The following is a 72,089-nucleotide window of genomic DNA, read 5'->3' on the forward strand; positions in this document are numbered from 1 at the left end:
TTTCTAGGTAGAAAGGATTTTACCATGTTTTTTCAGATCAGCTTGTGTCTTTCCTTCCCACCAAACTAGTGCAATTCCTCTAAGTCGAAGGCTAGCCAGCTGAATCTTTCTCCTTTCTGAATCAATGTTCTGCACCCTGCAATATACATCAATTTGTCTTATCCAATTATCTAGCTTCTCTACATTTAGTTCTCCGTCATAAATTGGTTGTTATGCTCTTAAACTGCAAAATGATACCCAAATACAGAATATGTGAAGAAAAGATACCTAGAACACAGAATAGCAATGATTTTATTATTCAGAGAGTAATGTTCACTTGCCTCTTCGAGGGGCAACCTCCAATAGAGCAGAGCTCGATTACAAAATAAGACATGATGCTCCTCGCAGGGAGTCTCTATCCTTTATATATGACTCATACATGCAATACCACGGGCCAATACCGTGGGTTTTATTAATACCATCTATCTAATACTACGGCCCATTTGCAACTAACTGTGGTTCCGTCATTAATTGCGGATTAACCACTTACAATTATTAATATGGGCTTTATTGACTCTTGACTATGACGTGATCCCATTACATAAATAAGGGGGTTAGGGTGGGACCCTAACATGCCCTCCCCCTTAAGACGAGCCTTGTCCTCAAGGCTGAAGCTGCGGAAACTGCTGAAGAATAGTGGCTGGTTCCCAAGTTGCATCTTCCGGAGAGGTGTCTTTCCATTTGACTAGGACTTCCTTAATCATGCGGCCGCGCAGTTGCTTGTCTCGTGTGTCTAGGACCTGTTCGGGTTGAAGCCAAATGGACCCTTCTTCGTCCAATTCAGGTAGATTGGTCTGAATTCTACAATTGTTCCCAATCACTTTCTTGAGGCATGAGACATGGAAAACTGGATGGATTTTTGCAGTGGGTGGCAAGGCCAACTTGTAGGCCACTTCTCCAATGCGCTGAAGTACTTGATATGGTCCGTAGAATTTGGGAGAGAGTTTCTGACACCCCTTGTACTTGAGTGATGTTTGCTTATATGGTTGTAGCCGTAAAAAGACCTGATCCCCTTCTTGAAATTGGCGCTCTGAGCGATGTTGGTCTACCTGTTGCTTCATGCGGTTCTGAGCTTGATGAAGATTCTCTCGAAGATGGGCGAGCATGGTTGCGCGGTGTTGTAGGAGTTGATCCACTGCTTGTACTTTTGAGCATCCCTTGAGATACGAAGTAGGTGAAGGTGGGAGTTGACCATATACTGCTTCATAGGGAGTCATTTTGGTGGTGGCATGATAGTTAGTGTTATACCACCATTCAGCCAGAGGTAACCATTGTACCCAAAGGTGTTGCTTTTCTGAAGTGAAACACCTAAGGTAGGTTTCTAGACATTTGTTGACGGCTTTAGTTTGACCATCTGTTTGCGGATGATAGGAAGTACTGAGTTTGAGTTGAGTGCCTTGTATTCTGAAGAGTTCTTGCCAAAAATTACTGGTGAAGATCGGGTCGCGGTCGGACACAATAGAAGTGGGCATGCCATGCAATTTGAAGATCTGATCCATGAAAGATTGAGCAACCAAAGTTGGTGTAAATGGGTGGGGTAGGGTGCAGAAATGAGCATACTTCGATAGTCGGTCCACAACCACCATGATGACTGACTTGTTCCCTAACTTTGGAAGACCTGTAATGAAATCCATAGAAACCTCCATCCAAATTGATGCCGAAATGGGCAATGGTTGTAATGTGCCTGGTGTGTTGACGGTTTCCCCTTTGTGGCGTTGATAGACATCACATTCTGCTACAAAAGTAAGGATGTCCTTTTTCATGCCTGTCCAAAAAAATGATCTTCTGGTGCGAGCATACGTCTTCTGAAAACCCGAATGTCATGCAATGGGAGATGAGTGCAATTCTGCCAAAATGCGACTTTTGAGGGTGGATGTTGGTGATATTACGACTCTGTCCTTGTAGCGAAGAATATCATCCTGCCACGAGTAGCCCTTGGTGGAATTTGGATCTACCTACAATTGAGAAATGAGTTGGGAGAGCCCGGGGTGTGAAAACCATTCCCTGCGAGCCTCTTCAATCCATTCTGGAATGGGGAGGGAAATTGCTAGCAGAGTACTTTCCTCCTCAAATTGGCGAGATAATGCATCTGCTACACTATTATCTTTCCCTTTCTTGTAAATGATCTCATAATCATATCCCAGCATTTTGGCTAGCCATTTATTTTGTTGTGGGGAGGATAGGCGTTGCTCCAAAAAATATTTAAGACTGTGATGATCTGTGCGGATTTGGAAACGTCGCCCCAAGAAGTAAGGTCGCCAGGTCTCAACTGCATGTAAGATGGCCATCATTTCCTTCTTGTAGGTAGATTGGCCCAGATTCCTCCCACTGAGTTGTTGGCTTGTGAAGGCCAACGGTCGCCCTTCCTACATTAAGACCGCCCCAATACCTGTACCCGAAGCATCACATTCAATGACAAAAGATTTGGTGAAGTCAGGGAGTGCTAAGACTGGAGTGGAACACATGGCATTTTTTAGAGCTGTAAAGGCCTGTTGTGCTTCGTCATTCCAGAAGAATGAATTTTTCTTTAGGAGTTGGGTGAGGGGCTTCGCTATGCGACCATAGTTGCGGACAAATTTACGATAATAGCCTGTGAGACCCAAAAATCCTCTCAAGCTCTTCAAGGTCTTAGGTTGAGGCCATTCCTGCATTGCCTGGATCTTTTTGGGGTCCACCTTGACACCTTCACGCCCCACAATGTGGCCCAAATACTCTACTTCTTCCATGCCAAACGAACACTTGGACATCTTGACAAATAATTTATGCTTGCGGAGCAGTTGCAAGAGTAGATCTACATGCTGAAGATGTGCGGCCGAAGTGCAACTATAGATGAGGATGTCATCGAAGAAGACAAGGACAAATTTCCTGAGATATGGTTTGAGAATGTGGTTCATAAGGCTCTAAAAAGTAGAGGGGGCATTACAAAGACCAAATGGCATGACCAGGAATTCATAATGGCCTTCATGAGTTCTGAAAGCAGTCTTGGGGATGTCGACTTCCTTCATGCGAATTTGGTGGTAGCCTGAGCGAAGATCCAGCTTAGTGAAGAATTGAGCCCCATTGAGTTCATCCAGAAAATCATCAACCACCAGGATGGGAAATTTATCTTTGACTGTCAACTTATTGAGGGCCCTGAAGTCGGGACACATCCACCACTCCCCATCTTTCTTGAGCACCATGACCACTGGGGATGAATAAGGACTAATGCTGGGACGAATGACACCTTCTTCCAAAAGTTCCTTGATGATTTTTTCTATTTCATTCTTTTGGGTGAACGGATATCTGTATGGGCGCACATTTGGGGGTTGGGCCCCTGGAACCAAGGTGATGCTATGATCATGTTCCCCTCACGAGGGTGGAAGCTCATGATGCTTGTCAAAGACCGGCAGATGGTTATTTAAAATCTGTTGCATCTTAGGATGAATTGGCAGAGGCTTTGTTTCGACTGCCTGGATGGCATTAAATTGAGCTACAACTCCATGATTGCCCTTTTTCAACAATTTTTCCATCCTATGCGAGCTGATGATAGAGGGGGCTCCCGCCTGGAGTCCACAGAGGGTATGTGTGTAGTTGTTCTACTTAAAACTCATATATAATTCCTGGAAATCCATTGTGATTGGCCCAAGAGTGCGGAGCCATTCAACGCCGAGGACAATGTCGCAACCCCCCATGTGTATGGCAAACATGTGGGTTTTCAACTGATAATCCCCCATTTGAAGTTTGACATTTTCACAGCGGCCTTCACATTTCATTGTGCCTCCATCCTCACTTTGAACTTGGAAGTTAGAAATTGCGCGTACAAAACAATGCACTGCTTCTGCGACTTTTTGATGGATGAAATTATGTGTACTTCCACTATCAATCAAAACTACTACTGGGCGATGTTTAATAAAACCTCTGATTTTGAGAGTTTGAGGGGAAGAAATCCCTGCCAATGCATGCAGCGAAATAACTGGTTTGTCAGGGACATTGTCCTGTTGGTTGTCTTCTTCTAGCGCCTCATGGTCCTCGAGTGGTGGATCTTTCTCTGTTGAGCTGTAGTCAGTGGCATCTATTTGAAAAAATTTGGGCTCCTTGCATTTATGACCTGGGGAGTATTTTTCATCACAGTAGTAACATAGTCCCTGCTTTCTTCTTTCGACCATTTCCGCAGGTGACACCTTTTGGACCTTAAGTGTTTGAGTCGTGTTGTGAGCCTGTGGGGGGCGACCTTTAGCGGAGAAATTTGGGTGACTGTATTGGGCTGCTAATGCACGTTCCACGTTACGAGCTACCTTGCAAGCCTCCATCCATGTGGGAGGGTGGTGTAGTAGGACTTGAGCTTTGATGGCTTCTTTAAGACCGCTGATAAAACATTCCGTGTAGAACGCATCTGAGAGACCCCAAGTACGGAAGGCTAAGGCTTCAAAAGCTGTAATATATTCATCCACTGTACCAGTCTGTCGGAGCTTAGTAAGACGACCCAAAAAAGATTCCTCCTGTTCAAAGCGGCCTTGAAGAGCTTTTGTAAATTGGGTCCAAGTCCTAAAAGGTCCATTGCACTGTTGATGCCATTCCCACCATTGCCACCTTTCATTGTCCAAGTACATGCTCCCCAACATAAGCTGAGTCGCATCATCTAAGATACGATTCAGTTTGAAATACTGGTCCATTTGTGCTATCCATGCCGACGGGTGAGAACCGTCAAATTTATGCATATCCAACTTTGGAGGTCGCTAACTGGGTGGTTGGTGGGTGTGCCAGACGTGAGGAGAGTGGCTAGACTCACCCTCATTGTATCCATTGCCATTATACACCTCCTCGTGGGCTTGCTCCTTGTCCTTCGGGATGAGTTGCGCGACCTGGCTACTTAATCCGTTAGAGGGTGTGCATGGATTCTTCAAGTTTGTCCAGCCTTTCATTGGCCATCGCTTGAGCTCTAGTTTCTACCATACACCAACCTGATGAAAATTTGGGACCGCCTAAAAATTTTCACTAATAATTGAATGGTACCACCGTGCTCAGCTCGTCTTCTTGATTTTGATGGGCTAGATCACCAATAAGCGCCCCGGAAGATCTCAACCTCTTTTTTTTTTCTCTGAAAACTCCTAACAAAGTTTTACTCCTTCCTTATCAATACTGCAGTGGCCAAATCCTCAAAATGTCACTGTGGCCAAAAGTCCTGCGAAAATTATACCCCGGTATAGGAACCCTTCACAACAACTCCGATCTGGTGGATATGAGAGATCTGAATGGCGGATCTGATGGCGGAACAGACTGCTTCTGTGGATCTGATGGATCTAGTAGATCGGAATGGCTGATCTGCGAACTCGAGACTGCGGGATTGATGTCTGCTGCTGCTACACCCTTTTGCACACACGGGTCTGGAAGAGATGCTATATGATCCCCTGATAGAAAAAGGGAACTATGGTCTTGAGGAGTGTCAGGTGCTACAGATCGCAATATACATAAGGGTCTCGCAGTAGTACTCGGCCCAATGTTTCAGGGCTCTAACTAAGGAGGATCGACTGTACCCTTAGCCGTACAACCCAACTACCCTATCGTACGGGCGAGTAATCTCCCCGAGTGCTGTTCTCGGTGTACTGTAGCCGCGAGACGGCCAACAGTTTATCTATGGCGAGGTTTCAAGGGAGCCTAGGGGGCTTCCAATATACCCAGAGGGTACGTGGAAGACAATCCGTGCGCGGTTCTGTCTAATGCGCTACTACTCGAAGGGGTACCCACAGGGGTTACAAGGGAGTCCAATAGATGTGACCACCTCTTGTATTTCCTGCGTGCATGCCTCCCCAAATCCGCAGGTTTATGCGCTCAACGACAGATCCCGTGGTTTAAAGACGCCGGAACACGTCTCTAGCCAAAATTTTTTTTGCTAAGAAATGGAGATCCCACTGGCCCTGGAAAGTGCTCTGATACCACTTGTTATGCTCTTAACCTGCAAAATGATACCCAAATACAGAATATGCAAAGAAAAGATACCCAGAACACAGAATAGCAATGATTTTATTATTCGGAAAGTAATGCTCACTTACCTCTTCGAGGGGGCAACCTCCAATAGAGTAAAGCTTGATTACAAAATAAGACACGATGCTCCTCGCAGGGAGTCTCTATCCTTTATATATGACTCATACATGCAATACCACGGGCTAATACCGTGGGTTTTATTAATACCATCTATCTAATACTACGACCCATTTGCAACTAACTGTGGTTCCGTCATTAATTGCGGATTAACCACTTACAATTATTAATATGGGCTTTATTCACTCTTGACTATGACGTGATCCCATTACATAAATAAGGGGGTTAGGGTGGGACCCTAACATTGGCAAATCAAACTTCACATCTAATTTAATCAAATAAGTTTTCTTCTTTTTCTTATCAGGGCTAGATTTATGCAAAGAAGATGATGAGGTGGGTGATGATGGAGGCGTTGGTGGAGAAGGCATTTCTCCTTTTCCTTTGCCTTCTAGAGAGGCAACTAGAAAAGGTTCCTCTGCTCCTTTGTCTAGTTTAGGTGTTGAGGTGCTTTCACCTCGACCCTTCTTAAACTCCAGATACATCTCTTCCACCATGGCTTGCATGGCCTTAAAACCTTCCATAAATTGAGATTCTGATCTCAATGGAGCTTCTTCTGCCATTCTTCTCTGAGAATAGACTCTTCCTATCTCTGGATTAGCCTCAATAAGTTCTCCTTCTCCTAGTTTGAGCTTTAATCTAGTTAGCATTCAAAATCCAACACAAGCTTGTCTAACCTTAACAAAACCTAAAGCTTTGATACCACTTGATCTAAAAATGAGATCTTAAATCGATATAAAGGTATTACAAACTCATGTGCAGAAATGCCTATATTACTTAGTGCAATGGATCGAAAAGATTGCAAATAATATAGATAATGAGCTGTTAGAAAACATAACACCCACACACATTAACACAACAAATAGTCAAGGAGTTCACCAGACATCCTGGCTACATCTCTTGGTCCAACTTTCAGTGTTTGACCTCTATATTATGTCTTCAAGAGCAGATTATTACAAGTGTGAGCTCAAACCAAGTCTCAACACAATAGTAACAAAACAACAGGGATTTACTTGAAATCCTCAAGTCTACAAGAGTACACAGACTCTCCCTCTTGCTATCTGTCTTCTTCTTTCTCTCTATCTCAGTAATTGCCCCCCTGTCTCTGCCATTGAATGGCTTTTAAGCCTATTGGCACTATTGGTTTGCATTCCTTTCTTGGGCTTTCTGGCTCCTAGTCCTTATCTGTTCATCTCCCTTTCGAGCGTTAAACAATCATTATAAAACCCTGAAGGTATGGTGGCCACCTATTTGTAACGGAAAGGCCCATTGGCATGGGTGAAATCCTAGAAACACTCTTCTCTATTTACACAAAGAAATACACAGAATACACTGAAAAATCTGACAAAACGCTTTCTATTGGACTTCAAATAATTTTGAATCTGCCCTATAATCCTATCAGGTTCGCCCTTGATCACTATCACAAGTCCACCATTGATCTACGTGATCTCCGATCCAACGACTAATATCCATTTCGGGCGGCTTATGTGCATAGAGATTACTCGTTCGAAAAGGTGGTTTTCTCTCTCCTGCACCAAGCCACGCGTTGGCCAGTGGATGGGCTCGGGCAAAGCCTATTCAATACCACTTACCGCCTGAGGCTCGCCTGAAATCCCGCTTACCATGGAACTCAAATAATATAAAGCTACATTTATAAACCTTTCAGGGTCTGTTTTATCACTTCAGGCGCATTTCCTCTGTATTTCGTTTTTTTAACGAAAATGCGTAAATACATAGAAAAACCCAGCAAATCCCTTTTTATTAGAACTCAAAATATATCAATTCGCATCCATAAACCCCATCGGGTCTGGATTCTCACAAGTCGCATATTGTATCAGCCTCGCTCCTTTGTATCAATGCAATGCGATATTGCGATGTGATATATCACAATCGCATATCGCATGGTCTTTGGGCCTTTGGAAAGTTCGCTGTTGAGTTTTAGTGATGCGATATTGCGATTTGATTTGGGCCACTGATCTACGCACTTGATCAACGGTCCTCGTTAAATCGCACTGATCGCTATCGCGATTTCCATAGGGCTATCTCCGATGTATTCTTCCGACTTCTCCTGATTGTGATATTCCGATTAGATCTAGACTGTTGATCGGTCTGATCCGATGGTGCAGCGTCGCTTCCACCTTTGCTTAGCTCTGTTTTCCGCCATTCTTTCACTATTTTCCCTTGCGATAGCGTTTCCCATAGTCAATATATATGAAGATTTAGAGTTTTTAGGATCCATTTTGGATCAACAAGCAAGCCAAGTAATAGAAAATTAGGCTTGTATACTCCACTTCCAATTCCTTCTCATCCTTGGGAAAGTGTTTCCATGGATTTTGTTAGGGGATTGCCAAAGTCTAGAAAGGATTGTGATTATTTGTATGTAGTTTTGGATAGGTTCAGTAAAATGTGTATTTTGACACCATGTAATAAACAGGTCACAGCTGAACAAACTGCAAAGTTGTTCTTTCAAAATGTATGGGTTCATTTTGGGTTACCCACTTATATTGTATCTGATCGAGATTCTCGATTTGTTGGGAAATTTTGGTCAAGTCTATGGGAGTTAATGGACACGAAGTTAAAGAAGAGCACACCATTTCATCCACAAACAAATGGTCAGACAGAAGTGGTCAACAGGACAGTGATACAGTTGCTTCGAGGATATTGCAGCAAGCATCCCAAACTTTGGGATGAGCATTTGTGTTATGTGCAACATGCTTACAACCGTGCAAAACATTCTTCTACTCAGAGATCTCCTTTTGAGACTTGTTTTGGTTTTATACCAAAGTCTCCCTTGGATTTTGTCTTTGGTAAAGACATAGCAGTTGATGGACACAGTGATGTGGACAAAGCAACCAAGTTCATTGAACAAATCCAAGAAATTCATCAGGAAGTACAGGAACAGCTGGAAAGAAGCCAAGCAAAGTATAATGTGTGACATGACAAGCATCGAGTTGAGCATAGTTTTCAAGTTGGTGATCAAGTCTGGTTGTACATTAGGAAATAAAGACTATATGGGGAAGGTAAAATGTGAAACCAATTAGTTATGGTCCTCTCAAAATACTTGATAAAATTGGTGAAAATGCTTTCCGCCTATATCTACCAGCTTATATGCAAATTTATTCAGTCGTTAATGTTGAAAACTTGAGGTTGTATGAACCTTCATTGATTTAAGATCCTGAAGAGCAAGGTTAGCTACCTTCCATTGAGGATCTGTTGCCAGAGTATCTCAATGAGTTATAGGAGGACACAGTTCTTGATAGGAGGATAAGAACTTCACGACAGGGGAATGTTGAGTATCTTCGAGTAGGACTCAAAGGTACAAATCCAAGTAAAGTATGATGGATAGAGATTGGAAAAGTGAAGGACCTTTATCCTCACTTACTTGATAGATAAAACCAACTTTTGGTCAACCAAAATCTTCCAGTTGGGAGGAGTGATCCAAAATGGATTCAGCAAAGCCTCTAGATCAAAAGTCTTCAAATACAGGTAAAAGTGGAATCATCTTGAAGTGCTCAAGAATACGAAGCCAACGGTGCAAATAGTGTGTAAATCTGAGTTTGGATGAGAAAATTTGAGCCAATTAAAGATTCAGGTCAAAAGTCAATGCCTACGTCAATAGGACACGTGGAAACCTGGGAAAGAGTCACAAGTTCTTGATGATGTCAGTGTAGAATGTTGCAGCCTGTGATTGGTTCATACCACTGGCAATAGGATAAGTGAACAAGGGCGGAGAACGTTTGATCAAAGAATATCGATGCATATCGCGTCGAAACATGCAAGGAGGTTATCCTGGAAAACAGACATGATGAGATTATGCAAAAGAAGTTAAACTCCTTTGAATTCCGACAGAGAAGCGGTAAGTGGTTTATGGCGTGCCTTAAAGGCAGGAAATGGTTTTCCAAAAATCTGCGTGATTCCACTCAGTGGTCGACACATAGCATCCTGAAACCACTTTCTTGCGTGCCTTCAGAGAATTCGCAGATGTGCTAGTTGGAGTGCGAGAGCGCGCGACAACTGTTGGATCCCTTAGGATAGATCAACAGTGTAGATTGTCTAGAGTAGTTGATGAGTGGGATGCGATAGCCATCAGATTGTTTGTTCTTGAGATCAGCACCAGGAAAAGTCTGGACGGTCAGGGTCCACCCCACACCCGCTGTCCTTTGGTTTATAGTCTGTTTCTATTATAAACATATTATTCCATGTTTATTGCAATTTGTAACTATACGTGGTATATAAATACCATAACACAGAAAATTTGATAGGAGAGTGTGTTGTGAACCATTCTAGGGAGTCTGGAGGTTAGAGTGACCAAGTACGATCGAGTGTATACTCGTTTCGACTCGAAGATTCGAGGTGAACACAACGGTGAGATCCATTTTCATGGTTGAGACTTTGTTCTTGAGCTCACACCTATAACAACTATTTGAAGACATAATAAAGAGGTTAGCACTGGAAGTTAAAGGACCAGGAGATGTAGCGAGGAATTCTTGTGAACTCGTTTATCAATTTTGGTTGTGTTGATGTGTTTGATTTTGTTTTATAATAGTTTAAGTGTTTATGTTATTTGAAATCTTATCAATCCATTGCACTAAGTAACATAGGAAACTTCACAAATAGTCTGTAATACCTTTTTCAATTTCGGATCACCGAGCTTTGATTGCTACCAAATCATTGAGATCAAATTATCCTTTTCTTTACTCCGAAAGCCACATTTTATGTTAAATAATAAGTTTTAATTTTAAATGAATTTAATTTTATAAAAAATATTATTATTTTTATAAGATGGTTTATTTTAAATTAAAACTTTGGAAACTTTTTAAATGTTGACCTTACTTTTCGTGATGAGCGCAAATTTAGTTTTGATCATATGGCTAGTTTCTTAAAAAGAATTTTTGTTCGATGCCAAATCAAGCATGTCTCACCGAACCTCAACTGCCAAGGAAACACACAAAATATCATGGTGAACGAAGCCAAGACAGCACACAATACAAGTGCCAGGTCATGGTACAAAGGAGCATAGATAATGCATAATGTATCGACAAAGTTTGGGATTGTCGACACATATAAAGACATCTACTTATGTAACTGAACAAATGAGGGATATTCTTGAATGCCAAGGTCAACTGCTAAGAAAAAGATGTTATAATTAAATATCCAGTTCTAAAATAGTGCATTCCCACAGAGCGAAGGTAGCGATAATGAAGGTTTGTTAGAGATAATGGAGAATATCTTAGAATAGTGAGTTGGTTCACAAGACCTTAGGATAGAAATTAGTTTCTATTTTTTAGGTTATGGTTCTAACTCCCTAAATTTGTGATTATTATATAATGTGTGATGTACATGAACAATGTAGAGCATTCTGCAGAGCCAGACTCTCCTGGTTCAGACTCTCTTTCGTAGAGATGACTAATGGGTTTCAGTGTATTTAATACAAAACATTGCATTTTTAACATGGTATTAGAGCCCTGAGGGCTAGACCCTCATGGGCTTTGGCCATCTTGGGCTGAGGGAAATAAAATATCGTGTGTATGAGTGTTTGTACACTCTCCAGGTATCTCATTTGGAGAGCCATTTAAGTAAAATATTATGTTTTTATCAAGGTAAGTGTCAAAGGAAATGGGAGGAGGGAGAACATAACAATTTAATATTTAATAAAATATAAAGGGATGCAGACAAAAGGAAGGAATCCACAAGAGTTATGAAACTAAACACATAAAGCTCACCAATTGACAGATCAAGCCAATGCATCAAGTGTATAAGTGCACTAAGAGAGAAGTTAATAGATTGTGTGTTGCGCTCCACACGTGGTACCAAAGGGCGCATGTGGTCTCTGTGTAAAAAATTAGATCATCCCATTAAAGACGAAAAGGCTGGGTATTTCAGAGACATGGACATAATTCCTTTGTATGTTTTAAAGAAAATATTTCCCGATGATGTCCATGATTGTGAATATGTGATGGAAGGCCCTTTCGTTGAGGATATATACTTTGACCCTCTTCTAAATTATGTCTTCATGGTCATGAGGGAAAATGATAACAGAAAATATGGAACATTTTCTCTATATTCATTACTTTGTCGGTATGTTAAAGTAAATATTATTCTGAATCAACACTGCAAAGATGAATACTTGTACAGTAAATCAAATAGAAGAAATATTCTTAAATACAAAAAGCATGGTAGGACGAAGGAGCATACAAAGATAGGTTCATTGATTGGTTTAAAACCCTTGCATTTTTTAATGAATGATGTTGACATTAATAAATCAATGATCTAAAATGGATTGCGGACCCCCACGTTTGATTGAGCTTTATCAAGGAGGGGAGGTTCGTAATAGGTTGTTTCTCCAAGCAAGAAAACCCCAAGCAAGAAACTACTTATAACCTGGGATCCTTCCAGCAATCCACTTTTGGTTTCAGTGACAATACATGGAATGAGATGTGTCAATTATTTAAAACTGTGAACTACCTATGATTGTGTTTGTGTATCACTTACAATCTTCATCAAGGTTTTTCAATGTCACATATTTAATGGGATAATAGTTGGAAATAAACAACTCTACAAAGTCCATAATTTATTTTTGACTGGTCATAACCAATAAATCTTCAAGCTTTCATATGGATAATCTGGAAAACAAAACTAGATATTGCCTATGATTGACATGAGTTCCACTTCATTCACTAAAACTCAAGTATTTTGAAGGTACACGTACATCTAATGTTATTGAGTAGTAAGCATTGGATTTTCTCTTTGTTAACATGGTAATAGAGTTATAAGGTCATTCATCCTTGGATGATGGGAAATTTTATGTTGGTAAATTTGAAAGGAAATTTCAAAGGAGTTAGGCATTTTCAGTATCATAGGATGCCCAATGATGCGCTTGATTTGTCAAGGCATGGACGAAACATGGTATTAGTCTCTACCAAGGGTGTTAAATATTTGTCTAAAAACTGATCATCATGCAACAAATTTGATTATCAAGGAAATGCATCATATCCATTTGATTCGTATTATCAGGTTAACAATAAGAAGAATGGAAATTGCGGGGTTTTCTAATTTGGTCATTGTAACTAAGAATGATCTAGCACAAGGGACCTACAAATATTAGTTCCAAATAATAGTTAGTGAAAAGGGTCTTATAGTTATAGGAGTTGATAGGATTACTTGAAGTACCAAGATCGAGGATGTTTATTTCCAAAGAGATTTGGGACTATATTTTTCATTATACAACTCATGTGACAATCAGGCCATGAAGAAAAAAAAAGGGTTTATGGAAGAAATTAAAGACTTGAATTTTGAATGCCTTCAGAATACGAACAAGTTAAAGCTATGAATCTGATTCGCAGTGCAGGGGAGTGAAATCATTGTTCTGACCAGCAAGTTCCTCTTAATCTTGAATCAACTTCTGCTACCTCTCTTTCAGATCTAGGAAAAAGAAGGCAATATGATACAACATGTTTTGAAGCTTTGGAATTTGACAGAATGGACATGAAGCTTGACCTATCAAAATTGGGTACTGTCAATACCGTGTTTGCAGCATTATATAGCAAGCTTGGTTCTCCCATCAAGACAACAATTTTTGTTATTGTTCTTCAGGATGCCCTGAATGGAACAATTAATATTAGGCCACTACCCCTCAGAAGGTCTACCAGTGATAACAAGGCGAATGGTGGTTACAGTCTAGTTCTACAGGAAGGTTGTACCACAAGAAGCAAACCTAGTTGGGTAATATGGTATTATTTATTGACAATTGGTAGTATGGAAAGGCCTTGGACTATAGGAATGGAGTTGCTAAAATTGTGATTACACAATTCCATGAAGATGTGTCCATGCTTATCATGCTGGAAAAGTTATGTATTCATTAAAGGCCCATAATAGAAGTTGTTCAAATCTTTATTCTACTATCAGAATTGTTCGCTGCCTATTAACAAATACAAAATAAACAATAAGAGAAAGGAGTTTATGAAAACACTCAAAAAATTGTGCCTATGGATGCAGTGATACGGATGTGAGTTTTGTTGCTCCTATCTTTACTCATTTAAAATAGTGATAAAAGAAAGGAAAGAAAGCTTTTTCTCATATTTGATTTCTCAAATAGGAAAGGGGAGTAGTGCTTTCATTTGTTCATTAAGGGAACAAGTAAGTGGTGCATGATTTCCTTGTACAACTATGAGATGAAAAAAATACTTATTACCTGAGTTGGAATTGGCTAAAAAGGTGATAATCAAAGTTTTAAGATGAGTAAGGACATACATAAAGTATAAAAGGTCAATACTATGCATATTTAGTTTTCAAGAAGAAATATCAGCCTTATCTAAATTCATTCCAGCAATCATAGAATTAGTTAGAAATAAGTGTAGAATGGATAGAGATTGTATTAAGTATTTTAAGTAGTGCTGGAGCATCAAAAGATAAATGGAAAAATACTTTTTGATTACAAAATGCCAGGAAGACCAATAAACAGAAGTGGAGTTTTTTCAGAAGCATTCGAGAGATCAGTTGAAAATATCCAATATCTTTAGGAAGTCCTTCAACAATAAAAGAGTAAGTAGCCCATTTGACAGGGTTCAAGGAAGAAGTTTTGAATTTCCAACCAATATCTCCAACTATTCAATACATTATGCAAAAATTCTACACTTGTTTTCATTTGACAATTGTATTGATATTCATTCATTATGTAGATAATTTCATTGATCCTTTGATCAGATCCAAACTTTAAGGAGGAAAATTAGTGGCAGTAAAATAATTCCTAGATTTGAAGGCACAAGACTTACAATTAACTCCATATTTAAAATAATTCCCAGATTTTAAGGCACAAGACTTTCAATCAGCTCCATATTTCCTGCAATTATTTAGAGATTATTTTTATTTTTAATGAATTATTTATATTTTTATTCCAAGGAGCTAGAAACAGTCAACTAGGTGCAATGTTTTATATATTGTTTGTTTTTAATTTTAAAGGGTTTGGATTTTGATGCCAAAACCATGCCAGTTTTGTAAAGACTTATATTACAAGATTTTTGATTGAAGGTTTCTAGATCTAGTTCATGATAAAATGTGTTTCTTCTGCATGCTTTTCCAATGATTTCATAATCTATTTCTTCATATATTCAAGGTAACATAGGAGTTAGGGTAAGGCTAAGTTAATTATTAACTTCCCTAACAACCCACCACAAAGTTATCACCTACACTAAGATTAGCTAATTGAACAATATGTTTAGATTAGCTCCTCTGCATCATTTTACTGTTGCCTTCTGTCATCTCTTGAATATTTATTTGTTTGGTTGTAGAATTATTCTACACACATCTACTATATCTGGTTGATTAAGTATTCAAATTGAATTCTTAATTATCATAGATTCTTTTCTATTCCTCTACCAAACTCTCTAAAGTTTTGTTATTCTATCAAAGCTGGATGTTGACACTTTGATCAAGTTTCATCAAGAGAGGGATTTATTTCCGAGTAGAGATTGGATTCTTATAAGTAACCACCTATAAAAAACCTAGATGTGGTCATTGTTATTCATAGTTTGTTGTCTAGTGATAGTGAACAAGATTATAAAGTGTTGTAACACTTTAGGGAGACCCCTCTAGTTCGAGGGCCAACGTGAACCTAACGTTTGGTCGAGTTGGTTTCTTAGCACAGTTTCGCAGCCAAGAAATGCCTTTGAGAAACATATACAACATTTGGCATCATTTCCAGGGAATGAAGTAATGAAGAAATCTTTCCTTGGAGAATGATCAAGACTAGATCTATTCCTTGCTCGTGAGAAAGGTATAGTAATTTGATATTGGTTGCAATTCCTTCACTTGGAAACTCCACTTTGTTTATATGGTGATTCCACTGGGTTTTCAATTCCACTAGTTCCAAATGTTAGATGCCCTTACTAATGTGCTTGTGCAGGCTCAGTGATGGTTGCAGTCAACAGTATATTTTTCATCCTATTAAGGAAAACAACTATGCAGCCTTTAGAGTTCTTCGATGTTTCCTGTATCGTCAGCTTATTGATCTTTACCGGTAAGTATCAACATATCATGGAATTTAATGTTCAAACTGTATATTATTGTCAGATTTTCAATTACATGCAAGGTGGTTTGTCAATTAATCCAATGCTCACATGGTTGCACTATTGGGAACAGGTTCCCCTAGAGTCAAATTTGTGGTCAAAAGCCCAAGTTTTGGGGCAAAAAGCCCAAATTTTGTATGAAAGAATGTAAAGCCTCTGCATTTTATGGTCGTGGAGTGCAAAGATTTAAAGAGTCATTAAGGGTTTCCATCCTTCTTTTGTGTAAGTCATGTCAGCTTTAGAGATCTACCCATGGTCCGCGGACCATGGGATTATATCAAAAGAAGTCTTAGAAGCGTCTCTTAGTAGTTCAATGCAATAGATCATGGATGAGTCATTGATGTAATGGGTCTATGAGAGATAAGAGCGAAGAGTCTTAGTGTAGGAAGGAGGCTCTACAACTGTCCGTAGAGGCCTAAGGTAGAAATTTGCAGCTGAGTGCGCGGACCCCTGCAGCTGTGTGCGCAAGGTAATCAGAGTCTGTACTAGAAATCTAGATTATCAATAAAGAGAAGTATTCTGGAATTACCTGTGTATTTTACTTCTGTTAATGACATACGATTATGTTACGTTGGACACTGCATTTATGTTTTAATGCTATTCTGGTGCGCGAATCTATATGTTTCTCTTTGTTATATGAACGCAAGAAAACATATATGTTTACATGAAGATAATCATAATTACATGTTAACACTGTACGAAACTAAGATAATATGAGTAAATACAGAAGTAAGAGTAATTACAGAGGCACGTAAGTGCCTGATCTATCTATTTAGGGTACAAGAAGGACAGTTTTAGACCTTTGTGGAGGACTCCAAGACAATTAAGAAAGGTGTATCGATAAGACCTAAAGGGCTTATCGATCTGCGCGAAGGGAGAGTGAAGGTCTAAAAGTGACATCACTACCATCTTAAGGTGCGGAAACTTGGTTCCTGCATCCCCCCATACTACTTCGGGGGAGACTTTAGTTCGCGCTTCGTGGATTGATGCCGAAAGGGCCAGCAGTGTAGGGATTTGCTTGGCTAACTAATGTTGAACCTCAGTCAGGGCCCATCAAGCCAACATGCACTAGAAGCATTATTACACCTAACAATGTACACTTTAGGCTCAATTATGTAGTGGTGTGTGGATATATAAGTTTGTTTACATAGAATTTTATGTGCAACTTTTCTTCAGCAGTTGTTTTAGTTTGGTTTAAGTTGTAGTTTGCAGTGTCAGTGGTTTTACTTGAGCATTTTTCAGTTTTCAGTTTTCAGTGTGAGTCAATCTCTAAAATAGTGCAGGCAATATGGTTTCAGTTTGCAAATGGAGTTGTAGATAACAAGTTGATGAACTAAATCCATGCCGAACATATTCAAGGCACAGGTCTACAGATTCTCTGCATCCCACAGGGGGAACTAGTCCCCAGTTGGAGCCAATGTTGTAACTATTTCTTATCTCAAAGAAGGTTATAATTTTTTTTGTTTTTTTAATTTACCAATTTCTACCTTGAAACACAAGGAAAATAACCAAGCATACTATTGTACAAGTTAGTAAGTGATTGTTTTACCTTTTGATATCTTGTTTGGCTGAGGGATGATTGCTATTAAATCATTGAGATCAAATTATCCTTTTCTTTATTTCAAAAGCCATATTTTATGTCGAATTATATGTTTTAAATTTAAATGAATTTAATTTTATAGAAATATTACTATTATTTTTATAAGATTGTTTATTTTAAATTAAAAATATGAAAAATTTTACCTTCTGATATCTTGGTTCGCTGAGGGATGATTGCTATTAAATCATTGAGATCAAATTATCCTTTTCTTTATTTCGAAAGCCATATTTTATGTCGAATAATAAGTTTTAAATTTAAATGAATTTAATTTTATAAATTTAAATGAATTTAATTTTATAGGAATATTACTATTTTTATAAGATTGTTTATTTCAAATTAAAACTTAGGAAAAATTTTAAATGTTGACCTTACTTTTCATGATGAGCACAAAGTTATTTTTGGTCCTGTGGCTAATTTCTTAAAAAGAAATTTTGTTTGGTGCCAGATCGAGCATATGTCACCGAACCTCAACTACCAAGGGAAAACACCAAATGTTATGGTGAACGAAGCCAACACAAGACATAATACAAGCATCAAGCTACGGTGCAAAGGAACATAGATAATGCACAATGCCTAATTTTTGGGACTCTCGATATATATAAACACGGAAATTTATATAACTTGACAAATGTGGGATATTATTGAATGCCAAGGTCGACAGGTAAGCAACAAAGGTTATAATGGCAAACACATAAAAGGATGCGCACATAAGGAAGGAATGCACAAGCGTTATAATGGCAACACATAAAGCTCACCAATTGACATATCAAGCCAACGCATCAAGTGTCCTGCACTCCACATGTGGTGGAAAAGGGAACATGTGGTCTCTGAATCAGAAATTTGATCATCCCATTGAAGACACAAAGGCCGAGCATTTCATAGACGTGGACATAACTCCTCTGTATATTTTAAACAACAGATTTCCTAATGATGTTCATGATCGTGGGATGTGATAGAGCAGATTTCCTAATGATGTTCATGATCGTGAAGATGTGATGGAGGGCTCTTTCGTTGATCATATATAATTTGACACTAATTCCTGTTATGAATTATGCCTTCATGGTCATGGGGAAAATGATAACAGAAAATATGGAACATTTTCTTTGTATTCATTACTATGTCGGTATGTTAAAGTGAATATTATTTCGAATCAATATTGCACAGATGAAGAATTGTACAGTAAATCAAATAGAAGAAAGATTCTGAAAAGAAAAAAGCACCGTAGGACAAAGGAGCGTACAAAGATGGGTTCATTGCTTGGTTTAAAACCGTTCCATTTTTCAACGAATGGTGTTGATGTTAGTAAATCAATGGTCTAAAATGGATTGCAGACCCCAGGTGTGATTGAGCTTTATCAAGGAGGGAGGGGATCCGCAATGGGTTGTTTCTCCAAACCACTTTTTCTAGTGTGGAAACTTGTGGAGAATTGCGGAACCCCCAAGTAAGAAACTACTTAGATGCTGGGACCCCTCCCGCAATCCACTTTTGGTTTCAGATGCAACACAGGGACTGAGATGAGTTGTTTATTTAAAATTGTAAACTACCTATGACTGTGTTTGTATATCACTCAGAATATTCATCAAGCTCTTTCAAAGTCACATACAGAATGGGAGAATAGTTGGAAATAAAAAGTTCTAGCAAAGTCAATAATTTATTTTTGACTGGTCATAGCCAAAATATCTTCAAGCTTTCACATGGATAATCTGACCAGTAAAACGAGATAATGCCTATGATTGACACGAGTTCCATTTCATTCACTAAAACTGTGTTTTTGAAGGTGCAGGTACATCTAATGTTATTGAGCAGTAAGCATCGAATTTTCTCTTTATTAACATGGTAATAGAGTATAAGTTTATTCATCTTCAGACGAATTTTGAAAGGAATTTTCAAAGGCATTAGGACTTTTCGGTATCATAGGGCGCCCAAGGATGCGCTTGATTTGTGAGGGCATGGATGAAACATGGTATTGGTCTCTGCCAAGGGTGTTAAACATTTGTCTAAAAAATTATCATAGTTCAACAAATTTGATTATCAAGGCAATGCATCATATCCATTTGATTCGTATTATCAGGTGAACAATCATCAAAATGGCGATTGTGAGGTTTTCTAATTTGGTCATTGTAACTGAGAATGATAAAACACAAGGGGCCAGTAATTTTAATTCCATCTAATAGTTAGTGCAAAAGGGTCCAACAGTTATAGGAGGTGATACGATTGCTTGAAGTACCAAGATCGAGGATGCTTATCTCCGAAGAGATTTGGGACTGTAGTTTTCATTGTACAACTCAAGTGAAATCTAAGCCATGAAGAAGGAAAAAGGGGCTTGGGAAGAAATTAAAGACCTAAATTTTGAATGCATTCAGAATATGAACAAGTTAAAGCTATGAATCTGATTTGTAGTGCAAGGCAGTGAAATATTTGTTTTGATAAGCAAGTTCCTCTTAATACTGAATAAACGTCTGCTACCTCTCTTTCGGATCTAGGAAAAAGAAGGTTATATGATACAACAGGTTTTGAAGCTTTGAAATTTGAAAGCATGGAAATGAAGGTTGGCCTATCAAAATTGGGTACTATCAATACCGTGTTTGTGGTATTATTTAGTAAGCTTGGTGTACCCATCAAGACAATTTCTGATATTGTTCTTGAGTATGCCATGATTGGAACAATGACTATCCACTATCCCTCAAAAGGTATACCGGTGATAAAGGAGGCTAATGGTGGTTACGGGCTATCTTTACAGGAACATTGTACCACAAGAAGCAAACCTAGTTGGGTAATATGGTATTGTTTATTGAATATTAGTAGTATGGCATGGTCTTGGACTAGAGGAATGGAGTCGGTAAACTTGTGATTACATAATTCCATGAAGATGTGTCCATGATTATCATTCTGGACAAATTTTGTATTCATTAAAGGCCTGGAACAAAAGTTGTTCAAATCTTTATTCTACTATCAGAATTGTTCATTGCCTATTAACAAATATAAAAGAAACAATCGGAGAGAGGAGTTTAAGAAATAACTCAAAAAATTGTACCTATGGAAGCAGTGATAAGGATGTGACGTTTGTTGCTCCAAGATTTACTCATTTAAAATAGAGATAAAAGAAAGGAAAGAAAGCTTCTTCTCAAGTTTGAATTCTCAAATAGGAAAGGAGAGCAATGTTTCCATTTTTTCATTATGGAATAAGTAAGTAGTGAATGATATCCATGTACATATATGATATGGAAAAACTACTTATTTATCTGAGTTGGAATTGGATGAGAAGGCGATAATCAGATTTTTCAAGATGAGTAAGGATAGACATAAAGTAGAAAAGGTCAATACTAGGCAGGTTTAGTTTTCAAGAAGAAATATCAGCCTTATCTAAATTAATTCTGGCAATCATAGAATTAGTTAGAAATAAGTGCAAAATGGATAGAGATTGTATTAAGTATTTTAAGGAAGTGTTGGAGCATGAAAAGACAGATGTAAAAATACTTCGTGATTACAAAATCCCAAAAGTTTAGGAAGACCAATAAATAGAAGTGGAGTGCTTTTAGAAGCATTCGAGAGATTAGTTGAACATATCCAATATCTTCAGGTAGTCCTTCAGCAGTCAAAGACTAAGTGGCCCATTTCACAAGTTTCGAATTTCCAACCAATAGGTCCAACTTTTCAAGTTTGTATGCAACAATTCTACACTTATTTTTGTTTGACAATTGTCTTGATATTCATTCATCATGTAACAAATTTTCACTGATCCTTTGATTAGATCCAAATGTTGTCTTAGGGGGTCCTGACCCAGGTTTAGAGTTAGTTGCGCCAAATAAATATCTACACTACTGGACCTTTTGGCATCAATCCACGGTGCGTGGACTGAAGTCTCACCCAAAGCAGTATGGGGGGATGCTGGAACCAAGTTTCTGCACCCAAAGATCAGTGTGATGTCCTTTTCGCAACCTAGATATGCCTTCCCACAGAGCTCTAGGCTCATGTAGCCTAGTGTTGTAACTTCCCTTAATCGGCCTCTAGACCTCCGCGAAGGTCTATGACTGACTTTTGCAGACCTTGAACATGCCAATTAGCTACTTACGTGCATCTTAGATTACCCTTAGATCAGTAATTACTCGGAATTACCTAAGTGTTCGATAATTTTAACAGAAAGCGTTATGATCTTTGCGTAATTACTTAACATTAATTACATTCAGATAACAATACAGATAAAGTAAAGTCGCACATCAATACATCATTATTTTATAAAACCATCTTTCATCACAGCATATAGCACATTCATACATAACAAAAGTAAAGGTACTGAACACTGGAATTTCTGGAACAATCTTCTTTATTGATATTCAACAACGGTTTATAGACTCAAAACTTTCCTATGCACTCAACTGGAGGGGTTCACGCACTCAGCTGCAGACACTACTCTAGGCTTTTGTGCACTCAGCTACAGAGCCTTTCCCCTCCAAGACTTTCTTCTCTACACTAGACTTCTTCCTTTGTACCCATCGGAAAACTTCTTACTTGCCTTAGACTCTCTAAGACACACCTATTTATAAAATCCCATGGTCTGTGGACGATGAGTAGATCTCAAAAGCCGACTCAAATTTACATAAAGGAGGGTAAAATCCCTTTTTGACTCTTAACTAGCTAAGTGCTTCGCTTACACAATTTGCAAAGACTTTTCATCTTTTTACATCAAAACTTGGGATTTTTCCCCAAAACTTGGGCTTTTGCCCCAAAAATGACCCCAGGGGACCCCATCCCAATAGGCCCCCAACACAAAGGTCGTGACTCGCCCTCGAGTCACTCGGCTGGAACAATGATATTTCTACGAAGATCCCCCAGCTCTACCTGCATAACTGTGACTTAAGTCACTCTCTGCGTGGCTGCCTGCTTCACTTGATCTACCAGCTACTCTGTGGCTGGTCCTTCACCGACTCGCTTGATCTTCTGCTGTGTAGTCTGCAAGTTCGCCAATTTTTCCTATATGTTGGCCTAAACTAGGTAGGATTCGTCCAACGAAGGTCACAACCTGGCCTTAAGGATTGCTTCCTTTTTCTATGCTACGTCCACCTGTGTAAGGAGCTTCTTAGCCTCCTACAGATTGGCGAGGAATTATATTTTAGAAATGGAGCACGTCGTCGTCCTTAATTCGTCATACTGTTGCTGAAGCTCGCGAATCTCTGTACTTAAGATATGCAGGGTGGGATCTTCCTGCAGGGTCATCACCACTTCCATGGCCTGTTCAAACAGAGATGTGCAGTCAACAACCGCGACATCCACAGTAGGAATTCCTTCGTTAACAGCAACTTCCGTTGTTCCTCAACTTCTAGCAGAGTTGAAGGCTGTGACTTGAACTCCAATTCTATGATTTTCATATTCAATTCAAACTCAACTCTGGCCACCTTTGCGTTAGCATTGCGGATGCCCATAGCTAGCTTTCGGATCTTAGCTTCAAGTGGTGCCTCTTGAGGTATGTGAAACTCTAACACTATCCTGCATGCCTTTGCAACTGTGACCACTAGTTGGGCGCTCTGCGCCTAGATCATTTCCTTCACCTTCAGAGCCTCCATCTTCTCGGTGAATATTTTCTCATTATTCACCCGATATTCACTTATTAAGCTAGGAGTGCGCTGCTCTCGCGCTCTTAATTCTGTCGTCACACCTTTCTGCAGCGTGTGAAGATATTCGTTGGGGAGCGCTGCGAGGTTAAGGCCAATGTTCTTCAGAGTACATACGAGGACCTTATCATTGACCGATTCCATGCTCAAGGACCCTTCTGGTTGTGTGACTACCCGCAAATCCACTAACCTAACCATCTCGGTAGCCTGACAGCTCCTTGGTGCCAAGCTCATCTATGTGGCACTCACTTGCCCTGTGCCCACCTGCATCCTGTTGGTCTAGATCTATAGTTCACGCATATCCTTATGAATAGTGCCTAACAACTGCAAGTGCTGTTGTTCGAACTGTTGCAATAGTTCTACACTGGTGTTGCACACTTTATCCCTGATCTCATCGAGATCTCCTTCTGTGAGCGTAATCAGATAAAGCGGTGGCTTCGTCGCTTTTGACTTCTTTCGGGGCCCCTCCTTCTGCTGTTCCCTGTACCTCTTCACCCGGAATGGAGTGCTCTGTCCTTCATCACCACCACCACCCTGTTTTGATTGTTCTTCTTCCTTGGTCTAGGGCGAAGGGGATTTACTGCTTCGCTTGGAGCCACGTTGTTCCTATTTAGCCTGCTGCTTTGCAGCGCTCTCCTTTTCTAGCTAGGCCTTCTCCTTGGCCTCCTTCCTTCATTATGCAGCCAATTTTTGGACCGCCTATTTTGCTTCCTCCTTCTTCTTCTTCTCCGCGGAAATCCCTATGCCTTTGCAGGTACCCATGGCTAGATCGGAGGGAGAGTGCCAATCTGTCGGCCAACGCTTAATGACTTCCTGAATGGAATCATCCATGGTAAGATAGGGCAGATCAAACCACTTCTGCTGTAGATCCTTCTACACCCCAATATACATGCGGTGGAACTCTGCCTTCAACTCTGCGTACTCTGACAACTAGTCATACAAAGTCGCAGACAAACGTGGTCATTGGTTGACGGCCATGCGAATGCTCACATCCATCAAAACCGATAAATTTTTTGTCTCTGTGACCCACACAGGGTCCTTCGTGGCCCAGAGGGAGGCAAACTGTGCAGCCTCCAGTAATCCTTTCTCCAAGGAAGGAAACTGACCATCCTCGGCAGCTCCCAAGCAACTAGCACAGTGGAGAGCAACAACCACACGTAGTGGAAGGTCTTTGTTACACAGTAATTTGTCACCCTCCTTGTTGACAAAGAGATTGATTTAGATTCTTCTCTTGTCTAGGCTCCTCTTCCCGAACCTGGCAGTGCCAAGCCTGTTCCAGACCAACCATTGGTCGGAAAGAGTGTCGACTCGAGTTCACCACCCGTCGATCACTCTGTTTCGGAAGAGCATCATGCTCATGTTCTTCTCATCTCCTCAGATTCTCCTGAATCCGGAAATGACTCTCCTATCCCAGCTGATCCCGAGAGTCCCTCTTCGGTTCCTTTAGAGCATGGGGGTAATCATACGATTCCCCCACCAAGTAGTTTGGTCGCTTCCTTCGACTGGAATTACCTGACTGACTTCCGCCTTCCATCCAATGTGCCTTTCCAGATTACAGTACATGCCTGTGCTAAGGCGGTACCTGGCACTGTTCTGGATGAAGGTGCGTCTGTCAGTCTTATGCCGTCCACTACTTGGCAAGCTTTGGGTTCCCCGCCGCTTGGGCCAGTCACGCAGAATCTGTTGGCCTTTGACGGAGGAGCCTGTCCATCTCTAGGAGTCCTCCCGAAGTTTCCTATTACTTTGGGAGGCAAAACCGTCTATATAGACGTACCAGTTACCCAAGGTGCTTTAGATTTCAGTCTTCTCCTTGGCCATGACTATGTTTATGCCATGGGGGCCCTTGTTTCTTCACTTTTCCATGTGGTTTGCTTTCCACATGACGGAAGAATCGTGACTATAGATCAATTATCGTTCTTTAGTCCCCCGGTGCCTCCTATGCAGTTGTCATCCCCTCCTGGTTTTTATCCACCAGTTGTATCTGCCCCACCACAGATCAACTACGTGGCCACTTATCCCGTGCCTGTATCCAGTGATGCCGCCGTCGTCCATAATGTCCTGGGGGCATTGGGTTCTGACTTTCAAGATGTTGTCCTTCCACCGGGAGTGGCACTCTTGGAAGCCCCGACTTCCTGTTCATTATGATGAAGTTCAGGCGAAGCATAGTTCCTTCCCTGTGTCAAGCTCCTTAACAAATGAAACTAGGTGTCCCGAGGATAGTTTTGATCTTGTGATGACCTCGTTAAAAAATGAAACAAGGTGTCCGAGGATAGTTTTGATCTTGTGATGACCTTGTTAAAAAACAAAACAAGGTGTCCGAGGATAGTTTTGATCTTGTGGCGACCTCGTTAAAAAACGAAACAATGTGTCCCGAGGATAGTTTTGATCTTGTGGCGACCTCGTTAAAAAACGGAATAAAGTGTCCCGAGGATAGTTTTTGATCTTGTGTCGACCTCGTTAAAAAATGAAACAAGGTGTTCGAGCATAGTTCCTGATCTTGTGTCAAGCTCGTTAAAAAATGAAACAAGGGTTATGAGGATAGTTCTTTTACTATGTTAACCTCATCAAAAAATGAAACAACTCCCTTTCCAAATCGAGCCTTTTGATTAAGATCTCGTAAAATACAAGTCGAGTCTTTCCAAGATATTGAAAGTGAACCTTCATTCCATCCACCTCATTGAATGGAATGAAGCTTGGGGGGCATGTACCTCGATTTGCGTTATTATGCTGGGGGCATGCGAACTCATAACAAGCATAGTTTTTCGTTTCAAGCTTGTGTAAACATGAAACCGAATCCAAGCAAAGTTCTCCATGGTTCAAGCTTGCGTAAAAATGAACCCAAACCTGATTTACATCTCGTGATTTCTGTTTATCCACTAAATTCTGCTAGATGAGCCTTGGTTGTTTCATTCCATTGCTACCATCTCTTTGGCCGATCATATGCTCTCACTTGGTTGTTTTTCCTTTCCTGAGGAACCGCAGCGATGAGTGGTTTTATTAGCCAGCCTCTTGACCATTACATGTTTTGAGCAGTTCCACCATTGCCGGAACCAGTTGCTGCCCTTTATACCACTCGTTCCTTCAGGACGAGTCACCTTTAAGCTCTTTTCTGACTCGCAAAATATGAAAAGATTGCCGAGTATTTTTCCCTTTTTGACTCGTTAAAGAGAATAAAAATGGAGGTCTGCTTTTAGCTCTTTTCTGACTGTCTAAATATGAAAAGAACGCCGAGTTATTCCTCTCGACTCGTTAAATGTAAATGAGAGGCGGTTGTCTTTAAACCCTTTTCCGACCGTGTAAAAACGAAAATATCGTTAGACCTTTGTTGTTCCAGGTTCGTTAGCGGTTACGAAGCGACGTGGTTTCGATCGCTTTTTTACTTTTTCAGGTCGAAATCACTACTCATGAAAAGTACTCCTCGATCGTAATGGTCGGGCGGTTCTTTCGAGCATTGTTTTATATTTTTTCGGGCTCGAGAGACACAACTTTATGAAAAAGGACACCCTTGGAGTTTCCTTTTCTGCTGTCTTTTCAAACTCTCTAAACATGAAAAGACGCCAATTTTTCCTTTGTCAGACTCGTTAAAATTTAATGGCATTGGATTCTGTCGAAATGACGCTCACAAGCATATGCTATCCTTGTCAATCTTGTTGATAAAAATAACTGGGGTACTCTCCAGAAATGGTGGGGAAAATGAAACCACAATTATTGTCGTGTCGGCAGTATGTCGCTCTTGAACATGGCACTTTTCTGCATTCGTGTCTAGGTGGGGACATCTCATCACGTTTTTACACTTGCCTCCATGGGTTTGGGTTATCCTTTTTAACCTCTCATCTGCTCATTACCTCGTCACCATGACCCTTGATCATTTGATGTCAAATACTACCAAGTCCACTGTCGTGCCGCCAATATGTTCAAGAGAAGTTGACCTCTGCAGAATGCTCAACCTCCCTTTGATACCTCACACAAAACATCTTATCCTTCTCTATCTCCTGTTGATGATGTGGGAAACATTATGGCCCACCTTTGATCAAGGTCACTACCTGTCGACTTCAGCTCATTATCCAGGAAGTTGACCTAGAGACTCCCTTCAGGTGCCTTGGAGCCTGCATGCCTCAATGGTAGGTTCTTCGTGTTTGACGCGAGGTTTTCATCATTGGCCTCTGATTGAATGATTCTACGGGTGTTCGACACCGGCTCACTGATTCACACACCGTAGAATGTACCTATAGTACCTTGAGGACCATTGTCATTATTGGTGGTACCTCTCGCGTCTGTTAACAATTTTCATCATTGACTGGTAATCAGACGTTGTTCTTGCATGTTCGACCTCGACTCCCATATTCATATGCTTGAACTTGTACTTTGTTCGGGTCGAGATGGAGCGCAAGACCCTGGATTTTGTCTGTTGGCATCCAGGTTGCGATTTTGTGGATTATTATGATCATTACATGACTCATTCATTGGATGGCTGCGACCATGCTCGAGTCTACTTATCGATCCTTATTGGATGGTTGCGCCCATACCTTGGATCTGGATTTTTATGTACTCTGCTATGGATGGCTGCACCCATACCACATACATCATGTACTTGAGATATCAGTTGTACTTCTTCATGCAGGTTCTCCGGCGGCAGTGTTTTCAGTTGGCCATGTTCTTGTAAATCATTTCACCCCTCTCTCTCTCTTGGACCTCATGCTTTAGGGGGCATCTGTTACACAGTAATTTGTCACTGTCCCTATTACCCCTTCTCTCGCACATTGGAGGACTTATTCCGGGACCTGTGAGAAGTGACATAACCTGAAAACACTTGCATTATATCCCCTTGAGTATGTACTTCATATGCCCTGAAGACATCTTCTGCAAAATACCCATTAAAATAGCCCTTTTTCCATTGGCTCGATTCCACTGTGTATCACTCGCGCCAATGGGGGAAATCCTCCAAAGAGGGCGCGTCAGTGGGCGCTCTGTCTTAGAGTCGTACTCGCGCTAGCCCAGTTGGCTAAAGTTTTTAACAAACAAACTTACGAAGGTTCTTCCTAACCCACTCATAAACTGAATCTATATTGAGTTTGGTCAGTTTGGCTTCGAATCTCCATAGAAGGGAAGTAGTTCTCCACCTCTCATGGAAGCTTCTTAGTGATAAAGCCAATCCCATGAATCTTGTGGATGACCCTAACTCCTTCCTCTCTATCTATAAAAGCTTGTCCTTTTGCCTTTGACAAGTTAGTCTCCAAGTTCCAAATTCTAAGTCTCAAAGTCTGAGAATTGCCAAGTTCATGCTACAAGGGGCCTTATTCATTCCCATAAGGCTAAATCTTAAGTGAGGAGATTCTTTTCCAAGGGACCAAGGAGAGAGAGGCTTGTTCCCCATTCCCAACAAGCTTTGCAAGGCATGTGTTGCTGATCACCCAGCCAAAGGAGGATTTGACGTCAGAACTATGGTTGTATTCTTCTTTGTTGTTTATCAATAATAGACAACTATCATTATGGTTCCACTCTTATTGTCTTTGTAATGATGATTGAGTTATATCATTTCTAACTGATATATAGTTGCATCTATTGGATTTTATGCTTATATTTGTGTTCTTTGCATGTGCAGGTGTCCATTCACGAGGATCGTGGGGATTGTGACCAACCGGAGAAAAGGAACGGGAGCGACAACTCTTCTACAAGTACTAGCGTTGGAATCCAGGTAGGCCCTCATCATCGGTCTTTGATTTGCAATTAGGAACCTGCGTGGTAGCATTGTTTGATTGTTGCTAGACCCCATTTGAGCTAGTAGGGATCGCCTCTATCCGCGGAGGGGATTTACCTCCACAACAGTCTTGTTCTCATCCTGAGCCTCGTGACAATTCAGAAGGAACTCGCTGTAGAGGTAGCATGACCAGTTAAGTTGCACGCCCTTTGCGCACTGTGAAGCTAATGAGATTAGGGGCACCAAAACCTTATCCGCGCGACATTTCCTCATGACTTTATCAGCTAATATCTACGTGGAAATTTGTATCGTGGGGTCGTTGATGGATGTTATGGAGTACCCACGTGGATTCTTGACTAGGTCAAATTTCTTCTTCATCTTTTCTGCCAAGTTGCGCTCACTGGTCTTTTTGCAAAACTCCTTAGCCGGATTCAAGCCTAAATGTGGTAGGAGCGTGATTCGATGGATAAGCATGTCCGTGATGGGGATAGGTGTACTTAGCCATAAACACCCATCATGCACTAGAGTTAGCAGTTGCTTTATATAGATGCTATTAATATTTGAGTGGTGGTAGTGGGGCACCCATATCGGGTTCAACAACCCCGATTGATTTACTCCGCCAATCTACTCAACTGGCTCCGACGCAGTGACACCCTATTCTTTTTAATACACCTTCTTCATGTAATTATCCATTGTGAGGTGGGGGAACTCTCATGGTTATCCAAATCCTAGTCGTCCATTTTTAAGTGGGGAATCCATGCCAGGCGCGGGCCTTCAAAGGTGATGCTTTTTGGTAGCAGGGGCGTATGAGTGAGGAATTTCTCCACGTATGGGTCCTTGGTGACCTTCACATTTCCTTTACATGGAGGGATATAATTCGGAAACTTGGAGATGGGCTCCATGCCCTCAACATCTATATCCTCCACACCCTCTTTGGCCTCTAAATCTACAACTTTCTCCTTATCCTTCGCTGGTGGCTTATCTTTCTTCTGGGCCTAGGTAGCAGAGTGCTTTCTTGGTGACTTGCACACTGGCATCGACCTCTTCTTCCTATATTTCTTCGTCTTGGGGGTTTCACACACTAGTGTAGGCTTTGACCTAGGCAACCTCAGCGCCGTAGGCACAGGAACCAGAACGTCCATGCTCACAATTTCTAGAGTCATTCCTTCGGAGGCAAAAGTTCGTCCAGTGCTTGTTGTCTCACCTAGTCCTGACATAGTGCTACAAATAAACTGCTAGGTATCCTTAGGTAAAGTATGAAACATAGATCTTGTGACCAAATTTGTGAAAAACTGAGGATTCATAAGTGACGAACATCACAACTCAAAAATTCTAAGGGTGCAAAGTGTTCTCTACTGGATCGGCACGCGTAACTTATAAGTTAATTTCAATTCAAATATGACCGTTCTCCCTAAAATTTGTCCATAAATGTTGATTTGGCGACAGATCTTCAAAGATTTTAGCCTTAAATGCTGCCCCCCTACTCCTCTTAATCGTCTCCTGGCTGTCAAATCATGAACAGTGACTATAATGGTCATTTTCTGGCTATGTTGCACGGCATCTCGTGCCATATCATATCTCCCTTCGTGCTGTTTCTGGTACGGTGACATCACCCTCTTCCGCGCAGCCCCTCTGTCGTGTAGCTCCCAAAACCGGGCAGCGTAGTTTATAGTCCCGCGCTCCCTTGAAACTACCTGGAGCACTAAGACTGTGATACTATCATGTAATCATTGAGCGGGATCTCCTGCATACGGCTTCAACCAGCTCCCATTAACTTTTCCCAGGAAAGGTTCTCCATTCAGCTTTCTGAGCTGAACTGCACCCCCATCTGTGATTTCTTTAATGACATATGGTCCCAACCAATGCATCTGAAACTTTTCTGGAAATTTAGCGAACTTACTATCATATAATAAAACCAAGTCATTTACCTTGAATGTGTGCAGCTTGATGTATCGATCGTGCCATGCCTTTTCTCGTTCCTTTTGTACTTGCTCATGAAATACAACTAAGAATCTGTCCTCTTCGAGCTCCATCAACTGCATGAGTCATTCTTCCAAGGCTCCACGATCCACCATCCCTATGAAACCTTCTATGTGTAGACTAGGCACAATATATTCCATAGCCATCATAGCTTCTACGCCATAGACCAACTGGAAAGGTGTCTGACCTGTTAGATTTTTGCAAGTAGTCCTGTATGCCCATAATAATGCTGGTATGTGCACATCCCAATCATTCCACTATGCATTGCAAATATTTGTCAACTCATTCTCCAATATCTTATTGAAGGCCTCCACCATTCCATTAGCCTAGGGTGATATGGTGTACTCTTCTGATGATAAACCTGAAATTCTTTTTTTAGCGCGTTGATCGTTTCATTGAGGAAGTGTGTACTGTGATCACTCATTAATACCTTCAGGTAACTGAACCTGGTCAACACATATTCAAACAAAAACTTTGTTGTTATTGCCCCTGTATAGTATTTCACAAGTTGTGCCTCCACCCATCTGGTCAAATATTTGGTGGTGGTGATGATAGAACGTGCACCTGTTTTCTTACCTGGGGGATGAATCGGCCCTACAAAATCAATTGCCCATTTCTCAAATGGCTGCAATGACACGTGCAGATTCAGTGGCATCTCATCCCTTCATGATGGTCTACCAGTTCTCTGACATGCATCGCATGCCTTACAATATGTTTTATAATCTTTATGCAGTGCTGGCCACCACAACCCAATGCGCAAAACCTTATGTGATGTTCCTTTTCCTACATAATTCCCACCCGTAACTCCTCTATGAGCTTCGTTGAGGATGTTATTTCGTTAAAAATCGGACACATTTCGTCGGAGTATCTTGTCCAATCCCATCTTATACAAATGTCCGGCAATTACAGAGAAATCTGTCGTGGGTACTACCAAATCTTTTTTCTGCTGACTGGTGTACCCTTGTGGAGCCTTCCCTGTAGTCAAGAAGTGGATAATATCAGCAAAGTGATTATCCACTATGCACAACATGAAGAGCTAAGCGTCGGGCAACCCTTCCTCTAAATTAGTAGGCTCCTCTCCTGTCTCAATGCACGACAGATGGTTAGGTCCTACATTCAACCTTCCTGATTTAACAATTACCTCAAAATAATTTTCTTGAAATAACAGCAACCATCGGCATATGTTCACCCCCAACATAGGCTTATTGACTAGATACTTCAAAGCGGAGTGGTCTGTGCACATCTTGAAATGTCCACCCAACAGATGGTGCCTCAACTTCTGGAGTTTGTACACCATAGCCAATCCCTCGTGCTCTGTCGTTGAGTAGTTCTTCTCAGCCTTCGATAATTTTCTGCTTGCAAATTATATAGGGTGATCCATCTCTCCTTCGCCAGCCTATGTCATCATTGCTCCCAACACAATACATGAGGCATCAATGTGCACATGGAATTTCTTCTTCCAATCTGGGAAAACCAAGATAGGCACGGTGACCATCTTTTGTTTCAATACATCCAGACTGCGCTGAAATTCTTCATCCCAACAAAATGTAACATCCTTCTTTAATAGCTTCTCCATAGGCATGGTAATTTGAGCATACACCTCGATGAACTTTCAATAATATCCTGTATGGCCTAGTGTTGCGTGCAGATATTTAACACTCCTTGGAGCCTCTAGATTGACTATTACTACGATCTTGGTAGGGTCCACCATCAGTCCTTTCTTGCATACCACATGACCTAGAAAAATCCCAAAGGGGACACAAAATAAACACTTCTTCAGGTTCAGCGCGATCTGATACCTTCGACACGGATCCAACATTAAGTGCACACTAGATACATGGCACTTTACTAGCCCAAACACTGTCTAGTCATCAAAATATACCTCCAAGGATTTGTGAATAAAATATTTGAATGTCGTGATGACTACGCGAGAGAATGTTTCTGACACATTCTTGAGACCGAATGGCATCACTGCATACTGAAAACACCCCCATTCCATCGCAAAGGCCGTTTTACTCCGGTCTTTTGGTGCAACCTTGATCTGATGATATCCAGAGAACCCATAAGTAAATAAGGAGGCCTCCTGCCCTCCAACATTATCCAATACCTCATCAGTAAACGGTGTCAAGAAAGGATCATGAACACAAACATCGTTAATCTTTCTTAGATCTATGCAAATCCTTATCTCTCCCCTCTGCTTCTTTTCCTGAACTACCATTGGGCTGACCCAATCAGATTCCTCCACTAGTTCAATAATGCCTGTCTCAAGCATCTTGTCCAATTCCAAGCAGATTTTTCCTTGTATCTGGATTTAAGGCCATATGGCCTTTGCTTAACAGGCTTCACTTTTGGTTTCAAAGTTATTTTCATCACTCCAAAATTGCCTATAATGCCTTTTAGGTCCAAAAATTTTGTCTAGGAAAAAGATCCTTGTACTCATGGAGTAACTCAACAACTTTATCCACTGTGGCATGATCCCAATAATCTCTGATCTTTGTGAATTTAGGCTCCGCTTCAATAACAATGTTTACCTGCCTAGTATTCAATGGTGTGGTGATATATGCGTTCTCTATCTGTGGGCCTTCGACTTCGCGGCAACCTTCCATCTCTAGGTTATTGATATTTCTTAGATCCTCATCCTCCTCTTCAGTAGTCACATTATAGCATTCCAGTGCATGGTGCAGCTCGGTGCTCCAATCCGGCTGAACCAATTCCAAAGGATCCTATGGAATTAAGAAGATCACTGCCTTAACCTCCTGCAGTGCCTCATCAATGCTTTCGAACCAATATTCAAAGTTGAAGGTCATCAAAAATCCTTCTCTTAAGATATCCCACTCCGCGGTGTCGTGGTGGAGCTATGTTTCCAAATACCAATTCATAGGGATTATATCCAGAGTGTGATAGAATAAATGCACCCATTCTGGCTGCAGTTCCATTCCATACACTTTAGTCCATTTTTCTAGATGATCGTATGTATCATTCCTCCCATCATATTTCTCAGTTAACCATACTTTAGGACGACCAAATCACATCCTCATCATCCTCCTATAATCGCGCCACTCATCAAAGTTTTCTTTGTGCATACCCCACCACCGAGCGGGCGTAGTGCACAGTGCCAAGTCCAGCACCTGAAAGTGGTAATCCTCTAGAACTTCTCTTTCAAAAGCATCCAAAAATTTATCTACGTCAGTTAAACCATCATAATAAGGTAAATTTCTTACCTCTGATGACACACAATGCAACGATTTGGTCATCATGTTGCAGCGCATTGTGGATATGATCCGGATCTTGGGGGGAGGCCCTCAAGATATAAAAGATTGAAATGGATATTTGGGGGGGAGCCCCCAAGATCTGAAAATTTGAACTTTCCAGAAGAAAAATAGTAGAATGCCCAATAAACCAAGCAACAAAGATTTTTTTAATTAAAATAGATAATAATTGTAAGGAGTACATTGTGGTGGATGTTAGTGTAAGTATCTGCATACTTTCATCAGGGATCAAATTTTCTCTTTTCATTTTCATTTTCATTTTAGGGGGCTCATACTAAAAATTCTTACATAATTTCATTAGGTCATGTCAAAGTGATCCACTGATGGTTGTCTTCTCTTCAGAAAATCTAATTTCAACCTCATAGAGTATACTTGCTGAGCCTTCTTCAGGTTGTCTTGAATTATGGTTTCATGGTCAATTTGCAATCATGCTTTCATTAAGTCATAGGGCATGTTTCATTAGGTCTTAGGGTTTCATTTCCAAGGTCAAGAGCATGATTTAAAAGTGTAAATAAGGGGCAGCAAGGGTATGAGGATGATAAATAAGTCAAGTATGATGGCTAGTAATTCATAGCCACTATATAATTATCTTTTAAACTAATGCAATTTTCATCTCAAAAAACATGCTTTTGAGGTGAAAATAGAGCATTTTGAGTTAATTTGTATTTTTTATGTAATTTTTAGTCACTTTATGTAATAAGTGATCCTGGCTAAACCAAAGCATCTCTCCTTGCTGCAAGACAAAGAAACACTACAAAAAGCAATTCAAGTTGAGCATTATCCACCTGAAAAGAAACAAAGAAGGAAAGGCACTAAGAACATAGTTTTGAAAAAGTTAAAGAAACATTAGAAAGTGGGTTTTTCAAGTGAAAAATCAAAATATACTCCTATATAAGGTCTCACATTTCATTTTCAAGTTCATCATTCTAATTTGGCAAAGAAGGAGTCGAAAAGTGAGGAAAAGAGGAAGGTTGAGTGAGTTTTGGGCAAAGGAGAAGTGGCGCTGCACTTCTGGAGGTTGGCGTTGTGTGTTTGGAGTAGTGGTGAAGTGGTGCTACGTGTAGGGAAAATTTTGCATAGGATGAGAGCCTATAGAAATGCAATTCTAGATATTTTGAGGATGTTTCTAGAACATACCTTGACATCAGTACCCCAGTCTCAAAACATCATTGCAGATTCACTCACCAATGTGGCCAGCAATTTGAAGATTCCAATGAATTCTAAAAAAAATTTGAAATTCATGTCAAACATAGGCCTGTTGTTCCTGATAATTTGAGGTATTGGTAAGTTTTTTGGGATGACAATGAAATTAATGCCTTTTTTTAGAATGAAGGAAAGTTTAAGAATGCTTTCATTGATGATGTTTGTGATTTCGATGAACAAGATATTGAGGTAAATCAGATGGAGGTTTTACAGCTGAAGGATAATATTATTCCTAGAGGTCTCACACCTTTAGAGGAGATTTTTGATCAGGTTGATGTGGCAAGAAAACCGACCTTGGTTCCTACGGACAAAGGAGTTGAAGATGTAAATCTTGGAACAATTGACTAGCCTAAGCTTGTAAAATTATCAAAAACATTGTCTCCCGAAGTAAAGGCTAAGTATGTTAGATTACTTTATGAAATTTTCTGATGTTTTTGCATGGGATTATTCAGATTTTAAAGTGTATGACAAGAATATCATTCAACATACTATTCCTATCAAGCCGAATCAAAAATCTTTTAGACAAAAGTTGAGAAGAATCAATCCAAAGTTGTTGCCATCCATCGAGAAAGAGGTAAATAGATTGTTTAAAGCTGGCATCATTGTTCCAATTAGATTTTTTATTTGGATTTCAAATGTGGTCTTGGTACAAAAGAAGACTGAAGAAATAAGGTTTTGCATAGATTTCTAGAACGTCAACAAAGTGTCCTTAAAGGATAATTACCCTCTTGCTAAGATGGACCATATTCTGCAAAAGTAGTTGGAGCATCACGGATGCCACTGCTAGATGGCTACTTAGGCTATAATCATATCTTGGTGCATGAAAGAGACCAAGAAAAAACTGTCTTCGCAACACCATGGGAAACGTTTCAGTATGCCAAAATGCCATTTGGGTTGAAGAACGCCGAAGCCACTTTTCAGCAGGCAATGGACATAGATTTTGCTAATGAGAAGGATATTTTCTTGGTAGTTTATTTAGATGATTTGACGGTATTTTCGGGTTCTGATGATGGGAATTTGCACCACTTAAGGATTTTCTTTCAGAAATGTAGGAAGTTTGGGATTTCTCTAAACCTAAAAAAGATTCTTTTTGCCATGGACGAGGCTAAACTCCTTGGTCATAAAATTTCTAAAGATGGTATTCACATTGATCCTTCAAGGGTGGAGGCAATCCAGCATATAGAATTTCCTCGCAACAAAAAAGAGATTCAGGCTTTCAATCGTAAGATGAATTTCTTACACAGATCTATACCAAATTTGGCTGAGCATTTACGTGAAATAACTAATATTTTGAAAAAGGACAGCACTGTGAAATGGACTGAGGATGCCATGAAATTGTTCAACTTGGTAAAGTTTTCTTTGATCACAACCCCAGTCTTGTTCAGTCCTGACTATACTCATGATTTTATTATATTTTCATTTGCATCCGAGCACACCATGGCTGCGATGTTGATGCAAAAGAGGGATCAGGTGGAGCAACCCATTGCTTTTTTTAGTAGGACTATTCGAGATGCTGCCTTGAGTTACAATATCATTGAAAAACAAGTGTTGGCTCTTATAAAAGCATTGAAGGATTTTAAAGTATACATTCTGCATTCACATACTGTAGCATATGTTCCTAATGTAGCTGTCAAAGATGTTCTCATGCAAACTGATCCGGTGGGGAGAAGAGGTAAGTGGATAGCAGCAATGTTGGAGTATGATCTTGAGATTAAGCCCACCAAATTGATCAAAGGACAAGGCTTGGAAAAACTAATGGCTGAATCAAATTTTCATGCTCTAGACATAAATCTCATTGCAGCAATGTTAGATGATGAAAATGGTGGCTCACTCATTCAAGTATCAGAAATGTTTCTCAAATCACCTTGGTATTATGATATAGTTTATGTTCTTTAGCATCTTTCACCACCTCCTGGAATGTCAAGAAGTAAAGGTAGATCACTAAAACTAAAGTCTACAAAATTCTGCATTTTAAATAGTGCTCTCTATTGGAAAGATCTGGGAGGAATTCTTCTTAATTGTTTGGTTGAATATGAAGCTCAATAGATAATGAATGATTTTCATAGAGGTGATTGTGGCGGCAATTTGTTTTGGAAAACAATAGCTAACAAAGTGTTGAGAGCAGGATATTATTGGCCAACTTTGTTTTCAAATTTATATAAGATAGTTATGGGCTGCCATGAATGCCAAGTTTTTCAAGGAAAAAGGAAGTTTCTTCCTCTTCCTTTGAAGCTGGTTGAAATAAATGCACCTTTCCAGCAGTGGGGACTTGATTTCATAGGAGAAATCCATCCCGCATCATTAGCACAACATAGATGGATTTTGACAGCTACCAATTACTTCACCAAGTGGATTGAGGTCATTCTGACAAGGCAAGCCACAAACACAGTAATTATCCAATATTTAGAATCTAATATCTTGTCTCATTTTGGTTGCCCTCACAAGATTATAATAGATAATGTAGCAGCATTTAAGTCTAAGAGGATGGTTGAGTTTTGCAACAGGTACAATATTACATTGGGTCGTTCCATGGCATACTACCCACAGGGCAATGGATTGGCTGAGTCATCAAATAAATCCTTGGTGAACATTATCAAGAAAATGTTGGAGGCAAACAAGAATAATTGGCATCGAAAGCTTGTTAATGCCTTGTGGGCCAACAGAGTGAGCAACAAGAAATCAATAGGCATGTCACCTTTTGAGTTGGTTTATGGTACTGATACAGTATTTCCTACATCACTTGCAGTCTCGGTCATGAGATTACTACGGGAAGCTGGTAGTGAAGAGGATGATATTCAGTGCAAAATTAATCAAATGATTCACCTTCAGCAAATAAGGGAAGAGGTTTCCCAAAACACTTTCTGGTTGCAAGAGAAGATAAAGAAAATTTATGACCACAAAACCAAAGCAGAAAAGTTTTAGTTGGAAGATGTAGTGTTGTGGTGGGATGCACAGAATGAGGAAAAGGGAAAGCATGGTAAGTTTGACTATGGAAAGGATCGTATAAAATATCAGCTTATCAAGGACAGAATGCATTTTTGTTAAAGGAAATGGATGTTCAGGAATGTTCAAGAGGGCCAGTGAATGGTAGGCTCCTGAAACACTACTACTTTTGAGGTTGTTCCCTGAAGTTACTTCACCTTCATTGTATATACCAGTTTGATTTTCCTTGAAAGGTTTCAAGTACACTGTCATCTGAGCTTGGGGCCCAAAGTGAAGGCTATAAATTTTAAATGATTTGTGTCGAGTTTGGTTGATTTGGTTTATAGTCAAGTTTAGAGTTGGTTGTGAGTCAGTTTTCAGTTTTTATTGAGTCATTTTTCTTTAAAATTAAAAAAAAAACAAGGGGGTTTCCCTTGTTTTAGTCTTCTATTGTTTGACCGTATTGCCCAATGGATGAGGCACTTGGTCTATGATGTTCTTGACACCTCCAAGGAGCTGCCATCCCCAATAAGGCCAATGTTAGTGTAAGTATCTACATACTTCCATCAGGGATCAAATTTTCTCTTTGCATTTTCATTTTAGGGGGCTCATACTGAAAATTCTTACATCATTTCATTAGGTCATGTCAAACTGATCCACTAATGGTTATCTTCTCTTCAGAAAAAATAATTTCTCCATCATAGAATATACTTGCTAACCCTTATTTAGGTTGTCTTCAGTTATGGTATCATGGTCAATTTGCAATCATGCTTTCATTAGGTCATAGGGCATGTTTCATTAGGTCTGAGGGTTTCATTTCCAAGGTCAAAAGCATGATTTAAAAGTGTAAATGAAGGGCAGAAAGGGTATGAGGATGATAAATAAGTCAAGTATGATGGCTAGTAAGTCATAGCCACTATATAATTATCTTTTAAACTAATGTAATTTTCATCTCAAAAAACATGTTTTTGAGGTGAAAACAGAGTATTTTGAGTTAATTCGTATTTCTTATGTAAGTTTTAGTCACTTTATGTAATAAATGATCCCGGATGCACCAAAGCATCTCTCCTTGTTGCAAGACAAAGAAACACTACAAAAACCAGTTCAAGTTGAGCATTATCCACCTCAAAAGAAACAAAGAAGGAAAGGCATTAAAAACAAAGTTTTGAAAAAAGTCAAGAAACATTAGAAAGTGGGGTTTTCAAGTGAAAAATTTAAATCTACCCTATATAAGGTCTCACATTTCATTTTCAAGTCCATCATTCTCATTTGGCAAAGAAGGAGTCGAAAAGTGAGGAAAAGAGGAAAGGTTGAGTGATTTTTGGGCAAAGGAGAAGTGACGCTGCACTTCTGGAGGTTGGCGCTGCACGTTTGGGGCAATGGTGAAGTGGCGCTGTGCGTAGGGAAAATTTTGCACAGGATGGCTATTTTTGTATGTTTTGACTGTGTTCATGGATTTTCTCTCATGGAGGATGTTTTACTATGGTAAATGATGACTTGGGTTGTAAATATGATGGATAAGTAGTAGTAGAGGGTTGATTCATTACATTAAAAGTCAATTTGAGCTCAAATGAATCAATTTTTCACTTTTAGAGATAAGTTGTTAAGATGCCTATATTCTTGTTTCTTGTTTAGTGTTGGTTAGATTAGCTCCTAATCTTAGGGATTCGACCCCTGAGCATGGGAGGAGGTTGAAACAAAGCCTATATCTTCTTCTTCTTTCTCGTTGTAAAGGGTTGGACTCAGCTGGATGCTCATACCTTGATTGTACATCATTTTGTAGCAGTTTAGCAGGAGATTAATAAGAATTGCAACTATTTTTCTGGGATCCATGTGGTATGGAGTTTTAGTATAGTTTATTCTCTTGTGATCATATGTTAGTATGTTTTTTGTATTTCATTAATCATTTCATTGCTTCTAAGTGAATGTTTTCAGGTTGATAGGCAAAATTCATTACATCGCTGCTCTGCTTTGGGAAAATATTCACCATTATATGTTTTCTACAGTTTGGGAAGGATCCATGATAATCAAATGCTCTTCCTAGCCTCTCACCGATCTTAAACACCTCACCCATCAAGCCCTAAAGTGTTAAAACTTATGCCTACCTTGCCCTATTGAACACCATGCAATTTTGACCTAATTCCCTAGCCCTAACTATCCAACTCCTCCTGATCCAGTAAAACCCCTTCAAAATCAAATCAAACGTTGTGCTACTATACCTAGCTTAATACTCTTTCTTTGATACAGTCATTTTGGCTGAGATCCTTACAGAGAGAGCCCTCTCCCGGCCTAGTAGGGCTAGCTACTTGGCTAATCATGGTTTGTGGTTACCCTGACATTGCCTTCCTTCAGCCAGAGATTCAATACAGGTGATAATAGTGGACAATATCTCCTTTTACAAAATGTGACTTGTTACTTATAGTATTTTTTAGTTACAATACCATGGGTGAATGAATACCATGGGTGGATGTCACAATACCATGGGTCAATTCCATTGGTGAATGAATACCATGGGTGGATGTCACAATACCATGGGCTAATTCCATGGGTGAATGAATACCATGATTGGATATCACTTACAATGCCATGGGTGGATGCCACTTACAATACCATGGGTAAATTCCATGAGTGGATGAATAACATGGGTGGATGAATACCATGGGTTGATGCCATTTTCCATTCGGATCAGGATACTTCATGTAACCATTCTTTCCAATGTTCCAACTCTTCGTCTGAATCTGAGGTATAGGAAATTTCACGGTCCCATGCAATTTATCCATCAGTCATTGGATTGACCCAATCCTGGTCTTACACCGTAATTTTATAGATCTAATCTAAATCATCGTCACTTTCCTCATAGTCACCGACCAGTTCAGTATAACGCAGTCCTTTTGCAGGATCCAATGGTACTACAACGCGGAGCGATTTTCTTTCAGACAACGTTCTATGCTTCTTCAAGTTGATTACCCCATTCATATCAATAGCCCAGTCTATTCCAAGGAGTGTGGGGTATGGATTGTTGTCATCAACAATTTCTATCACTTCAAAATCAACCAAAGCGCACAAACCTTCTATATCTACAATAACTCCCTCCAATCATCCCATAGGGATAATCTTCTACTGGTTCGCCATCCTCAGTTGAATCGGAGACCACTATAGCCAGCTCTCCTGATTTTCTCCCAGCTCTGTTTAGGAAATATGTTCACATCAGACCCCAAATCCAAAATAACTTGGTCCATCTCATAGTCTCTTATTTGTACAGTAAGCCTCATCTCTTGCCTTGTTCTTACCTTATTCTTACCAATCTTTCTGACTACGCGGGGTCCATCAGGAGCATTATCCTTACTAGCACACTTATTTATCAACTCCTGTAGTCCTTTCACAACCTTTATATTGCACAAGAGTTTCATACAAGTCTCCAAAAAGGTGGTAAGCACAGAGGGGTCAACCTTTGTAGGCACGATGGTGTATGGGAGTTTGTTCTGAATCCCTGAGGTAAAGGCTTCAATGAATATTTTCTTCACTTCCATGAATGTTTCCTTTGTGTGCTCTAGATCGAAACCAGTCTCCTTTTCTGGGGCCTTTTGGACCCATCCACCTTCTTCAATCTATTTTCCCTTATCGTCACTAGTCGCAATCCCACTTCGCAACATGATATTTACATTTGGGTCCTCTTCGCTGGGTTCACCCTCATCATACGTAAGTTTGGGTAGGATGTTAAGGGTGCACCTTATTTTCCTACATCTTGGCCATCAATAAATGAAATTCTTGGATTGTGTGGTTAAACTAAGTGCAGTATTGACATGACGGGAATCTCTGATTCATACACTACCGTGCGTAGTGTCGTGGAGTTCCACAATTGTAGAAAATGACCTACCCATGACCCCTATCAGGTCCCCCTCCTCCTCAGCCTTGTCCATGCCCCTAAAATCCTCCACACATTCCCCCAATGCCCTGATCCAGAGGTCGAGTTTCTACTTGGATTCGATACGTAGGCATCCTCTCCATCATTAATTCATAGCTTCGACAATGGTGCTCATTGTGGCCCACCGATTTGTAGAAATCACAAAACAATTGTTGTGGTGTCTGCAGAAACTTTTACAGTAAGTGAGAATTATTTGTTACATGTTTTCCTACCACCTGGAAGATAGCGCACCATAGCATGGGCCTTGCACTTGGTCTTCCTGGAGCTTCCTGTCTTAGGGACATTGGCCCCCCTCCTATGATGCAATTCGCGAACACAGGGTAGTGATCTTTATCATGGCCCTGGCTTTTACACTTGAGAACCAAACTTCTTTGTGCACCTCTGTCCATGCCGCTTTTTATTTTTTCAAGCTCTATAGTTCCAAGAAAAGGTTCTACAGTTCTACGTGTATTTGTTGAACCCCTAATGAAGCATCCTGAATAGGAGTTTCATGCAATCTCATCGCAATTTCTAGGGATTCCGCCTGTGTTCCTATATTATTTTTGTGATAAAGCAATCCTTACGTGGTGCAGGAGCGTGGCTATAAACCAATCGTGGTGTTGACTATCTATGAGATTCATATTAGCTTCCCAGATCCCCCACTTCAGTCTTTGATCTAGCTCCCATGGAATTTCACTTGACCTCATCATGGTTTCCTTAAATCCAATTACTAATTGCGAGGAAAATTTAGGCTTACCGAATTCCTTATTCAAAGTTGTTTGAGTATATACCATTGATGCCAATGGATTATCAGTTTAGTACTTAACATACCATGTCAGCGCATGGTCTTATAGAGCGGTGACTAACTGCACCTTCTTTATATTAGCATCCATAATTTGTTGTGCTATCCACATAGCCTTCACAATAAACCAAAACTAATCCAGATCCTCACTTCCTAAGCCCTTGAAAATTGGCAACTTCATTTTATTTGACATGTTGACTGATGGTGGTGGTGGTGGCGGTGTGGGCGAAGGTGTATTTTGTGGAGGTGATGGTGGAGGTGGTGTGTAAGGATGAAGTATTTGTGGAAAACCTTACCTTATCAACAAGACAGCACTCTGCAGTGAAACATGTGCTGCTCCCTCGTCATCACTCACAGGAGGTTCAATCAACAGGCTATATTTAGGGCTTGTTCCCCCCTATCCCTGAAGAGCTTCCCACTTCGTGTAGCTCCAAACATAAAGGTAGTGGCATAACCTGTTTTTCACACAACAACATCGTAATCTAAGTATTCAAAGATCTTAGATACTTACCTCGTGATCCTTTGAAGAAACGCCGCTCTTCTTCACTGTAACTGACTGAGATGTCGACCGAGAACTCTATAACAAATCCTCCCATAAACCGATCAAGCCGATGGTCAACAGTGCGTGCGATCTTATCTTCATAATCTTCTAGCCTTCACACTAATTCTAGAGTGCACACTATTGGACCGTCAAGCTTCCACCTCCCTTGGTTGTCTGCCAATTTAGCTATCCACTCGTATAGTTGAATCGAGAAAGTGCAGAAGAAAATTTCATGTATTTCAGTGTACAAATATATATCCAACCACTGCTCCTTTAATAGGTGCGAATTCCTGTCTTCCTACACTGGGAATTCATGGATATTTCTATCTAACCACTTCTCAATTTCCTTCTTGGTCAGATTACAGTGATGTGACATCACACATCTCTTTATGCAGATCCCAGTCCTAGCAACGAAACCATTTGTTGGCTTAGGGGGTCCTGACCCAGGGTTAGAGTTAGTTGCACCAAATGAATCCCTACACTACTGGCCCTTTCGGCATCAATCTGTGGTGTGCGGACTGAAGTCTCACCCAAAAACAGTATGGGGGGATATTGGAACCACGTTTCTGCATCTAGAGATCAGTGGGATGTCCTTCTGGTGACCTAGATTTGCCTTCATGCAGACCTCTAGTATCCTGTGGCCTACTGTAACATCGCTTATTTAGCCTCTAGACCTCCACAGAGGTCTATGAGTGACTTTTCCAGAGCTTGAACAAGCAAATTATCTACTTACACACAACTTAGATTACCCTTAGATCAGTGATTACTCGGAATTACCTAATTGTTCGATACCTTTAACATAGAGCATTGTGATCTTCATGTAATTACTTAACATTAATTGTGTTCAAATAACAATATAGATCAAGTAAATTTGCGCATCAATACATCATTATTTTATAAAATCATTATTCATCACAACATATAGCGCATTCATAAATAACATAAATAAAGGGACTAAACACAGGAATTTCAGGAACAATCTTCTTTATTCATACTCAACAAATCTTTATAGACTCAAAACTTCCCTGAGCACTCAGCTGTAGGGGTCCACACACTCAGCTGCAGACACTACTCTAGGCCTCTTCGCACTCAGCTGTAGAGCCCTTCCCCTCTAAGACTTCCTTCTCTATGCTAGAATTCTTCCTTCGTACCCATCGATAAACTTCTTAACTACCTTAGACTCTCTAAGGCACACTTATTTATACAATTCCATGCTCTGCAGACCATGGGTAGATCTCAAAATCTGACTCAACTTTACATAAAAGAGCATAAAAACCTTTTTTGACTCTTAACTAGCTACGCGCTCCGCGTCCACAATTTGTGGAGACTTTTCATCTTTTTACATCAAAACTTGGGCTTTTGCCCCGAAAATGACCCCAGGGGACCCCTTCCCAACACCAAACTTTAAGGAGGAAAATTAGTGCCAGGAAAACATTTCCCCAATTTGAAGGCACAAGATTTTCCATTAGCTCCATATTTCCTATAATTGTTTAGAGATTATTTTTATTTTTAATGAATAGTTTAGACTTTTATTCCAAGAAGCTAGACATAGTCAACTGGGTGTAATTTTCTATTGATTGTTTGATTTTCATTGTAAAAGGGTTGGATTTTGATGCCAAAACCATGCTATTTTTGTAAATACTTTTATTACATGATTTTCAGTTGAAGGTTTCTAGCTCCAGTTCATGACAAAATTTGTTTGTTCTGTATGCTTTTTAGGTCATTTCATAATCTATTTCCTCATATATTCAAGGCAACATAGGAGTTAGGTTAAGGCTAAGTTAAGTATTAACTTCCCTGATAGCCGACCGCAAAGTTATCTGTTAGGATATTCCAACACATAGGAAATTATTGGGGTCCAAAGTCAAAAACTCATTTTTGAGTTGATGGGCTCTAATTTAATTTTTAAATCCAAAAAGAGTACTGAGATTTTTCATTGCTTCATCGAGGGTATCAATTTCTTCGATATGGAATCTAAGGTCAGGAGAAATAGAAATCCCTATCAACCCACATGCTTGATATTGCTTATTTTCCCATTTCTCTTGATCATCTTCATCTTGAGGTTTAGACTCTTTCCCTGAGGCTATTCTATAAAGACCTTTACTTCTAAGTAAATCCACCATGTATGATAGCCATTGGAAGTAGTTGGTGCTGTCAAGAATAACAAGGCATGGAATTTCCATTTAAAATAAACTGAAGCTGTAGATTCCAAAATTAAGTGTTCCAATGGAAAGATCTCGAAAACGTCGGCCGATTAAAAAAAATGGCTCTCAAAATGGCTTCCGGATGAAGACGTTATGACTTTTTGAAGAAAAGTTGTTGAATATGCCAATGAACCACATGAAAGTTTGGAAGTTGATAATAATGTTATATTTAAAAAATAAAATTCCTCCCCTTTCCAAACTTAATCTAATTACCTCACTTTTAAGAATATTACTTTATGTGACCCACTTTTATAAATAAGTGAAAGTCACTTTTATAATGGTACTTATGAGCTATCCACTAAATTATAACTTAAATAAAAGATAAAGTGACTTTAGAATTACAAGTGACTCACTTTTTATAGTGGGTGAGAATACTTTTACATAAAGTAACTTTAAAACATAAGTTATATGTGTTTTTTGAAAAAGTAACTCAACAAAAAGAAAGACTTAAACCCAAGACCTCTATTCTCATAAAGTAACTTTAGACCGAGTGAGCTAGTTTAAAAGGTTAGTAATTATTAGAAAGAAGGCTTTTTTTTTTTTTTTTTTTCTCCCTAAAGCTTTGGGGTGCATGCTTACTTGAAAAATCTTATTTTCCCTAGAAAGAAAAACAATCATACAAACCAAACAAACAAGCAAAAGTATCTGAGCCTTGTGGCTTAAAGTTGGATTTGGCCGGAAACTAGATATTTTCCTCAACGTTTATGATTTTCCAAGATCACACTAAGATGCAGCGGAAAATAGCATACACATGAGAAAAATCCTTTCTTTTTGTTTCTGGTTTTCCCAGATCGAACTAAGTCACGGGAAAAGAGCACACACAGAAATGAAAGGTATAGATCTGGTAATAAAAAAAAAATATAGGACTATAAACTGAAATAAAAAGAGAGATAAACAACTATACTGTAAATACATATTGTATACCTCTAGATATAAAAAATAACGTAGTTAGGGCTACCATAAACCTTTTCATGTGAAACAAAAGGGGTTCCTCACTGGAACAGATGCTCCTAACACAATAGAGTAGTCCTCTCAGCCTGAAAGTAGTCATAAATAATAGATATAGGAATCAACAGTCAGATGCAGTTGTATCGGCTTCGGATTTGGATCACCAATAGATGTGGCCATCTAATAGCTTCGATACCATGTAGGAATTTACAAGGTAAGTTCCTTAGATATAACACCAAAGGACATTGCTTGTAAACACATCACAGATCATTACACTAGTATTCTTGACGTGGTTAAAACCCTAAAAGAGGGAAATAGTCCATGGCCTAAGCCAGCGCAGTCACTTCAAGCAATTTTTTAATGTAAAAGAAATAAAAATTGCATAAGCTTCTCTCATGAACTGTCACTAGACAAATGACCCTCCATTCTCTTTAAATAGAGATCATGGACCAATCGGGTGTTAAGCCACGAATAAAGGATGTGACTTGATAGGGATGTTTATTTCTCTATACCTTAGATTCCATATCACAAAAATTGATACCCCCTATTTGCACTCTAGGAAACTCTCTTAGGTTGCAGCTTGGAGATGCCTCGTAACATATAATCTTTAATATTGTTCTCAGAACTATTGGAATGGATGATGGTTTGGATCAAGTCAGATAATCAATTCAGCTCTATTCTCACTCAAGACATGCATGAACACTCTCAACAACATAAGGTTTTAAACCACTAATGCTCAATAATTTGTAGATTTAATGGATAGATGGAGGATACTAACTGTATCAGTAGATTGCATATATAAACATAAATGGATGACTAGCTATAGGCAACAAAAGAGAATACTGACTGTACTCGTAGATGCATATATGACCACATATGAATGTTTAACTACAGGCAGAAAATAAGCTTGCAATTCTAAGTTATCAAAGCAGAGATAATATGACAGTTATTTGGCCTTAGACACAAAGGAAACATGAACAAAACTATTCAAGTGCATGCATAGAATGGCAAAGAGAATGTATGTTGAACATATAATTGCAAAAAAAGCTTGTATTTCTAGAATGGAGATGAGAAACTTGAAGGAAGAGAGGAGGAATAATCCCAGAAGTTGAACCCTTGTTACATCTAGTTTTTAGATATTTACAGCCTTTACAATGATATTCAACCTTCTGAGGCTTGAGAGGTTGTAATCGACCACTCTGTCTTGTTTAACTATTTGATTCCCTGAAGGAAAGCATGGCTTGGAGGTTTTTCTCCTTCTGACAGGGGAATAACTGCATTCAGATATTTTTGATAGTCTGCTGCACTGTTTGGGAGTTATCCTGTGCCATAGATGTTCCATAACGTTTGTTGGGGTGGCTGTTGTTCTGTTTGTGCTGTTGATGCTCCCAGAATTTTCTTTTTCAGGCTGCAGCGTGCTGTGGTCCTTCTCTTTTCCATTTTTAGGCTCTGTTTCCCAGCAAACTACATCCTGGGCACTGTTATATGGAGAAATAGGTCTTGGGGCCTTTGTGTTTCCCTTTAAACTACAAACCATGTCTGTTTTGGTTATAAACAGGGAAATGTTGCAATACTGCTAATTCCCACCCATCGCTATGTATTTTGGACTTCAAAAAGTCCTAAAATATGGTTTACTTATCCATCAGGTCCACCCTCATTTCCATCGCAAGTCACATTTGGCCTGGCCTGTGTATTTCTTTGTATTTCTGAAATATGCAAAAAACACAAAAAATTGTGAAAAATGGCCTTTTCAGACTTCAAAAATTATTAATTTCCCTTCCCGAACCCTTTCAGGTTGGGCTTCATCACAATCACAAGGCTCCCAGGCTTCCCTTGTATTTCGTTGAAACAAAAAAAACATTGAAAAATGGCTTTCCCCAGACATGAAATATTATATAGTATCATTCCTGAACTCTTTCGGGTCTGGGCTTTATCGCTATCGGCGGTGCCAGGCTCCCTTTGCATGAATATACCAAATACATTGAAAACTGCTTGGGCGCGGACTTGAAATTTTATAAGAGATCATTTGTAGCGCTATCGGGTCCGGCCCATCGGGTCGCGTGCATATATATGCAAAGGCCCTGTCCCTTTGGTTTCTATCGATAGCGATCTGGCGATGTAACATGGGCCTTCAATTAGCGTGCGTGATCGATGGTCAACGTTTAATCACTGATCACAATCACTCCTTCCCCCATGGTCTGTGCTGATAACACCAATTCGTCTCCGCCGATTGCGACCCGCAGATCCGATCATCGGCGATCGCTGATCAGTGGTGTCATGCACTGATAACCACTGCCTGCCTATGCCAATTAGATCTGCTGATGTGATTTGCTAATCAGATCTGGACCGTTGATGGGCTAGATCAGACGGTTGTCGTGCATTTGGACTGCTAAGCCTACGATTTTGGTTTTTTCATGGTTTTTTAAGCATTTTGCTTCCTGATAGTGTATTTTTTCCCTTCTGAGGGCTCTTTAGCATGTGATAGTTTTGACTTCGAATGATCCTTAAGAGGATTTTGAAGAATTTTGGAGCATACTTGGATCTTTTGGAATGATTTTTCTAGCACACTTGGATACTTTGGGGCATATTTATATCCATTTTTGGGCCATTTGCCTCCAAGGCTAAGATTGGATCCTTCTGGGGATGAGATCCTCCCTATGAAGTTTCAAGAACCACAGATCAATGCCTTTCCTATATACAACAAGATCAAATCTTCATCCTAGTGTTTCTTTGGGCATGGAGTCAATTAAGCATGAACTAAAAACTTTGAAAACAACATATTTACAATACCAAGGCTTGAAAGCCTTAACTGAAATAAAGTTCAAAGAACAGCCCACTGAATGGGCCATCAAAAACATATCATTCCTTTGATGCATCCCTTTTGACAAAACAGTCACCAAACTGAAAATTGACCCTTTTTACCTTTCCATGAAAGGTTTCTTTCTCTTGGTCAATGTGTATATCAGCCAATTCATCGAAGACCTGTAAAAGCTTATTGATTTGATCCTCTACTTCAAAAATTTTGGAACACTTGACATTATCAGGCAGAGATGTTCTATATTTCACCTCCTCTCCGTATGATTTCAGGCTTGGATGTTTTGATTGGGAGGTTTTGTACACCTGCCGAAGGATAAGGTCTGCTTCACACTTTGCTGTGTCATTTGTGACTTGAAAAGTTAATATGAAAGATGAATCAATGCATTCTTGTGTGGGGAACACAAGGAATTCACCTGTTCTTGCAGCTCCCTCAAAGCAAGCCCCATCAAAGAATATGTCCCAAATCTATGGGCCTTCTTCCTATGTGATCTGGCAAACTAATTTTTTGAGCTGCGTAGAGGCCAACTGATAAGGCTTGGTAATGTCAAGACTGAGCTTATCCATGATAGCCTTGGGCATTGGATCATGGCTGGCTCCAGTGTCCAGAGGGAAATTGTGAAGGATTTCATCATAAATAGACAGAGAAACATAGAATGATGGGGAGCTGTCTTCACAGTTTTCGATCATTGGGCTGAGAATAACAGCTGGTTGGTCATCTTGCAGATTTACATAGTTAGTGGAAGCTTGGATGGTTTTAGGCTCAAGAGCCTCAAGGATAGATTTCTTGAAGGACTCATTCTTCACTAGTTCAATCGGGGGCATAGGTATTCTTGGCTTCTGGATTTCTGATTGAAAATTGAAAGAAGGGGACTTGTCAAGGCCTCTTACCTCTATGGCTGGAGCTTTAAGAATGATAGGATCAACTGCTGATTGCTTCTTCTTATTAGCTTGTTGTTCTGCAGGGACAATAGCTTTATGAAAAGGAGTTTCTTTGACATTATTCATCATAGACCTTAGATTATATTGGTGTTGATTTTCAGTTTGTAGAACAGCTTCACCATCCCACTCTTGGCTGATCTGGTCATTGAATAATGACTTCTCGTAGGCAGAATTGGTTAAAAAGGTGGTGTTGCCTTTGTCTTCCATACCATGGATCTCATCATCTTCCTCAAACTGCTCTTCTTCCATGGCTGCATTCTGAAAAGGGACCTTTAGCCTTTGGTCTTCATTGGCCTCTTTGCTTCTTTGCAAAATCTGCAACTGCTCATCAGGTCTTCTATATAGATTTGGATTTGGAGGAGCAAAGGTATTATTAACCCTTCCTTTCCCAGAATGTTGCTCAACCATTAATTTGGAAACTTCAGAGGCTAATGACTCAATCATTTTGGCCATTTTATCTATCTTAGGATCAGAAGACGATGAAGACTCGTCCCTCTGTCTCCTTCTGTCAACATTACCTTTGAGGTTTTCTGCAGCCATGATGTTTGATTCTACTTCCAAGGCTGCATCCTGCATATCAACCAAAGTAGCACATCACCTCTCCCTCAACAGTAAATAGAATTTAGAATCAAAGGCACTGGCATAGATGAGTCTAGCAGAGGTAGTAGTGGGTTTTACTTCAGCAAGTATCTTGCTATACATGTGGTTAAATCTCTTATTAAAATTAGACAACAGCTCACCATTTTCCCTCTGTAAGTTCCCAAACTCAGTGTGGTAGTAGAGGAGATCCTTCTTATCCCCCCAATGCTTCAGGAATGCATCATCTAAAGCCTCAATATTAGCTATAGATCTTAGGCTTAGTTCTCTGAACCATTTTATAGCCTCTCCATCTAGGCTTTGAACAAAGATTCTCATCCCGACATCATCTTCACTAATGTCTAGGTTATCAACATAGCTATAGAATGATTCAAGATGTTCTTCAACTGTAACACCTTTAGTCCCAGTGAATTTAGGCATATACTTATGATATTCTCCAGTAGGCATGCCATTCAAAGGAGTGGGCAGTATTAGAGGTCCATACCTAGCAGCTATGATTCTTTCCATTTTGGTAGGTGTGTGTGTACTTGCCATAGCTATGGTGGCTAAAAGAGTACTAGCAGTCTGAATGATAGATGGTTGAGGAGTGACTGACAGGACTAAAGGAGTATGATGGATATGAGGTGAGGTTTCCTTTGGGCTTACAGCATAAGGAGAACCTAAAGAATAAGGAGATTTATTAATCTTTGAGAGTTTCTCTTCACTGCTAGTATTAGATGCTATACTCTCAACATGTATTTGTTCTATTACAAGCCTTTCTTGAACATAAATAGGAGATTGATTAGGTTTACCTGAACCTGATGCTCCTTTCTACAATACCTTTCTCTCTTTGATGATTTTTTCCGGGTCAGGTACTGGGTCAGCTTGTAGCTTCTACGGATTTCTCTGAGTATGCCTCACAAACTGTGCCAGAACTATGAAGTGGAGTTGCCAAGAGGTTTAGCCTCCAGTAGAGTCGCCAGATAGATGATTACAACCGACAAGGTGCCTAGACTTTGTCTATCATCAAAGATGGATCTATGTCGTTTCCTAGGGAAGCTGAGCTTCAGTTTCCTCTCTCCAGCAATGATGCCAATTATGTTAGCACACCATGAAAATCTCCTAGGTTGCAGCTCGGAGATGCCTGGTAACATATAATCTTCAATATTGTTCTCAGAAATATTGGAATGGATGATGGTTTGGATCAAGTCAGATAATAATTTCAGCTCTATTCTCACTCAAGACATGCATGAACACTCTCAACAACACAAGGCTTTAAATCACTAATGCTAAATAATTTGTAGATTTAATCGATAGATGTAGAATACTGATTGTATCAGTAGATTGCATATGTAAACATAAATGGATGACTAGCTACAGGCAACAAAAGAGAATACTGACTGTGCTGGCAGATGCATATATGACCACATATGAATGTTTAACTATAGGCAATAAAGAAGCTTGCAATTCTAAGTTATCAAAGCAGAGATAAGATGACAATTATCTGGCCTTAGACACAAAGGAAACATGAACAAAAATGTTCAAGTGCAAGCATAGAATGGCAAAGAGAATGGATGTTGAACTTATAATGGCAAAAGAAGCTTGTATTTCTAGAATGGAGATGAGAAACTTGAAGGAAAAGAGGAGGAATAATCTCCCAAAGTTGAACCCTTGTTACATCTAGTTTTTAGATATTTATAGCCTTTATAATGATATTCGGCCTTCTGAGGCTTGAGAGGTCATAATCGATCACTCTATCTTGTTTAACTGTTTGACCTGAAGGCAAGCATGGCTTGGAGGTTTTTCTCCTTCTAACAGGGGAATAACAGCATTTAGATATTTTGGATAGTCTGCTACACTGTCTGGGAATCATCCTATGCCAAAGATGTTCCATAATGTTTGTTGGGGTGGCTGTTGTGCTGTCTGTGCTGTTGATGCTCCTTGAACTTTCTGTTTTGGGCTGTAGCATGCTGTGGCCCTTCTCTTTTCCCTTTTCGGGTTCTGTTTCCTGGTAAACTGCATCTTGGGCACTGTTATATGGTGAAATAGGTCTTGGGGCCTTTGTGTTTCTGTTTAGACTGCAAACCGTGTCTGTTTTGGTTATAAACAACAAAACGCTGCAACACTGCTAATTCCTACCCATCAGTGTGTATTTTGGACTTCAAAAAGTCCTAAAATATGGTTTAGTTATCCATCAGGTCCGCCCTCATTTCCATCACAAGTCGCATTTGGCCTGGCCTATGTATTTCTTTGTATTTCTGAAATATGCGAAAAGCACTAAAAACCATGAAAAAACGGCCTTTTCGGACTTCAAAAATTATTAATTTCCCTTCCCAGACCCTTTCAAGTCTGGGCTTCATCGCAATCGCAAGGCTCCCAGGCTTCCCTTGTATTTCGTTGAAACACAAAAAGAATTGAAAAATGGCTTTCCTCGGACCTGAAATATTATATAGTATCATCCTCGAACCCTTTCGGGTCTGGGCTTTATCACTATCGACGGTGCCATGCTCCCTTTGTAATTTTTGTTATATAACGAGAATATACCAAATACATTGAAGACTGCTTGGGTGTGGACTTGAAATTTTATAAGAAATCATTTGTAGCACCGTCGGGTTTAGCCCATCGGGTCGCATGCATATATATGTAAAGGCCCCACCCATTTGGTTTTCGCCAATAGTGATCCGACGAGGTAACGTGGGCCATCGATCAGTGCACACGATTGATGGTCCACGTTTAATCGCTGATCGCAATCGCTCCTTCCCCCTGGTCTGTGGCGATAATGCCGATTTGTCTCCGCTGATTGTGACCCACTAATCTGATCATCGGCGATCACTGATCGGTAGTGTCATGTGCCAATAACCACTGCCTGCCCATGTCATTCAAATCCGCCAATCTGATCTAGACCGTTGATCGGCCAGTTTAGACGACTGTTGTGCATTTGAACTGTTAAGCCTACGATTTTGGTCTTTTCATGGTTTTTTAAGCATTTTGCCTCCTGATAGTGTATTTTTTCCCTTCCAAGGGCTCTTTGGCATGCGATAATTTTGACTGCGAATGATCCTTAGGAGGATTTTGAAGACTTTTGAGGCATACTTGGATCCTTTGGCATGATATTTTAAGCACACTTAGAGACTTTGGTGCATATTTAAATCCATTTTTGGGCCATTTTCCTCCAATGCTAACACCCCTGATGAAGCAATGAAAAAGCTCAGTACTATTTTTGGAATTAAAAATGAAATTAGAGCCCATCAACTCGAAAATTAGTTACTTACTTTGGACCACAATAATTTTTCTTCCATTGAAGATATTTTGTCCAAGTTCAAAACCCTTAGACTTCTCTTAGAGGATGTTAAGGTTAATAAGGAAGATGGTAGCCTTATCTATTCCATTCTTACTACGTTAGGACCGACCTACTCTGTGTTTTTTTACACCTTCCATTCCATTAGAGAAGCCTTTATTTCTCAAGGACAAGACTACAAGTCCCCCTATTTTGATGCCTTTTGTGATTCTTTAATAATAGAACAAGAAAAACTTTTACATCTTGGTCTTCTTAATACTAGAAACTCTTCTAAGAAAGCCTTAGTAGCCTAGCAACAACCATGTTCAAATAATCCTAAGAAGAAACATCCTAAAAAGAATGGTCCTAAACAAAACAAGGGTCTTAAGCCATTTCAATATTAAAATGAAAAATAAACTCTAAAAAATGATAAGGCAACTAAAAACAGAGGGAAGAAGAATGATAGACATTGTAACTTTTTTAATCATGATGGCCACGTAGAATCCAAATGCTTTAATAAGATAGAAGCCTTGGAAATAGCAATGAAGACACATAACATCCATTTGGAGCACTCTTCAACTTCAACTTCATCTTCAGGAATAACACTTTCTGCATGTGGTTTTCAAGCATCTCACTCTAGTTATGCACTAAATGTATCTTCTTCTTCTCATTCTCATGAGTGCCTCATTTATGTTGGAGCTTCTTATCACATGGCGAAAAACAAAGCCATGTTTTCTTCTTTAAATGATTGTAACAGTAAAAATATATATGTTGGTGATGATAGATCTCTTAGTGTGGTAGGGACTGGAACTATTCATCTAGACAATGGTCAATTTAATGATGTATTATGTGTTCCTACCTTCTCCTACAACCTTCTATATGTATATCAGATAACTCATTTAGGTGAAGGTAAAACCATTGATTTTTCACCTCATGATGTTGTAATTAAGAACCTAAGAGGTCCTAGACTAATTTTAGCCACTGGAATTATTAATGATTATGCAAGGTTGTATAAGTTTAACAACTTTGGGTCATCAACTCTTCCCTCGATATTTGTTGCTCATAATAATGAAGTGAACAACTTTGGCATGAGTGATTTGGTCACTTAAACTATCACTCTCTTCAAAATCTATGTAAATAAAATATGGTGACAGGTCTTCCTATGGTGTCTTGCAGAGATGGAGTTTTTTTTTAGATGTGTACTCGAAAAACATCATCGAGACAGTTTTGAAAAGGTGTGCCTCTTGGCACGCTGCAAGCCCCTTACAAATTATGCATAGTGATTTATGTGGTCCACTTCCACTTGTTTCATTCTATGGTTACAAGTATCTGTTAAATTCCCTGATGATTTCTCCAGACACACTTGGGTATACTTCTTAAGACTTAATAGTGAAGTCTTTAACATGTCCTTGAGAAGCAATATGGACATCAAATTCTTAAGCTAATATCTGATAATGGCGGATAATATGTTAGCAAAAAATTCATCAAATTTTGCACTGAGCATGGAATTCAATTACAACATATTGTTCCATATACTCCACAGAAAAATGGTGTAGCTAAAAGGAAGAACCGCACCTTAAAGGAAATGGATAATTGTATGCTTCAATCTAAAGGAGTTAGTCTTAATTTTTGGGTAGAAGCTATTAACTATGAAAATTACATAGTAATCACACTCCTACTAAGGTTTTAAGGAATATCACTCTAGAAGAAGCATGGATCTCAATTAAACGAGATGTAAGTCACTAGGGAAAATTTTAGGGGCTAATATTCGCCCATGGGCTAATTTTCTATACTTTTTCAAAAAAAAAAGATTCGCTAATTTCCAATTTTGTAAAAATGATTTGCCTAATTTTTATAGAATGAAATTATTTTACCTGAAAAATCGCCAAAAAATTATATATAGACTATATAAAAATATTATAAATTTTAATATTTTTACAAAAATATCTCCAAACGTTTTATAGATTTCATATTATGAACTAGTGGGATTCACCAAGGTTTCTAAACTTTAAGATAAAATTCCATCCTCAAAATTTTCCCTGTAAGTCACTTCCGTGTTTTTGGAAGTGAAGCATGGGCCCATTTTCTAGATGAGAAACATAAAGCCCTAGAACCTAAGAGTGAAAAATGTATTTTTGTTAGATATTCTGAATATTTTAAGGGATATATACTTCTTCAACCTAAATCCAAAAATGTTATCATTAGAAAAGATGTAAAGTTTTCTAAAAATATATTGGCCTACGAGCCTAGTTCGGTGGATGTGCCACCTCTCTTTATCTCTTCTACTTTTGAAAATATTCCTTCTTCAGATAATGATAGTGAGGATGTTGACTTGAGGGGGCCTGATCCATGTTCAACATTAATTAGCCAAACAAATCCCTACACTACTAGCCCTTTCGGCATCAACGCGTGGATCGCAGACTGAAGTTTCACCCAAAGCAGTATGGTGGGATGCTGGAACCAAGTTTCTGCACCCTTGAGATGGTTGTGATGTCATTGATCTCTTCTATCCCTGCCTTCGCGCAGGTGATCACACTCTAGGGCTTGTCAAACAAACCCTCTATTCCAGCTTGTCATCACTCTGATAATTCTTTTGAAGTAATAAGAAAGAAAAACCAAAGGTAACCACAAACTGCTTTTGGAGATCAGGACCTAGCCTTCCTAATGCTCAGAAAGGGATCTCTCTTTGAAATTTAACCTTGTTTTAGTTAAGATGTTTTAGGCTAGTTATGATTGTTCAAATGGTTTTTGATTTGTATTTGAGATTTGGTGGTAGGATCTGCTTAGATAGATGGATAGAATGATGTCTTTTAGACCATTGGGCTATGGAGTCAAACATTAAGGAAGAAAAACTAGATTAACTCACTAAAGGGAACATTCAAAGGGCAAGATAGCAAATTGTTTTTCAGATCTTTGAGACATAGGGGTGAAAGGGTTTCACTCGGGGTGAGAGAGCAGTTAAGGGTTCTCAGACTTGGATAATGAATGAGGAATGAAGGCGTTATCATGATCAAAGGGCAATTAAGAATCCTTTAACTTGGATATTCATGAAACCAATCTAAATCAAAGAACAATTAAGAATTCTTTAATTTAAATATTAGAAGAAAACATTCAAATGCATAACTATTAATACATAGTGTAATTAAACAAATTCTCAGATATTATTCCAATCATAACATTTAGATTGAGAAAAATATTAAAGATTATGAATAACTTGAGAAAAATGACAACAACACATGAGAGTACTTGTCTGAAATTCACTTCACACATGAATCCTTTGAAATTTCTAATCTTTATTCATCAATCCAGCTTGTTGGCTCAACACATGATACAATAACCCTCTGGATTTTCTGATCAAAAAGTGTATAGAAATGTCTAGTAGATTCCACACCAAATACTTCAAATGAAGAAGTATTTATACAAATTCTAAACTAAAATATCTTGAAAAAATATCAAGATTGGTTTTACAAATATCTCAAATTGTTTTACATTAATAGAACTTAAATAAAGGACACTCAAAACTAATGAATCTATTTGGCACTATATTTATAGATTGATGGTGACAAATAAGAGAAATTAGAATTTTATAGCAACTCTTAATTGATGATGAGGCTTCTATGTCACTAACTACCTCCTTCCTTTGTGCATTCTACCCCACAAATTCTGCAAAATTAGGGTCCAGGGATACCTTTGTATATCTTAATCCGAGATAGATGTGTAGAACATGAAAGAGGTTATTGTAGATACGTATGTTATTGAGATAAACCTCTTTTAGTTTCCAAAAATTCATCTCCAGTTTTTCACAATATTCTCTACAAAAAGATGTCAAAAATAGGACTTTGCACAGTCTGAAACATAGGCTATGAAGATATGCATTTATCTCCCTTTTTGAATACCTATGTAAAAAGTGAGATAGTTTTTGTAGATTTTCCTTTTAGGAACACAAATCTCCTCTAGTTTCGCAAAATGCATCTTGGATTGGCAATAATAGTTTTTGTAAAATTATGACTTAAACAAGAAATTTCTAGAAAATGTACCGTTCCTGCTCGGATTTCATCTTTTAACCTTAATTTTCTTTTAACTTTTTTTACATTTACTTTGGTTAAAATTCATTGTTGCTAGTGAAAGTGTCTTCATCTTTGTTTAGCTTGTACTACCTTCATGTTTACTTTTACTGTTCATCTTGATTGCTCTATTCTTTCATCTATCTTCACTTTGACATGAATTTATTTTATTTGTATGCTTTGTAATTGTCTTCCATGATGTTTGTCTTCCCTTTGGTTACATTTATTCTCTTTGATTTTTCAGTGTGATACACTTTTGTTGATATTCTTTCATCTGGTTGATTTATCTTTTTCATTTTACTGTGCTTTTTTTAATTTCAATATAACCTTTTGACTTTTACTGCACATCTTCAAATGAGAGCGCCGTTCTGGTTTTTTTCTCAAAATACCTGGAATTTGGGTGAACTAACTTCAAATTGGTGTTCTTGGCAACTACATAAGGTTGAAAGGGCTCTAGTACATACTGAGAGCTTAATTGGGGTCTCTGCAACTTCTTCATGAGTGAAATTGAGGTCAACTGGTAATTTCAAGGTTTGAAGGTGTCACAATGGCTTGTAGAGGTTTTACAAAGAAATTGATCGAAAAAGGCTGAATAGGGCTTCTTGTCCTTTTTATTGAACATCGGTTATTTTTTGGCAAGAAAACTATGAATGAATAGTGGGTGGTTTTTTGGGCTGGCCGGGGAGGTGGTTTCCCAAGCTATCACACTACTTTATCAAGGAGGCCATATTTTTGCGAGGTCACCCGATCTACCTTAACTCTTGACACGTAGCAGATGGGGATTCGGGAAATACCACTTTATCGGGTGAGTAAAGGTCGGATATTAGGTGAACCCAATATGGCTGTGAATCGTTAGATTTGGGTGCTGACGATCAGATGATAGTCGAGTGACAGATTAGCATGAATGAAATGGGAAAAGGTTTTTGGGGGGGTCGGGGCTTTAATTAATGGTGGTTTGTGATTATTCTGGAATTTTCATGAGATTGAATGATCGAACGGGTTTAATGGAGGGATTATCTTAACTTTAAGGTGAATTGGTGAGTTAAGAGGGTTTTGTCAGAGGGATAGGATAAAAATATAGTTTATAGTTAAACTAAGTGTAGGGGTAATATATACGGGGATTTATTTATATACGAGGAAAAAGGGTATGTCGGGAGCTATATTATTAAGTTATAAAATAATATGAACTGAAATGAGTGGAATGAAAATAATACTGAGTATAATGTAATATTAGTGCTTTTCCTTTACATACACTTATACTTAGGATAAAATCTTTTTGTGGGTATTTTAACTGAAATGGAATTTAACATAGGGTTTTTTACTTTTCATAGGAAAATGAAGTTTAACCTTAGCAAAAGGGGTTTTATTAGGGTAATGAAGGAAAATGACTTTTATGAAGGGAATTCTAACACTTGATGTCCATAAGTGTTGGGTCCCCATAATACTAGTGATTACCCCATTACTATTGTAGTTATACCCCTTATTAATATTGTTGTGCCCCTATTGCCCCCATATTGTTATTACTGTGCTCCATAGAATCCCTCTATTGTTATTTTTGTGGCTTTATATTATTATTGTTAGGTCGGCTGGATTATATTGTGACTCCTTAGACTCCTATATATAGAAAGGAGGTTTTGTCATTTGAATCATCAAAGAATTTTTCATTTATGTAATGTAAAGGAGGTTTCCCCCTCGAAGAAGCTGAATTCTAAGGTGTTGATCTATCTTTTCTATCTTTTCTTGAGCTGGTTTCATAACATTTGGTATCAGAGCTTTGGATTCTAGGGTTTCGCTACTCCAAACAGGTCATCGTGGCATTTTCACTATAACTTTTTTTCTGCGACGTTTCAGAAGTTACAAAAAAACCCATTTGAGAAGAAATCGCGTTGAACCTCGAGTCTGAATTTCAGAGCTTTTCGCGCTATATTTGTGGAGATATGATCTGAGGAAGTTGGTCTTTTTGCAGACTCCTGAATTACATTCCAAACAGGTGACTTGGGGAAAATCGTCATAACTTTCCTTCTGACATCGGATTGAAATTTCGCAAGAAGATATAGAAAGAGGACGGATGGTAGTTTTCTTGTATATATTTTTTGGAGTCAAAGGTTGAAACAGGGACACGTGGCACTTCATACAAGTTCGCTCTACTGAACTAGTCTACAATCAGGTCACTGCGGGAGATTGTGCATAAATCTTTCTTGGAGAATCCAATTTGGATCAGACTAGTGGCATTGGAAAGAGGACATAGAAGGATACTATAGGTCACAATTTCAGAACTAGATGATTTGGAATTACAGAGATACATCAGATTCAATATCAGGCTTCTACAAAGTGAAAAAAGGTGTGTAGTTTTTCTTTAAATTTTTGTGTAAGCTTGGTTTGAAGGAATTCAAAGGGCATAGTAAAGCATTATTATCGGTAATTGATGCTCCGAGGAAAGGAAAGAAAATGCAAACACCTAGTAAGAAACTTGAAAGCTCTAGCATGACTTATGAAGAATAGGAAGAAATGCAACATGATATAGCAAAATTACGAGACCAAGTGCAACAAGTGTCACTTGCACAAAAAGGAACATAATCTAAGATGGATGGTTTAAAGAAATATGTAGAAGCTAAGATGGATGGTTTAAAGAAAGGCGTAGAAGCCAAGATGGATGATTTGAAGATAGATTTGAAGAAAGACATGGAAGAATTAAAGAAGTTGCTACAAGAAAGGGTCACTAATGGTGAAAGGGCAGTAAAGGAAACTCATGATGAGAACAAAAGAAATGTTAATCATGATTCCATAGAATCTAATGTTGGATCGAAGACCCACCATATAGCAAAAATCGATATGAGGAAGTTTGATGGCAAGGATCCCGCAACATGGATATTACATATGGAGCAATTCTTCGATCTCAATAATGTGCAAAACACACAAAAGGTACGTATGGCAACTTTATATTTGGAACCAAATCAGTTTGTATGGTATCAATGGCTTTGCTCTCGTAAAAAATTTATCACTTGGGGAATTTTTACGGAAGAATTGATAGCACATTATGAGGATACAAAAAGCAACACTTTTTTTAGCCAATTGATAAGTCTCAAACAAAAGGGTTCAATAATGGAGCACATTGAGGAGTTCCAAAAACTGAACATAAGGGTAAAAGATATTCCAGCAGAGCATAGGATTGATGTGTTCATAGGGTCTTTATAGGATAATATCCAACGTGATGTTCACCTTTGGGAACCTGATTCATTAGAGAAGGCATTCAGGTTAGCAAGAAAAATGGAAAGCAAAATTATGGCAACCAGGAAGCATACCACTCACAACTATAAAGATGGGAGTGTTGATTGATTTAGGAAGCACCCACAATTTTATTCGTTGTAAGGTAGCAAAAGAATTGAATTGCTTCCTATATCCAGCACTAGAGTGTCAAGTGATGATTGCAAATGGAGGAACAATAAATTGCTCTAGAAAGTGCCATAATATCAAGCTATCCATGGGAGAATATGTATTGACTAGCCCAATGCTTTCCATTCCAATGGGAGGTGCTGATATTGTACTAGGAGTCCAATGGCTACAATCCTTGGGTACAATAGCTTTTAATTTTCAAGAAATTTTCATCAAATTTTCTACGGAAGGAAAGGAAGTTGAATTAAGGGGTATTGCAGGGAAACCAGGAAAGATAATCAGCTCTAATGGTATGACAAAGCTTCTAAAAAAGGAGCAAAGAGGTGTAATTGCACAATTATGTTCGCTAGATGTTTCCACATTGGAATCATCTATTTCTCTAGATCTCCAAAAAGTCCTGGACAATCATTCCAAGGTATTTGAGACTCCCAAAGGTCTCCCACCTATGCGTGATCATGATCATGCTATTCATCTGATTCCAGGAAGTGTTCCTCCAAACATCAGGCCGTACAGATATCCCTATGTCCAAAAGAGTGAAATTGAACGTATGGTTGCAGAAATGCTGGAGGCTAGTATAATTCAACCAAGTCAAAGTTCTTTCTCTGCTCCAGTAGTATTGGTGCACAAGAAGGATGGATCATGGCGCATGTGTTCAGATTATAGGGAGCTCAACAAGCTCACTATTAAAGATAAGTTCCCCATTCCTGTCATTGATGAATTACTGGATGAATTGCATGGATCAATTTTTTTCACCAAGTTGGATCTTCATTCAGGATATCATCAAATCAGAATGAAGATTGAAGACATTGCGAAAACAGCATTTAGAACTCATGAGGGTCATTATGAATTTTTGGTCATGCCTTTTGGCCTTACCAATGCACCTTCAACATTTCAAGGTTTGATGAATTCAATTTTCAAACCATTCCTTAGAAAATTTGTGTTAGTATTTTTTGATGATATACTAATCTATAGCAAGTCTTGGAAGGATCATGTTGAACATGTTGATAGGGTGCTACAACTATTGGAGGAGAAACAATTATATGCAAAAAGATCCAAATGTTTCTCTGGAGTCTAGGAGGTGGAATATCTGGGTCATATTGTATCTCATGAAGGAGTTAAGGTAGACCCTAGCAAAATTAAAGCCATTAAGGAATGGAAAATCCCCACATCCATAAAGCATCTGTGAGGATTTCTCGGGTTGACACGGTATTATCACAAGTTTGTTAAGAATTATGGGAGAATAGTAGCACCTCTAACAACATTATTGAAGAAAGATGCATTTTCATGGACTCCGGAAGCAACAAAGGCCTTTGAACATCTTAAAGAGGCAATGTGCCAAGCACCGGTCTTAGCTATACCGGACTTCACAAAAGCCTTTATTGTGGAATGTGATGCTTCAGGAAATGGAATTGGTGTTGTTCTAATGCAAGATGAAAGACCCATTGCTTTTGAAAGTCGTCCAATCAAGGGAAAGTTTTTAAGCAAAGCTATTTATGAGAAGGAAATGTTGGCAATACTCCATGCACTTAAGAAATGGCGACCCTACCTATGGGAAGACACTTCAAGGTAAAAACGGATCATGATAGCCTTAAATACTTTTTAGAACAAATATTATCCTCTGAAGAGCAGCAAAAGTGGGTCACAAAGATGTTGGGTTATGACTTTGAAATCATCTACAAAAAAGGGAAGCAAAATGTGGTGGCAGATGCACTCTCAAGAAAGAATGAGGATGTGGAAGCATTGTTGTGTGCCATTTCTATTATCCAACCAGATTGGATAAATGAAGCAAGTGAGGAGTGGAAGAATGACGAAGAATTGTGGGCACTTATTCGAAAGTTACAACAAGATTCCAGTACGTCTGATACATTTAGCTGGAAAAATGATTCGTTATGGTACAAAGATCGCTTATACATCTGTAAGAATTCCCAGCTAAAACAAAAGAATCTTATGGAATTGCACACTTCTCCCTTAGGAGGGCACTTAGGATTTTTAAAAACTTACCACAGGGTTAAGAAGGAATTTTTTTGGGATGGCCTTAAATCAGATATTCAAAAGTTTGTGGCAGAAAATGTTTGGTTTGCCAACAAAATAAAGTGGAAAAAATTAAGACACCAGGTCTATTACAACCTTTATCCATTCCAAGCCAACGTTGGGAGGAGGTTTCAATGGATTTTATCACAGGTTTACCCAAGTCTGAGGGAAGGAGTGTCATCATGGTGGTAGTTGACAGACTTACCAAGTATGCATACTTTTGTGCATTATCACATCCATTTAAAGCCAGTACAGTTTCTACTGCATTTATGGAAACAATTCAAAAGCTACATGGAAACCCAAAGATTATTGTAAGTGACAGAGATCCCATTTTCATTGGAAATTTTCAGACATAATTATTTTCTTGTCTTAGTACTCAGTTAGCTCATAGTTGATCTTATCATTCTCAATTTGATGGGAAAACTGAGATAGTAAACAAATGTTTGGAAGGATATCTTCGTTGCTTTGTATCTGATAAACAGACACAATGGGTCAAATGGTTGCCTCTGGCTGAATGGTGGTATAACACTTCCTTCCATACAGCAACAAAAATGACCCCATTTATGGCACTTTATGGGTATCAACCACCATCCATCACATCATATTTAAGAGAAAATTCTAAGGTTTAGGCAGTGGAACATCACATTGAACATCAACAACAAGTCCTCCAACTCTTAAAGGATAACCTCGTGTTGGCACAGAATAGAATGAAACAACAGGAAGATCAACATTGTAGTGAAAGAAGTTTTGATGTAGGTGATTGGGTATTCCTACGGCTACAACCATATAAGCAAATGTCCTTCAAGCAAGCTAAGAAGGATAATAAATTATCACCAAAGTATTATGGTCCGTACAAGGTGTTGCAAAATATTGGTACTATGGCATACAAATTGGAGCTTCCTGTAGCTTCTCGATTGCACCCAGTTTTCCATGTTTCATGTTTAAAGAAGGTTATAGGCGACAAGCTCCCAGTTCAAACAATATTGCCAGAACTTGACGAGGAAGGAAAAATTATATTGGAACCGGAAGCAGTCACAGAAACAAGAACTCGACAGCTATGAAATCGATCAATTTCAGAGTATCTTATCAAGTGGAAGAACTTATCCACTGAAGATTCCACATGGGAGGATGAGAATTTTATGCAGAAGTATCCAGAACTACTCAAGTGTTGAGGACAACACTTTTTTGAAGGAGAGGGGCATGTTGGGTCCCCATAATACTAGTGATTACCCCATTACTATTGTAGTTATACCCCTTATTAATATTGTTGTGCCCCTATTGCCCCCATATTGTTATTACTGTGCCCCATAGAATCCCTCTATTGTTATTTTTGTGGCTTTATATTATTATTGTTAGGTCGGCTGGATTATATTGTGACTCCTTAGACTCCTATATATAGAAAGGAGTTTTTTTCATTTGAATCATCAAAGAATTGTTCATTTATGTAATGTAAAGGAGGTTGCCCCCTCGAAGAGGCTGAATTCTAAGGCGTTGATCTATCTTTTCTATCTTTTCTTGAGCTGGTTTCATAACAATAAGGGAATAAGTCGAGGATCCAATCCCACCAAAAGTCAGAGAAATGCTCTGAGCATTTATGACTTAAAAGATTTTTAGTACTAGAACATACTTGTGTATGAGGAAATTAGTAAGTATAGGGATGAAATGAATGGGGGGGAGTCAGTTAAATCAACTTATAAACCATTGTTTTTGCTTTCTTAATTGCTCATGCACATTGAAAGATATGATTAAGCATGATAAATGTGCTTTTGTCCAATCAACTTTATACTTCAACAACCTTTCTTCTACTTACCCATTACTTACCCTAACATTTTTTCTTCAATTTATTTGGGTGCATTTAGACTAGTAGACCCTTATCAATCCTTTTTCTTTTATAAAACAAACTATCTACTTCTAATTTTATATCATCCAAGGGCTTAGATTAAACTGATGAGATCCTTTTATTTTCTCTACTTATTTAATGATCTGCCAAGATTAAGCTGTTTGGTCAGATTTTATTCTCTAAATATAAACATAAAATTCAAAGCATGAAATAGTCAAGATTAAGCAGTTTGAATACCATGGGTTGTGGCATGTATGACAAGCTGCACACAACCATTATTTAAGACAGTAAAGCAATAAAATAGTAGTGGCATTTAGACTTGCACACTTTCATGATCTGTTTTTGTGTTTAGGGTTCATATATTTTCATTTTTTGATCTTTTCTTATTCTTTTTGTCCTTTGATATTTCTTTTAAGACATACCCTCTTTACAATTTTTAATTTTTAATATGAAAAACAATTGCAAAAAGCAAAGGTATGTACAATATTAAAAGGCTTAAACTTAGCCAATTCAAAATTATGAATCCTATCACTATAGGACTCTAATAGTGGCTCCACATGGGGATGGCATCTCCTTGTGAGCTATCAAGAACACCGTCGATTAGTAGCTTGATCCATTGGGCCAATCCCAAACATGTATATGCTTTGTTGTATAATCTCTGCAATTGAAACTCTTGAAATGAAAATACACCCTTTTCGACAAACTGAAATCTGATCTGAAACTGAAAGAAGGTACTGCAATTCTCAAACCAAACTAATAGATCATTAAGATCTTTAGGACCTTCTTTCTAGGCTTCAACTTCTAATGAATTATTTCATAACTTGCTGAAAACTGAAAACTAAAATAAACTGAATTCCTACCTACTTACTCTAATCAGCTGTTCAACTACTGGTTAGGTAAAATGAAACAGCCAATGCAACCATTCAAGAATTATGTAATTTGATGTATTTTGTTGCATTTGCTTGTTTGTGATAAAAAATGAGATTCTAAAACAAATTATAACCTTGTCAACAAATGAGAAGATAAGGAAATACTTGATTTCCTTTGTTAACTCTAGAAACTGTACAAAAGGATCTTCCAAGATATATACACTAATTTTTAACTAATCCAAGAAACTGCACAATTGTTCTGGATGGCCTCCATGCCATGAAAGTGAAATGTCATTTTCATCTTTATCACCCTGCAGATTTTCAGATAAGCTTTGTGATGATATTTCTAATGATTGAAATGTCTGTCTAGTGAAACCTTTATCATCTTCATTTTGAATCTCATAGTTAGTTAATGGAGAAAATTTTTGATTTCATTCATAATTTAACATATTAGCTATTGGATCATAAAAGACATGGAAGGATTGCTACAACCTATTACATATGGGTTTTAGTGGGACTTCATGGATTTCTGCATGTTGTTCATCCTTTTCTTTAGAGATATTAGACCATATTTCCTTTTAAAAACTAAAATGATTCAAAAACTGAAGAATCCTTATTAAGATTATCATTGTCTTCTTTGTTGTCAATATCAATACCTAAAGATTGCTTATTTTTTATTGCTTTAAAGTTTTCTCTCATGAACTGAAATGAAGCAAAACAAAGGGGCAAAGAAGCTTCACTTATTTCCAATTTTTTTGCACTTTCTTCCTCACTTTCATAGCTGATATGAATAAGATGATCACTGTTTTCAAGCTGTTAAAATTGAATTTATTTATTTCCCAAACTAGTTTCTAATTGTTCTGTAAAGTCAGTTTGGATTTGAAGAACATAATTATCATCATACTGATCATATTTAGGCAAATCATTAAAAGAATTAATGTCATCAAACATACACATTATATCAGTAGATTTCCTCTCCACATATTGCTCTATAAATCTATCTTCTGATCTATGGTAGTTGGAATTAGCAGGAATTTTGTTCATGGCTATCAACCTCTTTTTTTTGTGAAATAAATGTGTCACAATGATTTTGAAGAAAAAAATTATCTTTCATGATGATCTTTTGTATCCTTTCCTCTATTTTTCTTACCAAAATGTTGAGTTTTACCTCTGCAATGTTGTTCATCTCCACTCCTGCTTTCAACTTTTCTCTTTTAATTTGTAGATTAACTTCTACATCTACTACAATGTTCTGCTTCTGTTCCAGTGTTGATGGGTTTCTTTCTCTTAGCAGAAATTCTATCTCTGGATCAAATTATTTTGGATAATGTAGGAGAACTAAATCAAGAGGAGGTATTATATTTGATGGCATTTAATAATAGATTTGATTAAATCTATCAAAAAATTGTTGTATTGTTTCATTTGGTTGTCTTTTTAACTGATTATATTCTTCTATGATCACAAAAAGATTGACTTTGATTATCCATCTATCAAGGAAAAATTTGACAAACTATTGGAAATTTGAGATGCTTGCAATAGGTAGATTCTTGAACCAACTCTTTACTCTACTTTGCAAAGAGAGAGCAAAAAGTCTGATTCTAACATCATCTTCATCAATCTCAAATAAGTCTAGATAATTCTCAAAACCTTGAATATGTTTTTGGGCAGTGATTTTACCATCTTCTCCATCAAACCTAGGGAGATACTTGTAATAATTGTTAGGGAAAACATGGAGTGTAGGAGGTAAGATGAGTGGCTTATACCTATCTAAAACTTTCCAAAGTACAGGAATATGTACAGGGATTGTAAGATCATTCTTGATTATTTGAGATTTCTTGATTGGAAAATGATCATCATAAGATTTAGAAGAATGCCGCTCAAGTGTGTAAGGAGATTTTATATTTACAATTTTCAAAGGAAAATAATTAAAAAAACTAATCTAAGATCTTCTCTAAAATACAATATACATTGAAAAACTTTCTTGATGAGAAAAAACATGATGCCTTGGATAACAATCCAAGTTAGAAACCCGATCTTCCCATATTATTCTTTCAGGTTCATTCCTCCAGTGGAGTCTTGATTGTGAAATTTATTTGGAGTTGCCAGGTGGATGATTTTAACCTCTATGTCTCTGATCACTATCCACTATCATAGATCAGATCTGAACTTGTAAACTATTTCTGAGGAAAATGTTAATCATTCCACAGTATGGTCGCCAGAAATTTTATCACTCTGATAATTATTTTGAAGTAATAAGAAATAAAAACAAAAGGTAACCACAAACCGCTTTTGGAGATCAGGACCTAGCCTGCCTGATGCATAGAGAGGGCTCTCTCGTTAAAATTTAGCTTTGTTTTAGTTAAGATGTTTTAGGCTAGTTATGATTGTTCAAAGGTTTTTTTATTTGTATTTGAGATTGGGTGGTAGGATCTGCTTAGATAGATGGATAGAATGATGTCTTTTAGACCATTGGGATATGGAGTCAAACAATAAGGAAGAAAAACTGGATTAACTCACTAAAGGGAACATTCAAAGGGCAAGATAGCAAAGAGTTTTTCAGATCTTTGAGACAGAGGGGTGAAAGGGTCTTACTAGGTGTGAGAGAGCAGTTAAGGGTTCTCAGACCCGGATAATGAATGAGGAATGAAGGGGTTATCAAGATCAAAGGGAAATTAAGAATCTTTTAACCTATATATTCATGAAATCAATCTAAATCAAAGAGCAACTAAGAATTCTTTAATTTAAATATCAGAAGAAAACATTCAAATGCATAACTGTTAAGATAGAGTGTAATTAAACAAATTCTAAAATATTATTCACATTATAACATTTATATTGATAAAAACATTAAATATTATGAATAACTTGAGAAAAATGACAACAACACATGAGAATACTTGTCTAAAATTCGCTTAACACATGGATCCTTTGAAATGTCTGATCTTTATTCATCAATCCAGCTTGCTGGCTCAGCACATGATACAATAACCCTCTGGGTTTTCTGATAAAAAATTCTATAGAAATGTCTAGTAGAGTCCACACCAAATACTTCAAATGAAGAAGTATTTATACAAATTCTAAACTGAAATATCTTGAAAAAATATCAAGATTGGCTTTACAAATATCTCAAACTGTTTTACATTAATAGAACTTAAATAAAGGACACTCAAAACTAATGAATCTATTTGGAACTATATTTATGGATTGATGGTGACAAATAAGAGAAATTAGAAATTTATAGCAACTCTTAATTGATGATGAGGCTTCCAAGTCACTAACTACCTCCTTCCTTTGTGCATTCTCCCCCACAAATTCTACAAAATTAGGGTTCAGGGACACCTCTGTATATCTCAATCCAAGATAGATATGTAAAACATGAAAGAGTTTGTTGTATATAAGTATGTTATTGAGATAAACCTCTTTCAGTTTCCAATTCATCTCCAGTTGTTCAAAATATTGTTTTTGCAAAAAGATGTCAAAAACCGGACTTTGCAGAGTACGAAACATAGGCTATGAAGATGTGAATTTATCTCCATTTTTGTAATACCTGTGTAACAAGTGAGATGGGGCTTTTGTATATTAGCCTTTTAGGAACACAAACCTCCTCCAGTTTCTCAAAATGCATCTTCGATTGGCCACAATAGTTTTTGCAACATTATGACTTAAACAAGAAATTTATGGAAAGTGTACCATTCCTACTCTGATTTCATCTTTTAACCTTAATTTTTATTTAACTATTTTTACCTTTACTTTGGATAAACTTCATTGTTTTTGGTGAAAGTGTCTTCATCTCTGTTTAACCCTTATTGCCTCCATGTTTACTATTACCTTTTACCTTGATTGCTCTGTTTTTTCATCTATCTTCACTTTAACATGAATTTATTTTATTTGTATGCTTTGTAACTGTCTTCCATGATGTTTGTCTTCCCGCTGGCTACGTTTATTCTCATTGATTTTTCAATTTGATACACTTTTACTAATACTCTTTCATCTCACTGATATATCTTTTTCCTTTTACTATGCTTTTTTGACTTTCACTGTAACCTTTTGACTTTTACTGTACATCTTCAAATGAGAGGGTCGTTCTAGTTTTTTTCTCAAAATACCTGGAATTTGGGTGGAATAACTTCAAATTGGTTTTCTCGGCAACTACAGAAGGTTGAAAGGGCCCTGGTACGGACTGAGAGTTTAATTGGGGTCTCTACAACTTCTTCAGGAGTGAAATTGAGGTCGACTGGTAATTTCAAGGTTTGAGGGTGTCACAATGGCTTGCAGAGGTTTTACAAAGAAATTGATTGAAAAAGGCTGAATAGGGCTTCTCAGAATTTTTATTGAACAACGGTTATTTTTTTGGCAAGTGAATTATGAGTGAATAGTGGGTGGTTTTTGCGGTTGCGCAGGGAGATGGTTTCCCAAGCCATCGCAACGCTTTATCGAGGAGGCGGTATTTTGGCAAGGTCACTTGATCTACCTTAACGCTTGACATGTAGCAGACGGGGGTCCAGGAAATACCACTTTATTGGGTGGGTAAAGGTCAGATATCGGGTGAACCCGATATGGCTGTGAATCATTAGATTCGGGTGCTGCCGATTGAACGATAGTCGAGTGACAGATTAGCACAGATGAAATGGGAAAAGGTTTTGGGGGGGCTTGCGGCTTTAATTAATGGTGGTTTGTGATTATTTTGGAGTTAAACACGAGATTAAATGATCGGACAGAGTTAATGGAGGGATTATCTTAACTTTACAGAGAATTGGTGAGTTAAGAGGGTTTTGTCGGGTGGATAGGGTAAAAATATAGTTTATAGTTAAACTAAGGGTAGGGTTAATATATACGGGGATTTATTTATATACGAGGAAAAAGGGTATATCGAGCCCTATATTATTAAGTCAGAAATTAATATGAACTGAAATGAGTGGAATGAAAATAATACTAAGTATAATGTAATATTTCCGCTTTTCCTTTACATACACTTATACTTAGGATAAAATATTTTTTGAGGGTATTTTAGTGAAATGGAATTTAACATGGGGATTTTTTACTTTTCATAGGAAAATGGAGTTTAACCTTAGGAAAGGGGGTTTTATTAGGGTAATGAAGGGAAATGACTTTTATGAAGGGAATTCTAACACTTGATGTCCATAAGTCATTAAGCTGAGGGTCTAGTCCCACGAAAAGTCAGAGAAATGCTCTGAGCCTTTATGACTTGAAGGGTTTTTAGTCCTAGAACATACTTGTGGATGGGGAAATTAGTAACTATAGGGACAAAATGAATGAGAGGGAGTCAATTAAATCAACTTATAAACCACTGTTTTTGCTTTCTTAACTGCTCATTCACATTGAAAGATATGATTAAGCATGATAAATGTGCTTTCGTCCAATCAACTTTATACTTCAGCAACCTTTCTTCTACTTACCCATTACT

The sequence above is a fragment of the Pinus tabuliformis genome, chromosome 3_2 (assembly GCF_031772625.1).
Source record: "Pinus tabuliformis cultivar Carrire ecotype Pingquan chromosome 3_2, CPIR1, whole genome shotgun sequence".
In the NCBI taxonomy this organism is placed as follows: domain Eukaryota; kingdom Viridiplantae; phylum Streptophyta; class Pinopsida; order Pinales; family Pinaceae; genus Pinus; species Pinus tabuliformis.